The sequence below is a fragment of the Hippocampus bargibanti genome, linkage group LG01, assembly GCF_051943395.1.
Source record: "Hippocampus bargibanti isolate YZ-2025 linkage group LG01, ASM5194339v1, whole genome shotgun sequence".
Taxonomy (NCBI): domain Eukaryota; kingdom Metazoa; phylum Chordata; class Actinopteri; order Syngnathiformes; family Syngnathidae; genus Hippocampus; species Hippocampus bargibanti.
Window position 1 is genome coordinate 952,285 of NC_142734.1, and position 72,089 is coordinate 1,024,373.

The following is a 72,089-nucleotide window of genomic DNA, read 5'->3' on the forward strand; positions in this document are numbered from 1 at the left end:
TGAGTCATTGCATTCAAATTGCAAAATGTGTAAAAACGGACAGAAAAACAAAACAAGATGACTCAATACTGTACTCCTGCGACTCGAAAATGTGCTCAAAGGAACACGAAAAGAAATTGATGCAGTGTTTTAATGACATCTTGTGGTCAAATGTTGTAATTTTCTAGTATTTTGATTAAAATCTTTTTTTCCACGAAAGAAGGCAACGTGAGCGTAAACTGTCATGGAATGTGGGGTGACCTGAATTGCTGTCTTCCTGCTTCGTTTGGGGAAATGTCTCTCAGGCGTGTCCACAGTGTCCAAAGCAAAAGGTAAAATGTCTGACCTATATAACATTATAAACATACGTTACCAGCTATGACTTGTAGTGAACTATTTTCCAATTATTGAACTGAAGACAAATAAACAACACAATCACAACTGAACACAGCCCAAATATCTATTTATTCATCTATTAAAATACTGTACAGTGATATGTCAGCTTACAACCTTAGTTGGTTCCAAGACTGTGTAAGGCGAAAAATGTGTATCCCAAAAATTAATTTCCCATAGGAAACCATTAAAATCAGAATAATCCGTTCCCAGGTGCCCATAAAACATAATTTTATACTAAATAAGCCTTAAAACGACACAACATATACCTTATTTTATGTATAATAAATGTGCTATGGTATTATAATGAAAGAAATAAACTGTACTGTATCATAAAATCGTTTTATTGACCTTTGTGATGGTCGTTGATGCCTTGATGGAATGGAGTGGCCGGTTTCATCAGCATGAAACACTTGATGAGGAACGCTACGTTCTTCTTCTTTCACCATCTTGAGGAATGAGCCCTCGTAGGTGCTTTTGCTGCGTTAATTTTACCTTGTTCCTCATCAATTGTGTTGTGTTTAGCTGGGTTGATAGCTGCCTGTCTCTTTCATGTTTAAACCACATCCCCTCACTGCTGCGTTCTTGACCAATCATGTGGCTTTAACCGAAGACTGGAGGACAGAAATAAAGTGGGCGTAATGGGCACCTGTGTGCATGCCCCCTTTCCCCTTTGCGAGGATAAGGTGATTGGAAAATGGATGGATGAAAGTCATTTCGAGGTAAATAGGAAACTACCCTGAGTACAAGGCGCACATAATAACTGACAATTGTCTGTACAAATGTGGATCTATTTTTTAGATGAAAAGATTGAAATTTGAGGCCTACTACACGATTGACTCAAGCTTCGATTTCAGAATACAAATCAAGACATTCAATCAATTTAAATAATGCCATTGCGTCATGTTTCAAATGCAACATTACAAAGAAAATGCAAATTATTTGTGAAAATTTGATTTTAGATTCCATATTTGCTTTTCAACTTCTCCACCAATTCAACGTAGGCAGCCATTGCCTCTTCTTTGGACAGACCTGTAAAGTCACAAGCGTCAATTTGCAATCTGTTTCCAACGACTTAAAGATTGAAGATTTACCTTTCTTTCCCATCCACGAATCCCATTTTCGTCTTCCCAAGATATCTAAAATCCCTGGACGATCTGTGGAGGCAAAGATGGCAGATGATTTTTCTTTTGTGAACAAATACAATACAATACATATTGTTTTATAAAGTGCTTTAAAAACAGCTGAAGCTGTAACAAAGTGGTTAACACGGACAGCTATCATATACAGCAAATAAAGCAGTCACAAAGATAGTAGAAGGCACCGGGGAGTCAAACCAAGATCAAGTCGGAATTATGCTGAGTCAAATGTCAAAGAGTACAAGTGAGTTTTAAAGATGCGGTTTTTACAAATGTGCGGCGAGGGGGCTTGCCCAATGTTCAGTTTCAAGTCATTCCAGAGGCAGGGAACAGACACGGAAAAGGGGCCGTCCCCTCTGAGCCTCCGATTAGTTTTTGGCACCTCTAATCATGTCTGGTCAGCAGACCGGAGGTGTGTAGGGGTGGATGAGTGAGGCCATTTAAAGATTTCAAAACAAAGAAGATCTTGCTATCTGGCTGGCTATCGATTTGCTATCTATTGCTATCTATCTGGCTGGTGAGCTATCTATTTAGCTATCAAGCTGCAGAGCTAGCTATATATCAGCTATCTATTTGCTATATAGCTGGCTATACAGCTGGCTGGCTGTCTATTAGCTATTTAGCTAGCTACCTTACAGCTATTAGCTATCTAGCTGGCTATCTATTGACTACCTAGCTGGCGAGCTATGTATCTAGCTATCTATTAGCTATCCAGCTGCCTAGCTAGCTATCCATCAGCTATCTATTGGCTGTGTAGCTGTCTGGCTAGCTATCCAGCTGTCTGTCTGTCTATAAGCTATCTAGCTGTCTGGCTGCATATTAGCTATCTAGCTGGCTATCTATTAGCTATCTAGCTCACTATTTTATAGCTATTAGCTATTTAGCTGGCTATCTATTAGCTAAATAGCTAGCTTTCTGTCTATTTGAGTTACTTCCGGGTTGAGTGAACGCTGGTGCGTGTGGCTGCCGCTGCTCACCCACAATGAAAAGCTTGTCTTGTGACTGTAAAGTGACCTTGAGAGTTTTGAAAGGCGCTTAGAAATGAAATGTATTATTATTATTATTATTATTATTGTTATTATTATTATTATAAGACGAAAGAAGCTAGATTTAGAAACAGCACGTTTAAAATCAATGTTCAGTTTGAGACAAATTGTACAAATGCAGTAAACGTCAGTTGAAACTCAGCGTCAAACGGAATCCTTGATCAAGTCTCGGGTGGACGACTTTCACATATTGGAAGAATGCCTTACGGGTTCAAAATAAACCATCTTGATACAAACCTATCAGTCTTTTCATCATTTTCACAGTGACGCACAACCTGTCTGGCTTCATTCTGTCCTCGGAGCACACCCTCTTTAGGCGTTTATGTGCAGAAACGGCAAATATCCCGAGATACTATTTCATTTTTGGCTATTTTTTTTTTAACAGAAAAGTACTCACCAGATTCCAAGTCCCCATTCGTAGCCTGTTTGTATAACCCATACAGCTCATTGACTTCTTCGCGGTTAGGTTGCGTTTTCAGTTTCTTGGCCTCGTTCGCTGCTTTCTCAAAGGTTTCCTGTAGCGTTAAAAAAAAAAAAAAAAAAAAGAGAGGGAGTGGATAAACAGGCTGAAGAACAAGCACAATCTCGCACAATGGCGGAGTGACGGAAGCAGATTTGGAAATGGTGTGAGCTGATACTTACAGTCATGGCCACGGGAGATGCTTTCAAAGTGTTCAACTTGTATTCCAGGTGGCAGCCTTGTCAACGGCTAGCTGCTGGCGAGTAAATGTGGGAGGCACACACGCGACACTATCGACACCTGATCAGCAAGCAGGAACACGATTCACCTTATCAACTCTTGTTCATTTTAACCCTTACATATACTGCTCATTTGCATACCTTGGCTTCCCAACTTAATTGGAAAAAATATCCTGGGAATATAAAGTGACCTTGAGAGTTTTGGAAGGCGCTTAGAAATTAAATGTATTAATTATTATTATGGCCGTGGCCTCTGAAATGTTTATTTATTCCACAAGGGGGCAGCATTTCCATTTTTTGCTATGTTCCAGCTTCAGCTGTTGTTAAAGCGAAAGCTATCAGCTATCTAGCTAGCTATTAGCAATATAGCTATATAGCTAGCTATTTGAGTCAGGAAACATGTTAGCGATCTAGTTAGCTATCTAGCATTCTATTAGCTAGCTATCTTTCTATCTTTTTGAGTTACTTCCGGGTTCAGTAAACGCTGGTGCGTGTGGCAGCCGCTGCTCACCCACAGAAAACCTTATGCTGTGACTGTAAATTTACCTTGAGAGTTTTGAAAGGCGCTTAAGAAATGAAAAGTATTCTTATTGTTATATAAATCAATGTGTATGTATTGCTTTGTATTTAGGACACCCGCCCTCATTTCAAGCTCAGCTAACTCCAGACCCATATCATTTAGGAATTAACTCTTTTTTAACACATGTATTTATTATTAAATTAGTAGTAGTATAGAAAATGGTTGAAATGTTGAACCGAGACAGTAAACTGTCCTTGAGAGGTTTGAAAGGCACTTAAAATGTAATGTATTATTTTTAATTTGTATTATTTTTTTATAATTGTTATTTTTATACTTTTTATTATTATTCTTTTATTTGTATTTATTTATTACTATTAAAATTATTATTATTATAATATTCGTATATTATATTATAATAGTATATTATTATATTATTATCATCATCACATCATTATTATATTATAATAGTATATTATATTATCATCATAATCCTTATTATTTCTGTATAAGCTCTCAGTCATACAGGAGTGGTTTTAATTATTATTATTATTATTATTATTATTATCTGAGTCCAGTGACAACTCAATCACAGGCCGAACAAAAATTCACTGGCACTGAAAACTCCACTAGATGGCAGCATCGCCACAGTGGACAAAAACAGGCTTTTTTTCCGTGACCCAATATCTACCATATGAAAATATGTACCTCTCAAATTGTTTTTCAACAAAAAAAGAAGTGGTTTTCATGCTAAATCGTGTTCAAACACGTGGACTTCACACATACACAATGATGAGAAAATATATTAACTAATGATCACAAAAAGAAGAGAAAAAAACGTGCCAGTGCATATGACAAACAGGTTTGGGTACAGATGAATCAAAAGGGAGACTCCCAAAAAAAAGTCAGTGAATCAACAGAAAAAAAACGAAATTTAAAAAATAAAATGGAAAAATTAAAGAAGAAAATGAAAAGAACGTGAAATTTGACATTATGAATCATAATGGAAAATGAGGGCAATATCATTTTAACAGATTATTGAAATAAAACGCCGTTTTATATACAGGTAACATCCGACTTACGACCGGTTCGACTGACAACTACCCGTTCTTACGACCACGACCTCCAGACCCAATTTTTAAAAAATAAATTTGACGCCTGGCACCGCAACGCGCTAGCAGGCCGGCAACGCGTACGACAATTTTGTCCGGCCAGCCAGCCAGCATGTCACTCTCGAACAGCAATCGATGATGGCACCAGAGGGGAGGACTTTGCGAGTCATTTAGCATCAGAGTCTCTATTCAACATTTTGAATGTAGTGGTACCTTGGCTTACGAACTTAATTGGTTCCCAGACAGTGTAAGGTGAAAAGTGTGTATCCCAAAAATTAATGTCCCATAGGAAACCATTAAAATTAGAATAATCAGTTCCCATGTCCACATAAAACATCATTTTGTAATTTTCTAAGCCTTAAAACTAAACAAAATATACCTTATTTTATGTATAATATATGTGCTATGGTATTATAATTAAATAAATAAACAGTACTGCATAATAAAGTCGTTTTATGGACCTTTGTGATGGTGTTGATGGCTTGATGGAATGGAGTGGCCGGTTTCAAGTGGGCTGCCATTTTGTTTTTTAGAAAAGGCTCGTTCGCGAACGACACATCACTCATTATGGAGCTCCGAGTGTATCCCGAAAAATAGTTTGTATGCCAAGGTTAAATTTTCATAAATGTAACGTTCGTAAACCGAAAAGTTGGTAAGCCAAGGGGTTCGTAAACTATATTTCGACTTACGACCGTTTGGTTGAAACGGAACTCAGTCGTAAGTCGGATGTTCCCTGTATATCCCAGCATGGTCCGCAATGTACTTCTTCCACAGGGGGAAATGTGGCTTCACATATAAGGCGCACCGGCGTGTAAGGTGCAGCAGGGTCATCTTTGGAAGAAAACAAACGCTTTTAGGTGCGCCTTGTACACCGGAAAATACAATATTATCCAGTTTACCCAAACCAAAGTGTTTTTTCTTCTTCTTCAAACAAGGCTGACGTTATCGAAGCCGGCGACACGGTCGTCGTTGGGCAGGATGAAGCGAACGTGCCGGCTTCTCTCCCACCCGCGGCGGATCTGCCGCAGTTGTTGCGCGATGCAAGGCAGCAGGAGTAGAAGGCGGACCAACAGAACCGAGACGGGGAGGATGAGGACCACCAGGAAAGTGGGCGGCAAGAGGAAGCGGTACTGGCTCGGGTCGAAGGCGCGGTCCCAGCCAAACAGGAGTGTATGGACAGTGGCCATGGACAGGCCGCAGTAGCCCAAAGTGGACTGCGGGGTGTCAAAGACATTTTGGTTATTCTTGTTGCATAAATATTCAATGCAGTGTTAGAAACCGTAGTTACTTACTAAATGATATGGGTCTGGAGTTATATGATCTCGAAATCAGGCCGGCTGTCCAAAATACTATGCAATACATACGTATTGGTTTATATAGCGCTTTAACAACAGCTAAAGCTGGAACAAAGTGCTAACATGGAAAACAGAGGTATGCTGCCCTCCCGGGGAAGGAAAAAACATTGCCAGAGGTCATGGCCAGCGCTTTATCTGCACCCAAACAAATTCGGGAATGGCGCTCTATGTCATATTTTCAATTCCTGAATAAAATTGTGAATGGCTGTGACTGATTTAACCATGTTTTAAATAAACAGTCCGAATTATGACTGCAGAGTTACATGTTTGAGCGAGTCATTGACACAACTCACTCAAGATCAAGTGTGTGTCCGGAAGCGCTGCACTGCACAGGAACATTCATCGCCAGCTAATGCTAAAAGAATGGCGATAAGTCATTGGCGGCCTCCAGGCTGGACATGACTAATCTGACGGCCACAGGATTAGTTTGGCGCTGACATGAAAGGGAGGAGGAGAGAGGAATGTGTGAGCCCAGACAATTCTGGCGGCTTTGAGTGTTAGCACCCAAACGGAGTCACCTGCAAAAGTGTAAACACGCCAATTGTTTGTATGCATTTATTTTCCTTTTCTATTGTCAAAATGGATTGGATTGGATGAGCCTTCTTTATTAGTCTTGAAATGTACATTTAACAGCAGCAAAGGGATGAAAGTACAGCGATACCTTGGCTTACGAATTTAATTGGTTCCAAGACAGAGTGTGTAAGGCGAAAAGTGTGTATCCCAAAAAATTATTTCCCATAGCAAACCATTAAAATGAGAATAATCCGTTCCCAGGTCCCCATAAAACATCATTCTCTACTTTCTAATTTTCTAACTACAAAAATATAACTTATTTTATGTATAATAAATGTGCTATGGTATTATAAGCAAAGAAATAAATTGTACAGTGTAATAAAGTCATTTTATTTACCTTTGTGATGGTCGTTAATGGCTTGATGGAATGGAGTGGCCGCTTTCATCAGCATGAAACAATTGATGAGGAGCGTGAGGACCGGCCAAAAGGTCCCCACATGTCAAAAATGTCCTCACTACATACGGTATAAAAAGTTAGTGGTCCTCACAAGACAGGTCATACAAACACACACACACACACACACATTCACAGACAAAACAAATCTGTCAACAGTCCATATTTTTGTCACCGATGCCACACTCATTCTGCCTACACACCTGATTGTGATAAAGCAAGCCGAATACCAATCAATCATTCAACAGAGGGTTGTCAAAAACTGACCTTTGACCTTTGCGGCTCACCTGTATAAAGCTGAACTCTCTCCAGTTGATGTTATCGGCGACGGTCGGCAGTGAAGTGACGGCTAGCAAGGAAAGTAGCCCGAGCGCTATGATGCCCGCTGAGACGTACAGCTCCATTCTCCACACACCCTCCTCACTCCACGCGTTGTCCACACCCTCTTTCACCTGCACGCCACATGGTTATCGCATGTTATCACACTGTCTGAAAGCCCCGACAAAAAAAGTTACCGTACACCAGGGCAGACAACTCTGAAAAGTTGCCTGGCCCATTTTTCACAACTTGAAACACAATAAGTTTCATCTTGGCAGATTTTTACTCATGGTTTTCTTTGATACTTTGTACTTTTCTGTTCGGATGACTCTGATGTTTTAGATTTTGTTTCCGCTGACTATATTTTAATACAATTTGTCAAATACAATCTGCTGCTCCTTCCTGCCTGCTTATTTTGGATCCACAACCATCACCACCTCGCAAACCGTGACACCTATAACGCTCGGGAAAGTCCGGCAGCAGAAAGCAGGCTTCTGATTGGCTGCTGTGCTGAGTATGCAAATTGACAAACAAACCAAAATTTCCAAAACGAACGAAGATTTCAAAATCGGAATACAGTGGCACCTTGGCTTACAAACTTAATTGGTTCCCAATTTTGGTTCCCACTTAATTGGTATTATCATCATCACATCATTATTATATTATAATAGTATATTATATTATCATCATAATCCTTATTATTTCTGTATAAGCTCTCAGTCATACAGGAGTGGTTTTAATTATTATTATTATTATTATCTGAGTCCAGTGACAACTCAATCACAGGCCGAACAAAAATTCACTGGCACTGAAAACTCCACTAGATGGCAGCATCGCCACAGTGGACAAAAACAGGCTTTTTTTCCGTGACCCAATATCTACCATATGAAAATATGTACCTCTCAAATTGTTTTTCAACAAAAAAAAGAAGTGGTTTTCATGCTAAATTGTGTTCAAACACATGGACTTCACACATACACAATGATGAGAAAATATATTAACTAATGATCACAAAAAGAAGAGAAAAAAACGTGCCAGTGCATATGACAAACAGGTTTGGGTACAGATGAATCAAAAGGGAGACTCCCAAAAAAAAGTCAGTGAATCAACAGAAAAAAAACGAAATTTAAAAAATAAAATGGAAAAATTAAAGAAGAAAATGAAAAGAACGTGAAATTTGACATTATGAATCATAATGGAAAATGAGGGCAATATCATTTTAACAGATTATTGAAATAAAACGCCGTTTTATATACAGGTAACATCCGACTTACGACCGGTTCGACTGACAACTACCCGTTCTTACGACCACGACCTCCAGACCCTATTTTTAAAAAATAAATTTGACGCCTGGCACCGCAACGCGCTAGCAGGCCGGCAACGCGTACGACAATTTTGGCCAGCCAGCCAGCATGTCACTCTCGAACAGCAATCGATGATGGCACCAGAGGGGAGGAGTTTGCGAGTCATTTAGCATCAGAGTCTCTATTCAACATTTTGAATGTAGTGATACCTTGGCTTACGAACTTAATTGGTTCCCAGACAGAGTGTGTAAGGTGAAAAGTGTGTATGCCAAAAATTAATTTCCCATAAGAAACCATTAAAATGAGAATAATCCGTTCCCAGGTGCCCATAAAACAGAATTTTGTTCTAATTTTCTAAAAACTACAAAAAATATACCTTATTTTATGTATAATAAATGTGCTATAATATTATAATTAAAGAAATAAACAGTACTATACAATAAAGTGGTTTTGTTGACCTTTGAGATGATCGTTGATGGCTTGATGGAATGGAGTGGCCGGTTTCCTCAGCATTAAAAACTTGATGACGTACATAGCCTTCTTTCACCATCTTGAGGAATGAACCCTTGTAGGTGCTTTCTCTGCGATAATTTTATCTAGTTCCTCATCAATTGTGTTATGTTTGTGTTATGTTGATAGCTTTCTGCACACACTTTTTAGACAGATGCGGGTTATTTGTGGAGACTGTTTTCTATCGTATTCCAAGGTAAATTTTTCATAAATGTAACGTTCGTAAACCGAAAAGTTCGTAAGCCAAGGGGTTCGTAAACCGAGGTTTCACTGTAATTCATTCCGATTTCGAAATCTTGGTTCAAACGTTTGTTTTATTGAATACAGCAAACGTTTGATTTGCCCGATCAATTCACCTGTTTGAAAGCGGCGTTGAGCAACTTGTAGCGAGCCGACTGCCTCATGGGCAGACAGAGACTGTAGATGGCGTGCAGGACGGCGCACAGGAAGCTGCACAAGCCAAACTGCTTCCTCTTGGTGAGCCATTTGTCCAGCCAGTTTGGAAAGCGTTCGTATTTGGTGCCGCGCCTTAACTGAACCATCACGGCAAGCAAGCCCGGCACGTAGACGAGGGCGAGCATCACCAAGGCGACGGAAGGTAAAGTCACGTTGACGGTTTCGATTGGCATTTTGTAGAAGACGTTCTTCCTCGTTGTGACGAAGGGATGGACGACGTCTCGCACAAAGTTGTAGAGGTAGAAGAAGATGAAGAGGATCATTGTGATGAGGACGGGCGTACCCCAGGAAGGAAACAGATATAAAGGGAGATTCTCGATCTCTCTCGAAGAGGAGAGCAGGCCCATATCCACAGGATAGAAGCCCATCCTGCGACATATTGCCAGGACTGTGCTTCTGGCCTTACTGCTGTTACTGCACAGGAACACCTAAACAAGAAAAATGAGCTAAACATCTCACTGGATTCTCTCATTTCTCAGGCATCGAAGCTCATAATAATAATAATAAATTATATTTTAAAGGACAAGCGACGCCTGCGGACAAGTTGTGCCCATAATTTGTCAAAATCACTTCAAATGACTTCTACTGAGCGTATTTTACATGGATTACACGGCATATAGCTAGATTTGACGTTTTAAGACTTGCGCTGAATATTCCGGAAGTCTTGTTTTTGAGTTGGTGACGCGTCCGTACGTGACGTCACTGAAGGAACGCCCCTGACCAAAAAAAAGGAGACATTGTAGCAGTCCCTCCATCACGTCAATGCATTTTGCTGCGCTTGTTTGGTCTGAAAACGATGTGTTGCACCAAAAAGAGCCAGAAGAGGGTGACCAAGCTCCATATAAGGAATGTATCAGCCTGTGGAAACGGGCTGATTAATGTTAAACGTCATCTTCATCTAGGACATCTGGCCTTGGACAGAATTTAGGACTTGGAAAACTCCTTCGCCACAGAAGTAATTTAGGACTTGAAACTCCCTCACGGGAAGAGCTCATTAGCCAGGTTACAAGGGATGATAATCTTACCTGCCTGCTACCATCTCGAGATCCAGTCTGAAGCGCCCACGCTGAGATGGTGTTAAAAGCTTTCACAATAAAGCTGTCGGGAAACATGTCAGCCAGTCGTTCGGCGTTGGATGGTCCAGCTAGCTTGATTTGAGAGCCGTTGCTGACATCCACCAGGATCTTTCCGGCCAGCGCCGTCTTCAGGTTCAACAGGGTGCTGTGGTGCTCGGGGAAGATGGCCACAAAGATCACGTCGGCTTGATTGGCCGCCTCCAGCTGGGAGGTTACCTGGGCGACAGGGAAACAAATGGTGTGGGTCTGTATCGCTTTAATAATAATAATAATAACAAAAACTAAAACAATAACAACAACAAACAATAATAATAACAATAATAATAACAATGACAATAATAGTAACAATAATAATAATAATACAATATATTTAAAATAATAAATAAGAATAAGAATAAAGATAATAAAAACAATAATAATAAAAATAAAAACAATAAAAATACTCAGAAAAATACTCGTAAAAATAATAATAAAAACTATAATAAAAATAATAATAATAATATAAACAATAAAATAATAATAAATATATTTAAATAATAAAGATATTAAAGACAATAAAGACAATAAAGATAATAATAATAATAATAATAATAATAATAATAATAATAATACATTTCATTTTAAGCGCCTTTCAAAGTTCTCAAGGACACTTTACAGTTAGACAAGCATAGCTACTATCATGAATAAAGCACAATCACAAATAGAACAATACAGCGTATGCCTGATGTCCAGTCCTGTGGGTAAAAACACCTCTAAATACCATGAAAATTAGCTGACTAGAAACAAGGCAAACATGTCAACACAGTGAATACAAAATATTCATGACGAACTACAATTTCACTGCGAGGCCTCACACAGGATTTAAGCAAGACTAATGATGAAGCAAATTTGGGTGTCACCTCCGCCTCATGAGGGAAGAGCGCAAGAGCGTGCTTGGGGGTTCGACTCCCGACCACCACCCGGTAGCCGGAGGTGAGCAATTTTCTGGCAAGTGAGCGGGAGAAGTCGCCAGTGCCCAGGATGCCGACAACTTGGGGGTCAAAGGCATAAATGCAATCCTCCAGCGACCTGCACCCGTCCTTGCCGTCTCCTGTCTCAATTAAAGCTTGTTCCATCTCCTCGGGCATGATGAACTGACAAAACAAGTAACACAAATGGACCCATAGTGTGACAATCGATTCGACACGTTGTTTAGGTACGCTACAGTGAGCTAGATTCCACCGAGATTTTTTCTGTCCAGTGAACCAAGCGCACTCTGTACTCGCAGTCGTATATCGTATATATATATATATATTAGATTTTCCAAGATAAGCAGTTTATGATGACGTAGTACACGTTGCCCTCCATGCTGGTTCCTGAAATTTCCCAATACGACAATGAGAAACGGGCGGAAAAAAATTGGATTGAAGGTTACGCTCTTTTTGCTAACACTACAGTTTATAAAGGTGAGTAAGTTGTATTTTTATAACTCATAGAAGTGGTAGAAGATATATTTTTCTCCATGACTGCCAGGTTTCAAGCAAAAAGAAGCATTAGCATATATGTTTCTAGAGCTGGCAATTTTCTTTCCTAGTATTCAGTGACTGCCATTTTTGATTTGTGACGAAAATCTGCCTGCATTCCATCGTTGATATTTGCTATATTTAGCTTTTATATATATATATATATATATATATATATATATATATATATATATATATATATATATATATATATATATATATATATATATATAAATATGCATTTCTTGATACTATGTAGTTTTTCTATGAAACGGTTTTGCACATTTACATTTGCACAGTATACAGTTGACATTTTTATTTAGTTATGCTGAGAATATCTTGTTTTCTATCCTTTCACCCCCCCCCCCACCCCATCCGCTTTCAATTGCTGCTGTGGACTGCAAATTTCCCCATTGTGGGACGAATAAAGGTTTTCCGATTCTGATTCTTTAGACATCAAATACTGAAGAATACTGATGATTTAATATAAATTCAACTAAATGATCGCTAAATCATTCCAATTAATAACTTAACTAAAATAGTGACCGTGTTCAGATGTTCGGTCACAGATGTTCATTGTTTTAACTGTAAATTACAGGCAGAAAATCCCCTCATATTTCGAAAATTAAAAAAAAAGCATTATTTCCTTATTATTTGTCATGGAACAATAATCTATACATCATTTGAAAGCTATTTAAATGCACTTTCATATGGTATTAGAACATGTGTGATGAATTATTAGTGAAAAATCTTGTCACATCGGTTAAACTGCAGTCCAGGACTACTATATCAAACAGTTATATTATCTCTGCATCACAAACTACACGAGGTTCCTCTCTGGGATCGTATAATAAATTATGTCAGACCACCAATACACTTGAGATAAACAAACAGTTCAAACACAGTTAAAAAGTGATCATTGTCGATGTTTTATCATGTTTTCTGTTTATTTTAAGTGACATTTTCTGGTTCCGTGCGTCTTTGGCGAATGCGCTATTTAAGTAAAGATGTACGGTTTTATATCATAAAATTAGTCTTATTTACTCATCCGTTTGTTCAAAATTAAGTGGCCGATTTTAAACGACTCGGGAAAAATGCAGAAAACTATTTGAAAGAATTTCCTGCGGAATATTTCTGTACAAGCAAAATTTGAATACGAAGTGGTAACGGTGGGAGCGAGGTGACCATTTAAAAGGACGACGTAGAATGTTTTAAGTGTGATCGCTAAACAATGTTTAATTCCCCCATCGTAGCAGTTTATTGCATAAGATTAAATAGCAACTCTATAAAGCAAAACACGAGTTAAAATTAGTTCATGTCATGGCGACTCGTCGGGTGTCCTTGGTCGAAGTCGAGAAAGTTAACTTGCAAAAAATACCTTTGTGAAGTATCACAAAGCGTTGGGTCGATGACAAAAGATTTCCGTACGATAATAATCTGCTAGTCGTCGTGAATCGCCGTCGGAAAGTTTCGCGGACAACTCACATTGTCGGTGTTTCTCTTCCTGGTGAGATGACGACAAAAGCGAAACCACGCCATGGCCGCGCCCCCACGTGTGGCATCAAGATAAAAATGCAACGGGGGGCGTGTGGGTTGTACGGAAGCGCATTAGGGCCAAGTTGAAATGTAGATTTATTTATTTTTTTACAAATGGGGTATTATTTGGAGAAAAATCGCAAATAAGTATGCGAGTTTCAAAGTCGCAATTTTGCTAGATTTAAAGGACAACCGACGCCTTCAGATAAATTGTGTCTATAATTCGTAAAAATCACTTCAAGTCAATTCTACTGAGCGTATTTTACAAAGATTCCACCGCATATAGCTTTATTTTACCTTTTAAGACTCACGCAGAATATTCAGGAAGTCTTGTTTTTGAGTTGGTGATGATTCGTGACGTCACGTAGGGAACGGCCCTGACCGAGAAAGCGCCACACAATGCATTTTGGGTACTTTATTTCGTCTGAAAACACAGTGTTGATCGCGAAATTAGATGGAAAACAAATAAATAACGCGATGGTGAATCGTTGCGTGTTGCACTAAGACTACCATTTGATACTAGATGACACAAATTCCCAGCAGACAAATCAGCCCATTTCCAACAGAGTTTGGGCGCCATCTTGTTCATTTTCCGGGACGCTACATCTTCTGCATGTTATGGGTGCTACACATCATTCCTGACGGCTCAAAATGATCCGGAATGACTCCTTTAATCGATTCCAAACATTTATGCTTTCCTCTTCAGAACTATTTGAATCATATTCATAACTGGATGAGTAACAAGAAAGCATCTTCTCCGAATCTGAAGCCATTGTTTTGATTCTTGTGCAAGGTAAAAAAAAAGGGGGCGGGACCTTCTGAAACTGGCCACTTCCGGGTTCAATTTGAAGTACTTTTTAGACACTTGCAGTCATTTTTATTGTTGTTTTGCATTTGACTAAAAATATCATCCTGCGTGTTTTTGGGTATTTTAGATGCAAGAAAATGTTTATCTGATGTCAGTTAGGAAACAAAAACAAAAATGGTGTCGGTTGTGCTTTAACCGCCAGGGCCCCCTATTTGCATATGTTGGTCCGAGGGCTGAGCAACACAATGTGCCTTAAGCTTCATGATCAAGTTTCTTTCACGATTGTACAGAACACTATTAGACAAAATATATATTTTTTTGCATCTTAATGTTGTGTCGACAATTTGATAAAGTAGCCTTGGGATTGGAATCATGAACAAAGGCAAAATTATATCAAAGGTTTTTGTGACCGAAGGTTACAGACTGTCAACATGACTTTATCATGTCTGCCTTTGCCACTTGCAAAAGGTTGAATCCCTCTGGCTCACAGCAGTGCATTACTGTCACGTGACATCCCGCCCCCCTCCACACACACAACACACACACACACACACATTGTTGCATGAAAACACACAAATTGTGGCCGTGTGCTGTTTTGCCTCTTGTCACTCCCGATCTGCTTGAGCCACTTTTATCTCACAAGCTTGAGTTCTTTGAAATACATTTGCTATTTCCTCAGGCACTTCTCGCCACTGTCTTTGACGAAACCACACAAAATGAATACATTCCGTCACTTCCTGGACTGTACCGCTTGACCTCAACTGGGTTGTAAAGGTGCTGAGATTTATCATACATAAAATAAGGTGTATTTTGTGTAGTTTTAAGGCTTATTTAGTAGAAAATTATGTTTTATGGTGACCTGGAAACGGATTATTCTAATTTTTAATGGTTTCCTATGGGAAATTAATGTTTGGAAGACACACTTTTCGCCTTACACACACTTTCTGGGAACGAATTAGGTTCGTAAACTGAGGTATCACTGTATAAAACAAATTAGTTTCAAACATATGTCCGATGACATAATTGTGGTTATAGGATCAACATTCAACATGTACAGAAGTGAAAACATTCATGTTCTCTTGCCATGTTAGTGCTGCGTCAGTGTCACAAGGTGTCATGCATAAGTCTATTTCTTTAGACGCTGTCCGGGGCGACATATTTCTCAGCGTCTTCATCTTGGATTAGGGTCACACGTTGAGACAGAAGCTGATGGTGCAAGTTCTCCGAGTTGTTCTGCTGTGGCTCAGCAACACTTTCGCACATACTCTGTGGCACTTCACGTTACTTCCAACATCATTTTATCATCTTACGTCATATTCCTCAGGGTAACTGTGATAAATTATCAAGTTTATTTGCATTTGATGGCAGACAGTTAACTAACGCGTTTGTATGACTAGTCTTGTGAGGACCACAAGCATTTTATACCAGACGCAGTGAGGACATTTTTGACAAGTGAGGACCTATTGGCCGGTCCCGTCAAGTTCTTCATTCTAAAGGCTTCTAGAGAGTCAATATATGCATCTGTTAACGTTTCAGAGAGGTCCTCAGAAATTCACCCAAAATGATTTTTGGTGTATATTTTCATTTTACTTGGATACGCACACTTTTTACTCACTGTGTGTGTGTGTGTGTGTGTGTGTGTGTGTGTGTGTGTGTGTGTGTGTGTGTGGTTAATGAGAGGAAAAAGTTCATATCACAAAAAGTAAAAACCAAATTTTAACCAAATTCACACAGGGCTGAGGACTTTGAATGTACCCATTCAGAGTCCTCACTCCTGCCTATTATTTCAGTTGTAAGTCCACTTTTTCTTTTTCTTTGTTTTTAAAGAAGTTGAACACTTAGTGGTCTATTGTAACATTAGTTATTTTCTAAACGTATCAGCAATGGTGGTCCTCACTCCTTATCTGGAGTAATCCGGACCTCACAAAACCGTTGAAACAGGAGTGTGTGTGTGGCTCTCATTGGAAAATATTTCTAAATATTTTACTTTTATGGCTCTCTTCATCAAAAAGGTTCCCAAAACCTGTTTTATTGGACATCATTTGTGCATTTCTCCATGGAGTGGTCAAACGCCATATGACAAAAAAAAGCATAGCAGTGCCACAAGGCAGCTGCAGTGCAAAATGTGAATAGTGTGACGTGCGTGGCTCATCATAGCCGGAAGATACAGTTCACTGTACTAATCCTGAGCAAAGGTCATTTGTTCTTTCATTTTTCATAGTCGAGAAGAAAATGCCAACAGTCTGAAATTTTCTAGGCTTTGTTCTGGAAAAGAAAAAAAACACTGTCGGTGAGTGAGCAAAACCTTTATTATATAGTACATCTTATTTCTTTAATTATAATACCATAGCACATTCATTATACATAAAATATGGTATATTTTGTGTAGTTTTAAGGCTTATTTAGTAGAAAATTATGTTTTATGGTGACCTGGAAACGGATTATTCTCGTTTTAATGGTTTCCTATGGGAAACTAATTTTTGGGATACACACTTTTTGCCTTACGCACTCTGTCTGGGAACCAATTAGGTTCGTAAGCCAAGCTATCACTGTACACGTGTGTGTTATACTCAAGTAAATACGGTACATCAACGACCATCATAAAGGTAAATAAAACGACTTTATTATACAGTACAGTTTATTTCTTTCATTATAATACCATAGCACATTTCTTATACATAAAATATGGTATATTTTGTGTAGTTTTAATGCTTAGAAAGTAGAAAATTATGTTTTATGGTGACCTGGGAACGGATTATTCTTATTCTAATGGTTTCCTATGGGAAATTAATTTTTGGGAGACACACTTTTCACCTTACACACTCTGTCCGGGAACCAATTAAGTTCGTAAGCCAAGATATCACTGCAATGCTCAACAGCCTTGATCTTGTTTTAATCTGAAGGACTGGTGTCTTTTTCCGGTCTGTTTTCGGCACCTCTGACAGCTGGACGCATCTGCATGTCAGCGTGCGCGCAACTCTGTATCGAGACCGCTCCAAAGGCGTTCTCTTTTCAGCCGCGACCCATTTAAAAGCTAACTACATTTCTTCTTTCTTTCTTTTTTGTTTATTTTAAGTATTTGCCAATCTTTCACCATTACCCCCCGTCGAGGCACCGCGGATTGTCTGTCCTCCCTCCGTCTCCGAAGCGCGCGGAGGAAGTGGTCACTGTTGGCTTCGGTCACCGCAATCGCGATGCTTTTGTTCGCTTTGGCCATCGTCGCGCCGCTTCTCCTCCCGCGTCCCTCGGAGACTTCCGCTCGCTACTTCGAGATGACGGGCGCCTGCCGGATGGTTTGCGAGCCTTACGGCGCCAAAGCCGTCGTCGAAGAAACCCGCGGCGTCGCGCCGCCGCCGCCGATGGCGCGAGGCGGCCGCGGGGAACCGGGGAGACCGGGAAAAGCGGGACTCAGAGGTCCCCCCGGAGAACCGGGACCCCCCGGCCCCAGGGGTCCGCCGGGGGAGCGCGGCGCTAGCGAACTCGCCTTCCCGGCTTTAACGGCGGAGCGCGGCCAAAGCGACGGCGGCAACTCGACAAATGGCGGAAGTAGTCGGGTGGCTTTCTACGTCGGGCTGAAGAACCCCCACGAGGGATACGAAGTGCTTCGGTTTGACGACGTCATTACAAATTTGGGGAACCTTTACGACCCTAACACCGGGAAATTCACTTGCCACGCATCCGGGATCTATTACTTCACTTATCACGTGTTAATGCGAGGGGGAGACGGAACCAGCATGTGGGCCGACCTTTGTAAAAACGGACAGGTAAGTTAGAAGTGATCAAGTCGATTTGGATTACATTGCAGGATCAATTGAATTGAATTGGCATGTTGCGTAATGAGGACGACCCCGCACTCACCCAAAAATGCGCACTTTTACGCACGGGATGATCGCGCCGAGCGTCCACGTCAGATCCGTGAAAACAACGCCAAATAATTACACGGATCGAAAATGGGGTTCGAGATTGGAAATTGGTGTGCATTTTCTTGTTTATCAATGACGACAATAAATGATGATCAAGTGTTGCGTAATCATCATGGGGAAGGACAATGCAAATAATAACAACAATAATCATAATATAATCATAATAGCAATCACAATAACAACAACAATAATAATCATCATCATAAAATAATAATAACACGTTACTTTACAGTCACAGGATACGTTCTTCTGTGGGTGAGCAGCGGCAGCCACATGCGCCAGCGTTCACTCAACCCGGAATAACTCAAACAGATAGAAGGTTAGCTAGCTAGCTAGCTATTAGATAGCTAATAGATAGCCAGCCAGTTAATAGATCGCTAACTTTCTATCTATTTGAGTTACTTCCGGGTTGAGTGAACGCTGGCGCGTGTGGCTGCCGCTGCTCACCTGAAGAAAAACTTATCCTGTGACTGTAAAGTGACTTTGAGGGTTTAGAAAGGCACTTATAAATGAAACATATTATTATTATTATTATTATTATTATTATTATCTATTAGCTAGCGAGCTTTCTATCTATTTGAGTTACTTCCGGGTTGAGTGAATTCTGGCGCGTGTGGCTGCCGCAGCTCACCCGAAGAAATACTTATCCTGTGACCGTAAAGTGACATTGAGAGCTTTGAAATGCGCTTAGAAATTAAATGTATTTTATATCTACCTACACATCTACCTACCTACACACACATACACACCTACCTACACATACACATCTAAATATCCCTAAATATAAACAACATCAACGAACTATTGTTTTTACCCTTTCACTATTGTCAGCACAATGTCCTTGTAAAATATTGACGATCTTAAATATTCTGTCCCATGTTTCAGGTCCGAGCGAGTGCCATCGCTCAGGACGCAGACCAGAATTATGACTACGCCAGCAACAGTGCCGTCCTGCACTTGGACTCTGGCGACGAAGTCTACGTGAAATTGGACGGCGGCAAAGCTCACGGAGGCAATAACAACAAGTACAGCACCTTCTCCGGCTTCATCTTATACCCGGACTAAATCAACTTGTCAGCAGGAGGTCTTTTTTTTCATAGAAATGTCTGCTTCTATTTTGTTTTTTGTGACCTTTAAAGGACAACCGATACCATTTTTTTTGTTTCCTAACTGACATCAGAAAAACGTTTGATAGCATCGAAAATACCCAAAACACGCAGGCTGATATTTTGAGTCAAATGAAAAACACCAATAAAAAATGACTTAAAGAGTCCCAAAACTGCCACAAAATCAGCTCGGAACTGGGCAGATTCCGAAAGTCCCGCCCCCGACTTCGTGACGACACTATTGGTCACACACTGCCTTGCTCCAGAATCAAAACAATGGCTTCCGATTCGGAGAAGATGCTTTCTTGTTACTCATCCAGTTATGAATATGATTCAAATAGTTCTGAAGAGGAAAGCATCAATGTTTGCAATCGATTCAAGAAGTCATTCCGCATCAATTTGAGCCGTCTAGACTCCAATGTAGCGCCCAGAACATGCACAAGATTATTTATGTTTTTTTCCTTCTAATTTCGCTATCATCACGGACCAACACAAAGTTTTCCGACCAAACAAAGTACCCAAAATGCATTGTGTGTCGCTTTCTCGGTCAGGGGCGTTCCAGACGTGACGTCACGTCAGGCATCGTCATCAACTGGAAAACGAGACTTCCTGAATAGTCAGCGCGAGTCTTAAAAGGTAAACTGTAGCTATATGCGGTGGAATCTTATTAAAATACGCTCATTGGAAGTCATTTGAAGTGATTTTACAAATTATGGACGCAACTTGTCCAGAGGTGTCGGTTGTCCTTTAAGACACAAGTTGTGTATGTTGGCGTTAGCTGATGGACGGACAGATTCCTCTCTACCAGGGTGAATACCATATAAGGCTCCGTTTTGGGTAAACTTGTACAACCGTGCTCTTGAAACCTGGTCATACGTTGCAACCTTTCAAATGTTGATTAAACAAAATGTCGCAAAATCAGCATCTATTAACTCATTCACTGTCAGACGACGTGCAAAAATGTGTCCACTCCTGTGCCAGGGTTATTGTCATTCGAATATTCAACGATAACCAAATTCACTAGAGGGGTGAGGACTTTGAATGTACCCAATTCAGGGTCCTCACTCCTTCTGCTATTTCAGTTTCAAGTCCACTTTTTATTTCTTTGTTTTGAAAGAAGTTGAAGTGGGAAATGGGCTGACATTTTGTGTTCAAATGGAACACTAGTTCTTTTCTAAACTTATCAGCAACGGTGGTCCTCACTCCTTATCTGGAGTTAGCCGGACCTCACAAAAACATTGAAACAGGAATGTGTGTGTGTGTTTGTTTGTTTGTTTGTTCTTCCAAATGCAAGCATGGCATCGATATCCAAAGCGGAATTAAGAGTTACCTAAGGCGCACACACACACACACACACACACACACACACACACACACACACACACACACACACACACACACACACACACACACACACACACACACACGCACATGTCCATTCTTATCTTGTCATCCAAATGGGAGGCGGAGCCATCTGATCAGACCCAACAGTGTCTGTCAACAAAGGACAAGAGTGACGTATCAGAAACTGCCACATTTAACCATCTAGAGCAGGGTTGCTTAATACAACGATCGCCAAGGTACTATTTTGTTCTTATCCCGTGACTGTAAAGTGTCCTTGAGAGTTTTGAAAGGTGCTTGGAAATAAAATCTATTATTGTTATTATTATTATTATTATTATTATTACATCGCGTGACAGGTGATGTGACATTGTGACTGACGCTATACAAATAAAGTTGAGTTGTTTTGAAAAACTTAAAGGACAACCGACACCATGTTTTTGTTTACTAACTGACATCAGAAAAACGTTTTATAGCATCTCAAAGACCCAAAACACGCAGGCTGATATTTTTAGTCAAATGCAAAACACCAATAAAAATGACTTCAAGTGTCCCAAAACTGCAACAAAATGAGCTCGGAACTCGAGCTCGTTTCACCTTTGATAGTTCTAAAGCAGAGTGTAGACTGCAAGGATAAAATATCCCATCAATTACGCTCCACAAATAACTCGCACACGCCATCTGTACACTTGATGCAAAAAGCTATCAACCCAGCTAAACACAACACAATTGATGAGGAACGAGGTAAAATTATCGCAGAAAAAGCACCTACAAGGAATCATTCCTAAAGATGGTGAAAGAAGAAATCTACGTTCCTCATCAACAACCGTCAACAAGGTAAATAAAACGACTATGATACAGTACAGTTTATTTCTTTAATTATAGTACCTTAGCATATTTATTATACATAAAATAAGGCATATTTTGTGTAGTTTCAAGGCTTATTTAGTATAATTTTTTTTTGTGGATTCGATCATTTTTTCGGGGTTGTTGTCTTCATCTTCTTCTTCAAACGATTCAATTGAGGATCACACACACACACACACACACACACAGCAAACACCTGTTTACACACCGCACTTGTCGTCAATCTAAATGGAAATCATAGTCAACAAATATTAGCATGTGGGCTTTTCGAAGTCAGCCAACATGGCTGCACTCAACCACATGAAAATCCATCCTTGAAGGATGTGAACATCATTTATCGGGAATAGTCAAGATGGTGTACGATCAAAAGCAACCAACTGTCCATCACTTCCTTCGCATGTTGCTGTTTGTCTCTCTCTTTGTCTCTGTCTCTCACAATGTCTCTCTCTTTCTGTCTCTCTCTCTCTCACACACAATGTCTCTCGTTCTGTCTCTCTCTCTCAATCTCTCACAATGTCTCTGTTTATGTCTCTCTCTCAATTTCTCTCTCTCACTCTCTCTGTGACTTATTTCAGAAAGCTCAAAGCACTTCAACAAATTGCATTATCTTAAAAATTCCTCTCAATAAAAATACACACATCTAAATAATACGCAAGTCAGAATAAATCCCTTTCACATGACATCTACTGTCTCTGCATTTATATTTTCATCAAACGATCCTTTGCTCAAGAATGATTCCATTTCCCCGCCTCTGTCGGTCGCCAATGACTTTTTTTCATGACACGCAGTCTGTCACACCTGAATATGAGGGAGAAAAGGTTAGCCATATACGTCTTCATTGAATGTTTTATTGTAAGAAAGCCAATAAGAACTCTGTCTTGAATATCTCCTGTGATGACAGGCCAGGGATGCCGGATGAGAGAGTCACGGTCCTGAGAGGGTTGACTGAAAGGTTAGGGTCGCCTTGGGCAGCAGCGCTGATGAGGACAGGGAAGTTCATGCGCCTGCACATTCGTGCACGCACACATAAATAGTCAGTTTCCCCTTAAAGGACAACCGACACCATTTTTTTTGTGTGTTTCCTAACTGACATCAGAAAAACGTTTGAGAGCGTCTCAAATAGCCAAAAGACGCAGGCTGATATTTTTAGTCAAATGCAAAACACCAATAAAAATGACTTCGAGTCTCCCAAAACTTCCACAAAATGAGCTTGAAACTGGGAAGATTCAGAATGTCCCGCCCCCTTATTCGTGATGTCACTATTGGTCACACACTGCCTTGCTCCAGAATCAAAACAATGGCTTCAGATTCGGATAATGTGCTTTCTTGTTACTCATCCAGTTATGAACAAGATTCAAATAGTTCTGAAGAGGAAAGCATAAATGTTTGCAATAGATTAAAGAAGTCCTTCCGTATCAATTTGAGCCGTCTAGACTCCAATGTAGCGCCCAGAAAATGCACAAGATGGCGCACAAGCTCCGTTGGAAATGGGCTGATTGGTCCGCTGGGAATTTGGTCAATTGGCTGCGACACACAATGATTCACCATCGCGTTATTTATGTAGTTTTCCTTCTAATTTCGCGATCAACACGGACGGTGTTTTCAGTCGAAAAAAGTACCCAAAATGCATTGTGTGTCGCTTTCTTGGTCAGAGGCGTTAGATGGATTTGAATAACTCAAATAGCTAGAAAGCTAGCTAGCTAATAGACAATCACACACTCTCACAGTAGATAGCGAGCTTGATAGCTAGTCAGCCAACAAGACGGCTAATAGATATCTAGCTAGATAGCTATTAGATAGCTAACAGAGTAGATAGCGAGCTTATAGTTTGCCAGCCAGCTAGGCTGCTAATAGCTACATAACTAGCTAATAGATAGCTAACACAGTCAATAGTGAGATAGATAGTTAGATAGCCAGACCTTGCCACTTGTGTGATGAGCCCGTTTATCTTCCGCTTAAGCTTCGACAAACTTTTCAGCAAGACGCAATAAGACGTGCAAGTAAACTGTCACCGATGTCTCATTAGGACTCCAAAAAAGGTTGCCCCAAAATCTTCATTATTTATCTGCATTAATATCACTTTAATTATTGATGCTAGGTTAAGGTGTGCGCGAGCGTGCAAAGGCTAAAGATCAGCGCTAAGCTTCCCTCCTGATTAATGAATGAGCATGAAGAGCCCTTCATGTATTATTACTGGAGAGAGAGCCTGGACTTTGAAGTGGGCCTGGCAGACAGACAGAGAGAGAGAGACAGAGAGACTGGAAACACTGTGAATATTAATTAATATTTGCTATGCAAACTTGTCCTCTAAGGCGACAGACACAGAGGGTGATGACGAGTTAGCACACTTCCGGGCCTCCTGTGAGGAGTTTCTTTTCAAATGTGGGGATTTTCTCCTCCCATATTTCAAAATCATTCATTCATCCATCAATCCATCCAGTTGGCACTATTATACACTATTATTTCAATTAGTTTAACTTCCGGTTGGAATTTATGATTAATATTTAAAAAGTCGTTTACAAAAGTGACGTCATTCGTCATGGTGGGTTGTATAAAAAAACATGTAATGTTAAACACCCTCGAACAAACGTTGTTGCAGCAGCTCGACGCTGAAATCTAGTGGACAAATGCAGTACTGCATCCGTCATCAAATCGCATTTGGGAGCAGTAACATAATTCCTGTAATAACAATAACAATAATAATAACAATAATAATAATGTCGTTAGCGATTAGCTATATAATTAATAGCTAGTTAGCTAACTATATAATTAATAGCTAGCTAGTGATGTAATAAATAGCCATCTAGCTAGATAGCTATATAATTAATCGCTAGCGATGTAACAAATAGCCAGCTAGCTAGATAGCTATATAATTAATAGCGAGCTAGCTAGTTAGCCGGCGAGATAGCAAATAGGTAGCAAATATGTGTTGACAGCTCAGATTATGAACACACACTGAGTTCAGTGGCAACGTCATCCAAGCAGATGTCATTGTTAGCTATTAGCTATATAAATAATAGCTAGCCAGCTAGCTATATAATTAATAGCTGGCTAGCTAGTTAGCCGGCGAGATAGCTAGTAGCTAGCAAACAGGTATCAGATAGAAAATATGTGTTGAATGGTCAGATTATGAACACACACATACTGCGTTCAGTGGCAACATCATGCAAGCAGATGTCATTGTTAGCTATATATTTAATAGCTAGCTAGCTAGCGTGGAGTAGCTTACTCACGCCACTTCCACTTAGTGATGGAAGCAGGGGTTTGGGAAGCCCAACGTGACGTCCTCAAAGACACAGAAGATATGATCCGCCATGTCCAAATCCGAGTTCCGTTCCGTCTTTCACCATTCGCTTCTACAAGTCAATCGGTTACAAATCCAGTCATAAACCGCCACTTTGCCTTCGTTCTGTCGCAAAGCTATGACGTCAATGCGCAACCTATACGACTTCCTCTTTCTGCCACTAGGTGTCAGCGCAAGCCTTCAAAGATATCCAGATTCACCCGGTTGCGATCACGGAGACATAAAATGCATTCGCTCGGGTGGTTTTCGTGTATTTATTTCCGCAGACAGGCGGGGATTAAATGTGATATATTTACGAGAAATGTCCAAGTGGAAATGAAACAAATATTGGGGGTTGAGACTGAAAAAGATGTCGTTGCGCGTGGACGGCGGCAATTTAAATCCATCTGCAGCAGTGTGCATGTTTTGAAAGTCTTGTACGATTATTCGTTGAACATATTTTAAATTAAAGTTGCTATTCTGATTTTAACCACACGCTAAATATACGTTATATGATTTCGTTCCTGCCGTACAAATACATATTATATTAACACTGAATTATTGAATATTTTTAAGTAAAATTTTGTCTCTCGAAAGTGCGAGACACGAATGAAAGACTATTTTGAATCCGTTTTTTTTTTTTGCGTCGTCAACTTTCACCAAAACATTTTCAAATCTGTTTCAAACTATTTGATACTCTGTTTTCAGTTTAATTTGATTTTAAAAAAAATAATTTATCTGTGCTCACATGAACACGCTCGCTGTAAATGGGCTAGCCCATTTACGCTAAATGGATTAGCCCATTTACGGCCAGCGTTGAATGTTCAATAGCCTTTGAAAGTATTTTTTAAACAGTTGACAATTTCTTGTAGTACTGTGTGTAAGCATCATCAGAATCAGAAATACTTTAATAGTCTTACAATGGGGAGATTTGCAATCATAAACAAAAGTACAGCATTATTGTTAATTTGAGACACGGCCATTTTGCAAAGATCGCTGGATTTCTTCCACCTCCCATTCGTGTGTGTGTGTGTGTGTGTGTCTGTGTGTGTGTGTGTGTGTGTGTGTGTGTGTGTGTGTGTGTGTGTGTGTGTGTGTGTGTGTGTGTGTGTGTGTGTGTGTGTGTGTGTGTGTGTGTGTGTGTGTGTGTGTGTGTGTGTGTGATTGTACGTGTAGTATATAGGTTGCCGAATAAAAGCCAGTCTGCAGTGAGTCTGTGCATTTATCATCGTATTACGGCAACAAATCTGACTCCCTAAAATGAACGAGCAACGCGAAGCCGTCAATAAAGTCATTTCTGTAAATGGTGTCTGCGAGGGGCTCGGCTATTATTCAAGCAGCTTTATCAGCACCTTGGAAACGACGCGCCTTGTAACGCAGGCAGGGGCCCCTGCTTGGGTTTGATGAAGGGCCCTGCCAGGGAGCGGTGACAGCGCTTTTCATTGGGCTTTTATTCAACCCAACGGCGGTGATGAACACCGGGCCGATCGGGCGGAATGAAGACTAATTAAAAGCAATAAATTATCTTTTGCAGGCCCTCTCAAGCAGCCCCTCTTTGCGGCATAAGATAAGAGCAGACTGAGCGCTCGTTTGCGGACAATAGGCGCTGCGGCTAAACAGCATAGTGATAGTGTCCTAATTGGAATTTAATTAAGTAGCCAAGGCTTCCGACTACACAGCCTGCGTGTGGGATAAAGATTTCATGGCGTTAAACATCAACACGTCCGAGCTTTCATGCTATTCTAACTATTAATAATGTTATGATTACTAATCGCCAATTATAGGGCTGAAAGCAACTTTCGCTCGGATATTTTGTGACCGCCATCGAAAGCGACGAGATTGCTATTTAGGGGTTTCTTCGTCTGTAGCAATGACGTTGGAGGTCAACGTCTGTGTAATGCATTACATACCATGGTATGTTAGCTCTAATTTGTCACCGTTATTTGGAAAGAAAAAAAAAATAAATATATATATATAATTTCAGAATCAGAAAGCCTTTAATAGTCCCACAATGGGGAAATTTGCACTTTCATATCAAAACTGATTTTATGCTATTTTTTGTGCAGTTATACATGTCAGTATTCTGACATTTTCTATTGTGGATAGAATACTTTGTTTTATATTTTGACCCCCCCCCCACACCTCCCTCTTTCAATTTTGCTTTCTGTAGATTGCAAATGTCGCCATTTTTGGGACTATTAAAGGTTTTCTGATTCTGATTGTAAACTACCTTGTGAATGTTTCAACGTGTTATTTCTTTTAACTCCTAAATGGAATATGCGCTGGGCTTCATATTGTGATCAAATGTGTCGTTTTCGTTGTTTTAATAATTTTACAAAAGATAATTTTATAAAATATATCATGTAGGGCTGCATATTTGATTATGTATTTTTTTTGTCTTGTTTTTGACTCCCTCTGCACTTTTTGCAGATGGTCTATTTGACTGGCATTTGAATCAGAATCATCTTTATTGGCCAAGTATGTAGAACACTCTGCACTAGTATCATCAGAATAAACACAAAAAACATGACAAATAAGTATAAAGGACACTAATAAATGCTAATCTAATCTAATTCCTAAATGTAAGTGGTACAATGTGCAAAGTATCAAAGAGACAGCCGTTGAAGTGAGTACAAAAATGGAGCTATAATGCAAAGAGCCACTATAAAAGCTACATTTGGGTGACTGTTTAGAGTCAATGGCGACAGGGGAAGAAGCTGTTTAAATGTCTGGTCGCACCTGCCTGTGGGGAGTCGCTGGAAAATGTGGTGGGCAGGATGCAGAGGGTCCATTAGGATTTTCCGGCTTTTTTTTTATTAATAAAACACTAATACGGGGTAATCTAAATTGGATGAATCTAATGGCTAATCTAGTAGAGGACTTTTACTCAGAACCTCTTCCTCCCTTCACCTCTATATGCCCCCTCTGCCCGTCTCAGCACGGTGGGGGACCGAGTTTTCAGCTGCTATGCCCCCAAAATCTGGAACTCACTTCCTCCCACCTTCAAATCCCATCTGAAAACCCACCTTAAAAAAATCGCCTTTTCTGTGTACTTCTTTCTCTTGTTTCTATTTATATCTGTATTTTATTTAATGTATTTTATTTGTGATTGTATTTTATTTATTACAGTACCATGGGTTAAGGTATTTATATTATATGCTTGTCTGTGACTGTAAACTGTTCTCGAGAGCTTTGAAAGGCGCTTAAAATGAAATGTATTATTATTATAATTATTATTATTATTAGTAGTAGTAGTAGTAGTAGTAGTAGTAGTAGTAGTAGTAGTATTACTGCTCTGCATGAGTGTAAATGCAAATGTTTTGAGTTGGCTTGCAGACCATGTGCTAAGTCTGTTGTTTTCTTTTTGTTTTTGTTGCATATGTGCTGTGGAAATGCCGCCGTGAGCCGCCCGCTTCTACTTGCTCGGGGCTCGCAGGCGCGTGTCCGCGTTCGCTCGATTGCAGCGCTCCGATTGGACGAGGCGCTTTGAGACGAGGACGCTCTCGAAACGCCATTGGTGGGCCCAACGAGCGTCTTTGCCCTTCGCGCCGCGGCCGGGTTGTAAGAGGCAGACCGGAACCGGAGAAGGACGACAACGCTTTTTTGGGGGGCCGGAGGGGGGAGAGAGAGTCGACACATATTAACCTGCAGTGGGCCGAGGCAGACAGTGTTTCGAACGCTCGCTATGTCAGCTCGTGGGAAATGATTCAGTCAAGGCATGCGGTCGTTGCGCCTCATGCTTTGAACTTATTCTACTGACTTCCCAAAGGTCGATTTCATTTTTCTTTTCTTTTCTTTTTTTTGCATGCGGCGCGACTAAATTGGATAACAAAAGGTTCGGCATTGCAACAAGTGGAGCGCGTGCGCGTGCGTCGCGGAGAAGCCGACCGACATTCGTCAGCGTCGCGAGTCATGGAAGAGCAAAAGGAGCCCACGAGCGGCCGGGACTCGACCGAGGACGAAAGCGCGTCGCTGTCACCGAACCTTCCGTCCCCTCCCCTTATCCTCCCGCACCAGGCCGCCCAGCAGGCTCACAGAACCACCAACTTTTTTATCGATAACATCCTGCGGCCAGATTTCGGCTGTAAAAAGGAGTCCGGCTACCGGACGGCCGGCAGAGAAAACATCAACCCGTTAGCGGCGAGGCCGCGCGCCGGCAATCTCTGCTTGGACTCCAATTGCAGCAGCGACAGCGCCTCGTCGTCGCCGTCTTCGTCTTCGTCTTCCTCTTCGTCGTCGTCGTCGTCGTCGTCGTCGCCTTCGTCCAAGCAGACTTCGGCGAAACAAAGCGACGCGGCGGGCAACGGCGGCAGACTGGCCGACAGCCCTTCGGCCATCGTGGTGATGAACGGCGGCAACGGAGCGTCCGTACCCGCCGCCAAGGACCAGCAACCCATGCTGTGGCCGGCCTGGGTGTACTGTACGCGCTACTCGGATCGGCCCTCATCTGGTAAGGCGCTTAAAAACACCCTAGCGGCATCGTATCATTGGCCGTTTGTTCGCCACTAGACTTTTTATTAGACCGCGTCGCTCTATTTTGGGAAAACTAAGTCGTTAGTGGTCGCGACGCCCCAAATTTGCTGTAAATCTGCGACCTTAACTCGGCCGATCACAACACACCAATCACGCTTCAGTCAGAATCAGAATCTGAATCACAATCATCTTTATAAGCCAAGAGTAGGTAGAACCCACGAGGAATTTGTTTCCGGTAGAACGCGCTGCTGCTGCTGCTGCTGCACTAATAATAATACATTTCATATTTAAGCGTCTTTCAAAACTCTCAAAGTCACTTTACAGTCACGGGATCAGTTTTTCTGTGGTAGTATCATCATATCAAATATGAAAAAAATGCATATTCACTCAAACTGTACATTTTCAATCATATTTGTCGCCATAATGCAGCGCTCGTGTCAAATATTATATCTTACGTTAATGTATCATTTTTATAAAAATGGGACGAGTGTGCAATGTCATTTTATTTTCTGTCATTAGTGATTGTGCACAATAATGCACTTGTTCTATCCAATTATCATAACGTTAATTTAAAAAAATATAAGGGCCATTCATAATTAGGTTTTTGCATCCGATTAGCATGATCTCAAAATGTAATAATAATATGTTACGTTTTAAGCGCTTTTCAAAGTTCTCAATGACACTTTACAGTCACAGACAAGTAATAGGTACTATAATATATAAAATACAATCACAAATAGAAAGCACTAAATAAAATATACTTATAAATAGAAACAAGAGAGAGAGAGAGCCACACAGAAAATACAGGTTTGGGTGAACTATTTTAGACGAAATAAGACAAACAAATAAAAATGTTATAGACATTATACTTTTTTTCCTTTGGGCTTTTCCCTTCAAGGGTCGCCACAGCGAATCAGTGTCCTCTATGTATTCTTATTGTTTACATTATGCCGGATGCATAAAAAAGGTCTGCAGTGTTTTTTCCTCATGAAATATTCCAAACTAAAAAAAACAGTAGTTAAAAAATGTTTCTGTAATTTGCATTCCAATACACCCCCTCCGAAAAAACAGTAGTTCAAAAAAAATCTTTTAAGTGCGTATCCCAACAATTAATTTCTCATAGGAAACTATTAAAATGAGAATAATCCGTTCCCAGGTCCCCATAAAATATAATTTTTCTACTTTCTAATTTTCTTATTTTATGGATAATAAACGTGCTATGGTATTATAATTAATAAAGTTCAAAGGCAGAGTGTAGACTGCAAGGTTAAAATCCCCATCAATCAGGCTCCGCAAATAACCTGCACAAGCCACATTCCGATCACTAAATCCCACCCAAAAATATGAATGAAAAAAAATCGTGTTCATTAATTTACATTCCAAGTGCAGTTTTCACATTATTTTTTACACCTTACGGAAGAAGTGAAGGTTTTTTTTCTATTCAACTCCACTCGCGTTTGTCAAGTTGTGGCTTGACAATCTATACGGCTCCGTTTTGCTAATGATTAGTATTTCTCCCAGATTTGTTCAGATGTATTAAAAAAAAACTGGAATATGACCGTCGTCATATTCCAGTTTTTTTTTTATTTTTAGCGTCGTCAGGCAGTGCAGTCGGATTCTTAATTGCAGTACGAAAACAGCTTCAAAAAAACAGATCGGTTGCCGATCGGTCGTTTTCTTTTCCACTTGACTTAAAGACCCCCCACGGTGGTGCTTTCACGCCAAAAAAAGGGGGCCATTCCGAGTGGACGTGAAGAGTCGTTGCGTTCTGACACTCGGCAATGCTCGCTTCGTCTCTACCAGACGTTCGTCGTCTTCACCGTACGGATGAGCAGACGATATCTGTGGATATTTACGTGTTCGTGCCATTGTTGTTTCCACACCAGGACCGAGGACACGCAAACTGAAGAAGAAGAAGAGCAGCAAGGAGGACAAACGGCCCAGGACGGCGTTCACGGCCGAGCAACTTCAGAGACTGAAAGCCGAATTCCAGGCCAACCGCTACATCACCGAGCAACGAAGACAGTCTCTGGCTCAAGAACTCAACCTGAACGAGTCGCAGATCAAAATCTGGTTCCAGAACAAGCGGGCCAAGATCAAAAAGGCCACCGGCTACAAGAACGGCCTGGCCTTGCAGCTCATGGCCCAAGGACTGTACAACCACTCGACCACCACCGTGCAGGACGAGAAGGAGGACAGCGAGTAGAGTCGAGCATTTTTACGGACGTCGGTGCGATTCAGACTTTCTATAGCCGCTGCAGTTATCATGATGTGCGAAACGAGTATATTTAAGTAAGGCCCTTCCCTCAGATCTCTCACTCCCCTGTGGTTGTTTTGAGCAGACATTTTGTGACCCCTTCATGTTTCCTTCACACATCGCAGACTGACAAAAAGCCAAAGATTTTTCAATATATGTTCACGTGTATGGATTCCAAAAAAAAAAATGTCAAATTAAAAAGAAAAGAAAGAGACAGAGAGAAACGTGAGGTCGCTGGACTTATTCTCCACCCCCCCCCAATTGTTTTGAGTTCAGGGCGTTCATGTGGTGCGCCTTCAAAGACGAAATCATGCTAACGACTGGCAGTCATTGTGCACGTCGGATTCATTTTCAATAGCGATGCAAAGTTACAAGGCATGCCAGGGTGACGGAACACACACACACACACACACACACACACACACACACACACACACACACACACACACACACACACACACACACACACACACACACACACACACACACACACACACACGTTCGCCTTCTAAGACAATATGTCTCGAATGGTTTACACTATCGATCCGATTTTGATATGATTACATTCCTCTGCATGACTTTTACACATTTCTCTAAATAAGTCACAAACTACTAAGGCACTACCGCATGTGCATGTGGGAAAAAAGTACGATACTGTACTTATTATACACAGTACTTTTTTCCTCATGATTGTAGTACTACTATACGATTATAAGACTTCGCTTACCAGTTTGATACAGTGAGAACTTCATTGGCAATATATGTGTGTGTGTGTTCTATAAGATTCTATGGGGCAACGTATTTTTTCAGAAAACGCTAGATTTGCTATTTTATAATAATAATGCGAATACTACTACTACTACTACTACTACTACTACTACTACTACTAATACTACTACTAATAATAATAATAATAACAATAAAATAATAATAAAATAATAGTAAAATGATAGTAAAATAATAATAATAATAATAATACATTTCATTTGCCTTTCAAAACCCTCAAGGACACTTTACAGTCATGTAATAATAATAATAATAATAATAATAATAATAATAATAATAATAATATTATTATTATTATTATTATTATTATTTTGGTTTGGTATGGTATATGGTATGGTTTGGTTACGATAATAATAATAATAATAATAATAATAATAATAATAATAATAATAATAATAATAAATATTATTATGGGGGGGGGGATGCTGGAGCCTGTCTTTGGGCGTCCTGAATTGGTCACCAGCCAATCGCAAGAAACATATTATTATGAATATTATTACGATTACTATTATTATTATTAGTAGTAGTAGTAATATTATATATATAGAAATATTACTACTAGTAACCAGTAGTAGTATTACTTTTATTATTTTTATAATAATAATAATAATTAGTAGTAGTAGTAGTAGTAGTAGTAGTAGTAGAAATATTACTACTAGTAACTAATAGTAGTATTACTTTTATTATTATTATATTATTATTATTATTAAAAGTAGTAGTAGTAGTAGTAGAAACATTACTACTAGTAACTAGTAGTAGTATTACTTATTATTATGATCATTATTATTACGACTAAAAGGAAGAGAATTAGATATATGCTCTTATTTGTCGTGTGATATTGCACTGTGGGAATGTTGTCCATGTAGGCATGTGTTTGGTGGCTCTGTTGCGATGTAATTAAGTGCTAACAAGCCCGCAAAAATGCGCCACAAAAAAAGAAAGACAAAAAAACCAAAAAGCGCCATCGACTTGACGGCCCCGCGCTTTTTCGGCGTCTTGAACGATTTCAAGTAGGCGCATGCCGGTGGTGGGCTGCGGCCTATAAAGCAACATTTTAATAAGCCCGCTCCGTGTTTCTAATTGATTTCATTGAATGACAAACAGGGACTTTGCTACATGCGGCTTAGTCGATTGCCTTTGAAATATAATTGATCTAATTTCTTCATCTTTGGCTGCTCAGTCTTTAAGTGGCTTTACTTGCTCCAGTGGGCTTTGCGCCTGGAAATCTGCAGGCTATTATATAGGATAACAAGCACACAAAAAAGGCCGTTTATTTTTTTTTGCATTCCCAAATGAAAAAGAATACCCTCACTGCGTGACGTCACGAAACACACTTGCATACACTCCAATACGATATCGTGTCTTAAAAATATCGATACTTACAAAAATCCTCCAGAACTGCTATTTTTGTTTAACAGTCTTACTTTAATGACGTTGCCACTTCAAATTGATCCCCCGAATTATTAGAAATAAACCACACTGACAAATTTACAAATCCAACAATAAACATAATATTCTGTTTATTAATTTATTTGCATTTAGCTCAGAATAGTGCCTATCATGTATAGTGCAGAATAGTGCCTATCAAGTTACTTTACTGTACAGATGGACTACAATATGGTGGTCGGTGGAGTATATTTCTTTGTAGCTATACATAGCATATATTTATTCTACATGTAAATAATGTATGTTGTGTGTAGTTTTAAGGCTTATTTAGTTGAAATTTATATTTATTATACATATAATAATGTATGTTGTGTGTAGTTTTAAGGCTTATTTAGTTGAAAATTATATTTTATGGGGACCTGGGAACGGATTATTCTCATTTTAATGGTTTCCTATGGGAAATAATTTTTTGGGATACACAGTTTTCGCCTTACACACTCTGACTGGGAACCAATTAAGTTCGTAAGCCAAGGCCCCACTAGCATTAGTATATAGCATTCTATTAGCTAGCTAGCTAGCTTTCTATCTTTTTGAGTTATTCCGGGTTGAGTGAATGCTGGCGCGTGTGGCTGTCGCTGCTCACCCACAGAAAAAAAGTAATCATTTGATTGTAAAGTGACCTTGAGAGCTTTTTAAGGCCCTTATAAATGAAATGTTAATACGTATTTTTATAAAATGAAAAGAGGGGGCGGCGAAGGGGGGGGGGCTTGAGCAAAATTAAAGTGTTTTTTTTTTTAATGTGTGGCTCTTTAAAAGCCATTCAAGGGACAAAAGCGAATATGTGTCCATTCCCTAAAATGTCCAAATTAATATTCATAGTCATCTTTCTTTCTTTCTTTTACCTCCAAGACAATATAAGCCCCCCCCCCCCCCAAATGTTTCTTGGTACGTCCTGCACTGAAGCTGTCGTCAAGTGTTGACGTCAATTAACAGCAAATGAATTGGAAGCTTTCTGATTCGAAAAGACACGCGCGCACGATTCCACGCGCGCGTTTTCTCACCCACTCGCCTACGCGACACGCACGCACGCACGCGCGTCGCGTCGGCCGTCTCAATTGAGTTCGGCCATCTGGCCTGCATGTGTGTGTGAACGGAGGTGAAAAGGCTCTTCACGGTCAGCCAAGCCCGCAGCTCCAACACGATAATGATGCTCCAATTCCCTGCTGTGAATGCGGAAGACGATCTGATGACAGTGTATTTAAAATTCATACATTTATGAAACACCGAAAAGGACCCCTCCCACATCCATCCCACCTTGTCATTTAAGGAAGCCAAGGGTTTATCTGTAAAACAAAGAAAAAGCAAGGATCGTTTGCATAGTTAGCGTAGTCTGCCTTGCAGGCACAAGATGGATTTAATTTATATGCAAATGAAAGTCATAAAAAGGGAGGAATACACACTGGAAATGTGACGTTGAAAGGGAGGGGAAAGAGGTTGGAGAAGGCATCAATAACACGATGAGGCTCAGCCAATCAGGTCAATGGCGATGTTATATCACGTGCTTAAAGCAAGATATCATCTAGGCTAGGAGGTGAATCTCAAAAGAAGAATCTCACCATGACGTCACGCGGAAAACTAGTTGGGATCAATGAGTCTCAACCTGCATACTTGGATCCGGAAGGCAGACATGCGCACCTTAAAGGACAACCGACACCATTTTTTGGTTCCTAACTGACATCACAAAAACGTTTTAGAGCATTTAAAATACCCAAAACACGCAGGCTGATATTTTTAGTCAAATGCAAAACAACAATAAAAATGACTGCAAGTGTGTAAAAAGTACTTCAAATTGAAACCGGAAGTGGCCAGTTTCAGAAGGTCCCGCCCCCTTGTTCGTGGCGTCACCCCAAGACGTCTTGTCTTGCTGGAGAATCAAAACAATGGCTTCAGATTGGGAGAAGATCCTTTCTTGTTACTCATCCAGTTATGAATATGATTCAAATAGTTGTGAAGAGGAAAGCATACATTTTTGCAATCGATTAAAGAAGTCCTTCCGTATCAATTCGAGCCCTCGGCACTCGAATGTAGCGCCCAGAAAATGCACAAGATGGCGCCCAAGCTCCGTTGGAAATGGGCTGATTTGTCTGCGGGGAATTTGTGTCAACTAGTATCAAATAGCAGTCTTGGTGCAACACACAACGATTCACCATCGCGCTAGCTAGCTGGCTATCTAGCTAAGTATCTGTTGGCTATCTATTGGCTAGCTAGTTAGCTTTCTATCTATTTCAGTTACTTCCGGGTTGAGTGAACATGTGGCTGCCGCTGCTCACCTGCAGAAAAAAAATATCCTGTGACTGTAAAGTGACCTTGAGAGTTTTGAAAGGTGCTTATAAATGAAATGTATTATTATTATTATTATTATTATTATTACAGTAAAGTCTTGTTATATCGATATTCAAGGGAGTCCGAAAAAATATCGATATAACCGGGACTATCGATATATCCGATATCGATATAACGAGACTTTACTGTATTATTATTATTATTATTATATATACACACACACACACATCTTTGATAGAAGTATATATACATCTTCTCTGTCAGACACACACACACACACGCACACACACACGCACACGCACGCGCACGCACACACACACACACACACACACACACACACACACACACACACACACACACACACACACACACACACACACACACACACACACACACACACACACACAGTCTTAGAATGTTGCCTTCACAGCACGTTTACTTTTGTCTGCCTAAATTAGCATTTCCATATTTGCGACTGTAAAGTGACCTTGAGAGTTTTGAAATGTGCTTATAAATGAAATGTATTATTATTATTATTATTATTATTATTATTATTATTTTTATTATAATTATAAAACAGTGTGACTCACTTGCTGCATATTTATCCGAGAATCACGTGCAGTTTTGCAGACTCTGAAGTGACTCACATCAGCTTCCATCGCAGCATGTTACAACATGTGAGCTGCTCATATGGAGGATAACATCCAAGAGGTATTGATTTTTTTCTCTTAAAGGACAACCGACACCATTGTTTTGGTTTCCTAACTGACATCAGAAAAACGTTTGATAGCATCTAAAATACCCAAAACACGCAGGCTGATATTTTTAGTCAAATGCAAAACACCAATAAAAATGAGTTAAAATATCCCAAAACTACTTCAAAATGACCTCAGAAAGTTTCAGTTTCAGAAGGCCCCGCCCCCTTGTTCGGGACATCACGCCAGGACGTCTTGCCCTGCTCTAAAATCAAAACAATGGCTTCAGATTCAGAGACGATGCTTTCTTGTTACTCATCCATTTATGAATATGATTCAAATAGTTCTGAAGAGGAAAGCATCAATGTTTGACATCGATTAAAGGAGTCCTTCCGTCTCATTTTGAGGCATCTGGACTCCAATGTAGCGTCCCAGAAAATGTGCAAGATGGCGCCCAAGCTCCGTTGGAAATGGGCTCGTTTGTCTGCTGGGAATTTGTGTCAACTAGTATCAAATATTAGTCTTGGTGCAACACACAACCATTCACAATCACGTTATTTATGTGTTTTCCTTCTAATTTCGCCATCAACACGAAGTTTTCAGATGGAACAAAGTACCCAAAATGCATTGTGTGTCGCTTTCTCGATCAGGGGGCGTTCCTGACGTGACATCACCAATGGCAAAATGGCCTCCACCTCCGCCGACATCGATCAAACGCAGCACTTAGTTCCCGCTCAACACATTCTTGTTTTGGTTTGGAAGCGAAGCGGCAGATTTGACTCCAACACGAATCATCGCGTGTGACAGAAGGAGGCGGCGCACTTAAAGCCGAAGTTATTCTGGTCTGATTAAAAAGGAAGCGCGAGGAAATGAGAGTGCATCTCTTCGCCCGCAGCTTTGTTGGCAGACGCGCAGACTTTGCGTTGGCACGTCGAAAAGCGGCGTGAAGATACAGACGGACGGACGGACGGTGAGCGGGAACTCGTGTGGATTTTAGGCTTTTGTGCAAATTGGGGACGGGGTTGATTAGCGCACACGCGCACATGCAGGATATAAACGAGAACAAAGGCAAAAAAAGGACACCTGGGACTCGCTCTTCTATGGGTGGTCAATATGCACCTCAGACTCTTCTTTCATGGCTTCCACATGTGGAAGCACTTCATCATCCATTTCCTTCTTTGTGAGTGTGAAGGCGTGTGTGTGCGTGTGTGTGTGTGTGTGTGTGTGTGTGTGTGAGTGAGAACCACTTCAAGCGATCGAGGCGTAAGAAGATGATACACACTGATAAGAACGACATTTCAGTTCATGCTGTACAACAACATCACGTCGGTCCTCTTTGGCATGAAGTAGAGGGAAGATCGGGCCCGAAAAAATACAGCCAATTACAGTAATACCTTGGCTTATGAATTTAGTTGGTTCCCAGAAAGTATGTGTAAGGCGAAAAAGTGTGTATTCCAAATATTAATTTCCCATAGGAAACCATCAAAATGAGAATAATCCGTTCCCAGGTCCCCATAAAACATCATTTTCAACTAAATAAGCCTTAAAGGACAACCAACACAATTTTTTTTGGTTCCATATCGGACATCAGAAAAACGTTTTATAGCATCTAAAATAGCTAAAACACGCAGGCTGATATTTTTCGTCAAATGCAAAATACCAATAAAAATGACTTCAAGTGTCCCAAAACTGCCACAAAATGAGCTCGAAAACTGGGCAGATTTAGAAAGTCCCGCCCCCTTGTCTGTGACATCACACAAAGATACTCCTTCACACACTGCCTTGCTCCAGAATCAAAACAATGGCTTCAGATTGGGAGAAGATGCTTTCTTGTGACTCATCCAGTTCTGAATATGATTCAAATAGTTCTGAAGAGGAAAGCATACATGTTTGCAATCGATTAAAGAAGTCCTTCCGTATCAATTCGAGTTGTCTGGACTCCAATGTAGCGCCCAGAATCATCAAAAGAGCCATATACGGGTCGCGAGCCATAGGTTCCCAAAAACACCCTACTATACATGGTCGTTTTTGGGCTATAAACACCTTACTATACATGGTTGTTTTTTTGCGCTAAAAACGCCTTACTATACATGGTTGTTTTTCGACCTCTGCTCTAGCATGAAAAACTCGTCCACTGACTCGCCTGTTTTCTACGTGTGTGTGTGTGTGTGTGTGTGTGTGTGTGTGTTTGTGCAGTTTGTTTGTGCAGTTCCTGGGTGGCATTGATATAAATACATAGAAAAAGGCAGATTTATTATCGGTGCTTGGCCACGCTCTGACTTAGCCCGTTCTCATCCGTAAAAAAAGAAGACAACAATTTTGTGTCGCTCTCCAATCTCGTCCTTCCCCTTCTTCTTCCACTCCGAATCGTCTCTCATCACGGCGGGGCCAACGTTGGCGGGAGGCGATGCGGGGAAAAAGCGATTAGTCATATTCAATTTACATACGGCTGTCACGAGCTCCTCCAGGCTGAGCGCTGATGTCATGTGTGCGTGTGGGGGCCCTCCGAGGCCACCCGCCATATGGCAAGAAAACCTTTGCCTTCCTTCATGCACTCAAGTGGGGTGACGCTTGGGGTTTGGGGTGCGTCTCACTGCAGCGGTGATGTGATGATGAATGTGCCACTTCATTCTTGAAGTGAGCGTGCGTGACTTGTGAAGTTTGGACGGCGGGTCAACAGTCTGAGACTTAAAGGACAACCGACATCACTTTTTTTGGTTCCGAACTGACATCAGAAAAATGTTTTATCGCATCTAAAATAGCCAAAAACACGCAGGCTGATATTTTTAGTCAAATGCAAAACACCAATCAAAATGACTTCAAGTGTCCAAAATCTGCAAAAAAAAAAAATGAACCCGGAAGTGAACAGTTTCAGAAGGTCCCGCCCCCTTGTTCGTGACATCACGCCAAGACGTCTTGACTTGCTCGAGAATCAAAACAATGGCTTCAGATTCGGAGAATATGCTTTCTTGTTACTCATCCAGTTATGAATATGATTCAAATCGTTCTGAAGAGGAAAGCATACATGTTTGCAATCGATTAAATAATTTATTCCGTGCCATTTTGAGGCAATGAGGGGGGGGGAAATGTAGCACCATAAGAGGCAGAAAATGGCGAAAAAGCTCTGTGTAAGGAATTAATCAGTCCGTTCCCACAGGCTGATTAATTCCTTACACGGAGCTTTGTCGCACTCTTCTGCCTCTTTTTGGTGCAACATGAAGTTTTCAGACCAAACAAGTACAGCAAAATGCATTGATGTGATGGAAGGACTGCTACAATGTGTCCTTTTTTCAGTCAGGGACGTTCCTTCAGTGACGTAACGTGAGTACTCGTCACCAACTGGAAAACGAGACTTCCGGAATATTCAGCGCGAGTCTTAAAAGGTAAAATATCGCTATATGCGGTGGAATCTTTGTCAAATACGCTCAGTAGAAGTCATTTGAAGCCATTTTACAAATTATGGACACAACTTGTCCGCAGACGTCAGTTGTGCATTAAATGCATTTGCAAAGGAACTATTGGTTTTAAATACCATTGACGGTCATTTTACACACGGATATTTCTGCAAACCAGAACAAAACAATAACAGTCTGTTTTTCTTTTCAACTGTTAACTCTAGCAAAGTTAGCTAGCAATAAAAAACACAAGCTCGCACTTGACTTTGCGACTGTAGCCACATAATGAATAACAGCGAACTGAAATCAAGATGAAACGGCTGCATGGTTGAGTTTCATCTCTCGCTCGTGTGTGCGTGTCCACAAACAGACACACATGCTACACGTAGCATGCACACACTCGTGGATGTGTGCATGTGTCTGTACAATGATACCTTGGCTTACGAACTTAATTGGTTCCCAAACAGAGTGTGTAAAGCGAAAAGTGTGTCTCCCAAAACTTAACTTCCCATAGGAAAACACTAAAATGAGAATAATCTGTTCCCAGGTTCCCATAAAACATCATTTTCTCTTTTCTAATTTTCTAAGCCTTAAAACTACACAAAATATACCTTATTTTATGTGTAATAAATGTGTTATGGATGATGGATAGATAGATAGATAGATAGATAGATAGATAGATAGATAGATAGATAGATAGATAGATAGATAGATAGATAGAAATATAGTTAATCAATGTGGTTTATTTGTGACACAACTGTTTTTAGTCTTTGTTCATGCTAACATGTTTTCATTCGAGCATTCGTGAAAAGTATGAACAGAACGAAGAAAATAAAATCAGGCGCAGGTGCTTGCTGTTTGCCAACAGCAGTGAAGCTCAAACACCTGCAGGCTGCCTGTGACCAATCCCAGGGTTCAAAGTTCAAACATGTCATGTGAAAAGTGCGCCGGTCAGTTCCAGCTGTTGAACAGAAAAATCAGCGGCTTGACAAGTGTCAGCAATGAAATTTTGATATGGACTTAAAGGACAACCGACGCCTGCGGACAAGTTGTGTCCATAATTTGTAAAATGACTTCAAATGGCTTCTACTGAGCGTATTTTACAAAGATTCCACAGCTTATCGCTATATTTTACCTTTTAGCACTCGCGTTGAATATTCAGGAAGTCTTATTTTTTAGTTGATGTCGATGCCAGACGTGACGTCACGGATGGAACGCCCCTGACCGAGAAAGCGACACACAATGCATTTTGGGTACGTTGTTCCGTCTGAAACACCATTTTGATGGCGAAATTAGAAGGAAAAAACATAAATAACGTGATGGTGAATCGTTGTGCCTTGCACCAAGACTACTATTTGTTACTAGTTGACTCAAATTCCCAGCAGACAAATCAGCCCATTTCCAACGGACTTTGGCCGCCATCTTGTGCATTTTCTGGGAGTTACAGTCTCCAGACGCCTCAAAATAATATGGAAGGACTTCTTTAAGCGATTGCAAACATTTATGCTTTCCTCTCCAGAACTATGTGAATCATATTCATCACTGGATGAGTAACAAGAAAGCATATTCTCTGAATCTGAAGCCATTGTTTTGATTCTCGAGCAAGTCAAGATGTCTTGGCGTGATGTCACGAACAAGGGGGCGGGACCTTCTGAAACTGGTCACTTCCGGGTTTATGTTTTTAAAGATTTTGGACACTAAGTCATTTTTATTAGTGTTTTGCATTTGGCTGCGTGTTTTGGGTATCTTAGATGCTATAAAACGTTTATCTGATGTCAGTTAGGAAAGAAACAAAAAATGGTGTCGGTTGTTCTTTAAGCAGACTACAAGCAACAACTGAGTGCGTTCAACAGCGCTTACGCTGTCGATTCTGAAATCATCGGGAGCAGATGGTCGCAACACCAACACCAAAAAAAAAAAACCCCAAACATCAGAGAGAGCAAAGCAGAGCGGGAGCAAAGCTGATGTCCTGTTCTTCCTGTCAAAACTGTGGAAACGAAGTGCAGATGTTTCCAAACAGACGATGGCCCATGTAAACAGCTGTTTTGGGAGCCCCTTTGTGTTGCTGCGTGAATGACTTGCTGTAATATGCCGCAAAATGCTCAAGCTAAAAACACACTGGTGAGGGGGAGGGAAAAATAACAAAGGAGAGTCTTCGAAAAAAATATCCTGATCCTATTTGGGATTTTGGAAAACGGCATCATGACACTTGTCCCAAAAAGGAATGGCAGTGATATTCCAAGTATTTAGTAATTCAATTCTTCTTCTTATTATTATTATTATTGTTTTTATTGTCATTTTATTATCAATTCGAGCCGTCAGGACTCCAATGTCGCATCTCAGAAAATGCAAAAGATGTCCAGAGGCGTCGGTTGTCCTTTAAAAGTGAGAATGCCTCTCACCATTTGTTCCTTGTCCTTAACCAATTTTGGAATAGTCTCCACTGAGGACGGACAGTGAACATGCGCCGTTTTTGTCAAATCACACCATGCCGATTGCACAACATATGTAAGAACACAGCCTGAGAAAGAATTACAAAAAGAAAAATGCCCTGCACCCTATCAAGAATCATTTTAGCTACCTTTGAATTTTGCTTCTTACATACCAGATCTTGCACCGCCGTGCTATTTAAGGCCTCAATTCATTCCAATAGCCAAAAATGCAAAATGGAAAAGGTGGCTTGATTGTATTTTCATTAAGCCTATGCAATACAAATAGCCACAGGTCAATGCGGTCCTCATTATGACCGTGGGCTGATGGTAATTCGGCACTAATGTGCGTAGAACAAAGGTCTTGGTGCACTAATGAGAAAGCAAGATAATCCCACAGGAAACTCATCGCGTGGCTTGATTCGAAACTTTGCTTCTCTTGCTCGACAACTGCTCCAAAATAGATCCCACAACCAAAGAGGCAATCAGCAGGTTGATTGTGATAAACTTTTCCTTGCAGGTATTGACGCTTTGATTATTGGATTATGCGTGGACGCAGTGGACACCCACTGACTCATCTGCTTGATGATATAAGACGATGGAGACACTGAACAGTACCTTCAAAGGCTTGATTTGCCGAATATTCCGGGCACACGCGGTACCGTAGCACATGTATTATACATAAAATAAGGTATATTTTGTTTTGTGTAGTTTTAAGGCTTAGAAAATAAGAAAGTAGAAAATTATGTTTTATCGGGACCTGGTAACGGATTATTCTCATTTTAATTGTTTCCTATGGGAAAGTAATTTTTGGGATACACACTTGTTGCCTTACACACTCTGTCTGGGAACCAATTAAATTCGTAAGCCAAGGTATCACTGTACTACAGTTGTTACCGCTCTTCATTCAGAAATGTATTGTCTGAGTGTGGCGTTCTAGTTACAGTAAGGTGATTAAGGAAAGCTGCTTGGTAATTTATTAATAAGCAATTAATTCTGTGGTGTATTTGATTAGTTAATTAATTATTTAATTCATATTGAAGACTCCCAAACGAAGCCCAAAGGACAATAACAATCCACAGCCCATTTTTGTCCTCAACACTAACAATCCATTGAGCTGAAACCTCCTTTACATCAGTGTGTGTGTTGTACTCTTATGTCCTCACTTGGATTGGTCTCTCCCTTCACGTACGCACTTGCTAGTGTGTGTCCCCCCCCCATGCGTGTTCAACAATGGCGTGGGGATCCATCTGTGTCAGGTTAACCCTCTGGGAGCCTTTCCCAGCAGGTAGCCCTGGAGAGCCTAAATCATCTGGCTGGCCAGAAGCGTGAAATCCTTCCAGACCCAGACAGATGTCTTTCTGTTCAGCCCGACTCTGCCTTCAACGACCTCACAAACCTCTGAAGACCCTCCATGCAGACACCGCTCCCAAAATGCAGACCAGACCGTGGCGGGGACGGGGCCCGACACAATTCGCAGGCCGGGAAAACCACCCAGAATTCATGCCATCAAGAAAAATTTACAGAGAAGGCTACAAATCTCCCTGATGAAGCGGTCCCGTCTGTAATTTGACACAGCAAACAACGCCGACGACATACGGTGGGGCGTCGGTCTACGAACACCTTGCCTTACGAAATTTTCGGTTTACGAACGTTAAATTAATGAAAATTAAACCTTGGATAAAGCACTACTTTTCGGGATACACACGGAGCGCCGCCCCACCAGGGCTGGCGGAGTAATCTTCGGCGGAAGAACACCAAAGCACACGACCGAACATCGCCCCAGCCGGCCTACCTTTCCACACCCCCTTTCTCTTGAGTGCACATGTCGATCGTCTCCAAGGATTTTTTTACAGATACTTTTGCTGTTATGGGACCGAAAATGACCCCACCACAGGCTCGCATTCAGCCGGAGAAGACACAAAACAAAATTACAGTCGAGGAGAAGGAGATCATTGAAATACATGAACGAGGTGTGTGTTTGTCTGATTTAGCGGCCCAGTCCCAGTATGCTAAGTCCACCATTGCTAACATCCTTCGCAACAGAGAAGCTATTAAAGGTGTGTGTGTTACATGGCAAATTAACTCTGATATCGTCATGCGGCAACCTGAAAGTTCGCCGTTTATTCATGATTTTAAAGCGAGCAACGAATCATTACTGGTCATGGTGAGACAGCCAGTTCTGACAGTAAAGCTACCGAAGCCTACAAGGGATCATTCCTCGAAATGGTGAAAGAAGAATGCTCCGTACCTCAGCAAGTATTTAATGCAACTTTAATGCGGCCTTTTTTTGGAAAAAGATGCCTAACCAGACTTTCATGACACAGGAAGAGAAGTCTGAACCCCATTCCATCAAGCCATCAACGACCATCACAAAGGTAAATAAAACGACTTATACAGTGCAGTGTATTTCTTTCATTACAATACAATAGCACATTTATTATACATAGAATATGGTATATTGTTTGTAGTTTTAATGCTTATTTAGTTGAAAATGATATTTTATGGAGACATGGGAACGGATTATTCTCATTTTAATGGTTTCCTATGGGAAATTATGTTTTGGGATACACACTTTTCGCCTTACACACTCTGTTTTGGAACCAATTAAGTTCGTAAGCCAAGGCCCCACTGTACACGCATCTGTCGAGTTACGCCGAACTCTGAGTGCGGCAGCAACCCCCGCAAGTCTCCCCTGCACTTGCATTCCCGACGTGAGAACGCCAGAGGACAGACGACCTACTTGTATGACGTGACAGTCTTTCCAGAAGCGAACATAAACTACTTTGGATGGCTTCCTGTTCGCTTCCTCCCCACTGGAGGTCTCCAACACCAGCTGATTGAGCTGGTGTTATGTTCTTGGCCTGAACGACTGAGCCGTGGGCCTAATGGCTTCCAGCTGGGACTGTGTGTCTGCATTAAGTCCTCAAGTGGAAAAGTGGCTGCAAAGTCAAACCACCTGGTGAGGGTTGAGCTGCCGAGGAGGTGTGAGGTGGCGGCGGACGGAGGCCGACACTGCCCGTCAGCCTAGCGACTGCCTTTCGCCTAGCCCACGAAGCCACGAAGCGCTTATTTTACGTGCCGATGCGCGGCGAACCTTCATTCTTATGACCTGGCTGGACTCGTGGTTTGGTTTTATGTTCGGTCGCCGCGTTTCAACACAAAGAGCCTGACAACAAGCAAACTGGTTTTGGCACCTGTGACCAGTGCGCCTGACAGCCGTAATTTCATTGGGCCGATTCTGCAGCCTTGTCACGAGCGCGACTCACAGACAAGAGCCAATAATTCCCTTACAAGCAGCGCAAGCGTACAAATGGCAACCAACTCCCAGATTTCACGTTTGTCCGAGGAGAGATCGCAGCAACTAATAGATTTTGGCACAAGCATGTAGAGGTTGTCACATTAACAGGCTGCCATTAAAGGACAACCGACACCATTTTTTTCTTTCCTAACTCAGAAAAACGTTTTATAGCATCTATAATCGCCAAAACACGCAGGCTGATAGTTTTTGTCAAATGCAAAACAACAATAAAAATGACTTCGGGTCCAAAATCTGCCACAAATCAGCTCGAAACGGGATTTTCAAGAAAGTCCCGCCCCCAGTTTGTGACATCACGCCAAGTCGTCACAAACGACTATTTATGCGTTTTCCTTCTAATTTCGCCATCAACACGGATCACCACGAAGTTTTCAGACCAAACAAAGTACCGCCAAACGCATTGTGTCGCAGAGAGAGTGACAAAATGGATAGAAAACAGTGAAATGTTGAGTCATCTCAACTTTGATAGTTCAAAGGCAGCGTGTAGACTGCAAGGTCAAAATTCCCATCAATCAGACTGCACACAGAACCCGCACAAGCCATCTGTACACTTGATGCAAAAAGCTATCAACCCAGTTAAACACAACACAACACAATTCACAATCACAATCACAATCGGAAAACCTTTATTCGTCCCACAATGGGGAAATTGGCAGTCCACAGCTGCAATTGATGAGGAACAAGGTAAAATTATCGCAGAGTGAAGATATCACTGTACTTTGATATGTGGCCCGAATGGGCAAATGGCAAAGGACGTCTAGTGAATTTCGGTTCATGTTGAGATCTCAATAACTACTGTTTGGAAACCGACCTCTCATTTGATTGACATACAGAACCATCCTGTATTTTTGAAGATCAAAGCTCTCTTTGTATTTTATAGCGTCAGGTATGCATACCAAATGTACTCTCATCGCAGCCCATGACCAATTACCTCAGTGGTTTCATAAAGTGACTTGTTACTTTGCATTTCATTCTCTTGGAAAAAAAAAAAAAACCCAAAACATCACACTGCATCCATCACAGCCCGTCGTTGCCAGCCCACAGCTCACAGTCACGCTGGAAAATGGCGCAGATGAGCTGGCGAGAGATATTTATGAGGATGCTCATAAGGGACCAGGCAGAATCCGGACAGATGACGCCTATCCTGGAATAAGGCCGCTTGATCCCCCTCCCCGTCGTAGCACTTCACATGTTAGCCCCAGCTGTCATTCACGTAGTGTGTTATGCCGCATCCTGCATCAAGCAACGCAGCTAATCAGTACCGAGCTCCATTTGAAAGAACCCTCCTGATGTGGAGTCGACAGATGATGACCTCGTTGGAAGTTATCGGTTATCGGTGCAGAACGTGCTGACAAAAACAGGGGGCATGAGGAGGTTTTTCACATGAGATAGAGAACCTACATACAGTCATACCTTGGCTTACGAACTTAATTGGTTCCCAGACAGAGTGTGTAAGTCGAAAAGTGTGTCTTCCAAACATTAATTTCCCACAGGAAACCATTAAAATGAGAATAATCCGTTCCCAAGTCCCCATTAAACATCATTTTCTAATTTTCTAAGCCTTAAAACACCAAAAAATATACTGTATTTTATGTATAATATTTGTGCTATGGTATTACAACTAAAGAAATAAACTGTACGGTATAATAGTCATTTTATTTACCTTTGTGAGGGTCGTTGATGGCTTGATGGAATGGAGTGCCCGCTTTCATCAGCATGAAACACTTGATGAGGAACGTAGCCTTCTTCTTTCACCATCTTGAGGAATGATCCTTGGAGGTGCTTTCTCTGCTATCATTTTATCTAGTTCCTCATCAATTGTGTTCTATTTAGCTTTTGTTTATTTGTCAAAGAAAGAAAATGTTAGATATTATGATTGGGAATATCTGTACAGTGATAGATTAATTGGTTCCCAGACAGAGTGTGTAAGGCGAAAAGTGTGTATCCCAAAAATTAATTTCCCATAGGAAACCATTAAAATGACAATAATCCGTTCCCAGGTCCCCATAAAACATAATTTTCTACTTTCTAATTTTCTAAGCCTTAAAACTACACAAAATATACCTTATCTTATGTATAATACATGTGCTATGGTATTATAATTACTTTCGAAATCTGCCCAGTTCCGAGCTCATTTTGTTGCAGTTTTGGGACACTTTAAGTCATTTTTATTGTTTTGCATTTGATTAAAAATATAAGCCTGCATGTTTTGGGTGTTTTAGATGCTATCAAACGTTTTTCTGATGTCAGTTAGGAAACAAAAAAGTGACGTCAGTTGTCCTTTAAGTTGAACACGTTCAGCCTGAGCTTTTGACATTTTTGAACGGAATAAATCATCAAAGTCGCAGGGGGGGTGCTTTTGGTTTTCTCGCTGAAAACACAAAGTGGATTTATTGACAATTGTACGCCAACTGGAATGTGACAAAGAAGGATGAAACATTTTCTTGTTGGCGAGCAGCGTGGAGTCATCACAAACAACAACAAATCAAAGCCCACTTAGAGTTATCAAGTTCCAGAAGGAAAAACCACATTATGACGCGTTGCGCTAATTGATGTGAGAAACAAGGAGTGACATTTGGAAAGCCACTTGGATTTGGATTCTGGTTCTTATTCTGCTGCAGTTTAGTTTTCATGTTTGTGAAATGATACGGAAAGAGTTGAAGACAGAAGGAGACAAAATCCCTTGTTTGGGCCAAATGTGTGTATTTTCCTGCAAGAATAAGGTCGAACAAAAGTACAGTGATACCTCAGCTTATAAACTTAATTGGTTTCCAGAAATTGTGTGTAAGGCGAAAAGTGTGTCTTCCAAACATGAATTTCCCATAGGATCCAGTAAAAATGAGAATAATCCGTTTCCAGGTCCCCATAAAACATAATTTTCTACTAAATAGGACTTAAAAAATACACAAAATATACCTTGTTATGTATATCTGTCTGTGTAAGCTCTCAGTCATACAGGAATGGTGCATCGATGAAAAGGTTTCTTCAACTGTCATCTGTACTTCTTTGAAGGTGTCGGACGTTTCGCTCCTTATCCGAAAAGCTTCATCAGCGAACTAAGTTTCGGCCCGGTAAATACCCCAAACTTGCTATGTATAATAAATGTGCTATTGGATTGTAATTAAACAAATAAACTGTACTGTATAAAGAAGAAAGCAGCGTCAGCGTAGAGCGCCGATACGTATGTGAACTGTCGCGGCTTGGAATTGAAGCGGATTGATGTGGGACAAGAGATGTGAGACAATCTCTTTTCATCAATGGATGCTACAGGTGCGTGTTTGCTGTCAACATTTAGCTTGTAGTAGACGTGCCCACCATGACGTCCCTGATCCACTGCAGAAAAGGACACTTTTTCATCTAGAACTACGTCATGTCACAAAGAGGGCACACCGAGTGCTGAAGAATGAATGACTCTCGGTGTCTTTGTGTTGTCATATGATTTGTTGTTTTTTATTTTTTTACTTTATGTTACTTCCGGGTTGAGTGAACGCTGGCACGTGTGGCTGCCGCTGCTCGCCCACAGAAAAAATATCCTGTGACTGTAAAGTGTTCTTGAGAGTTTTGAAAGGCGCTTCTAAATGAAATGTATTATAATTATTCTAAGTCGTTTTATTTATCTTTGTGATGGTCATTGACGTAGTTGCCTCTTGACGATATCCGAGTGAAGTTGCCCTGCTTTCTCGCCGATAATACCCTCACTCACACTGTCCTCTGCTAGCTGCTTTTCGTTAATCCAAATCGACAGAAGTTTTTCAACCTCTTCTATTGCCTGAAACTGTTGCTTAGACAACACAGAAACACCCTTAGCCACATATAGCAATGGTCGACTTAGCATAATGGTACTGGGACGCTAAGTCACACAATCGCACACCTTGTTCGTGTTTCTCGATGATCCCCTTCTTCTACTCAACCGTAATTTTCTTTTGTGTCCTCTTCGGCTTAACACTAGCCTTTGGTGGGGACTTTTTCGGTCCCATAACAGCAATAGTATCCACTTGATAGCAAACCACGTATGGCACGTATTCACTCGTAGAAAGGGGGTGTGGGAAAGTAGTCCGGCAGCCATTGTGGCGCTCCGTGTGTTTCCCAAAAACTAGTCTGTATGCCAAGATTATATTCTCACGAATTTAATGTTCGTAAGGCAAAACGTTTGTTAGCTAAAGCGAGGTATCACTGTCAAAGAGTGGAAGCTGGGGTGTCATTGCTGTAAAATACAAATATTACCGGTAGTGTAATAATAAAACACAATGCAGCAAAAACAGGTTCTCTGAACGTTCCTTAGCTGATTGATTGGTTTGAGTGTGTTTAATAAACTAATGGTGAAGAATGTCAAAACGCCCCCCCCCCCACTCCCCGCATCTTTAGATTTTTCTTGACGCAGCCCTCGTTTGGACACCTCTCGCTTGAAGCCATCTGGCATCCTTATGCTCTCGTTTTTGGGGTCTTGTGGTGACTTCAGAGATTGAAGACGAGCATGGAAGAGAAATAAAGAAGAGCTCGTTCAAGTGATAAAAAAAAAATCTGGCTTGAATAGCTTTGACAACAAATTCATCAATAGCTGTCGCATGCTTCTCTCCAAGTTTGGAAATTCCTTAGGAAATGAGACCCAAAAAAAGCTAAATAAGAAGTGTCTCCATTTGAGGCGGATTTCGACTCAGCTGAGGAGTACAGTGGGGCCTCGGGGTACGAACACCTTGCCTTACGAATGTTTCGGTTTACGAATGTTAAATTTATGAAAATTAAACCTTGGCACTACTTCTCGGGATACACATGAAGCGCCGCCCCACCATGGCTGGCGGAGTAATCTTCGGCGGAAGAACACCAAAGCACACGACCGAACAGCGTCACAGCCGGCCTACCTTTCCACACCCCCTTTCTCTGAGTGCACACGTCGATCGTCTTCAAGGATTTTTTTTAAAAGATACTTTTGCTGTTATGGGACCGGAAAAGACCCCACCATAGGCTCATGTTCAGCCGAAAAAGACACAAAACAAAATTACAGTCGAGGAGAAGGACATCATTGAGAAACACGAAGGAGGTGTGCGTTTGTCTGGCTTCACGGCGCAGTAGCAATATGCTAAGTCCACCATTGCTACCATCCTTCGCAACAAAGAAGCTATGAAAGGTGCGTGTGTTGCTAAAGGTGTTTCTGTGCTGTCAAAGCAACGGCAATAGAAGAGGTTGAAAAACTTTGGATTTAATTTGGATTAACGAAAAGCAGCTTGCCAGCGACAGCGTAAATATAGCAATTATATCCGAGAAAGCACGGCAAATTCACTCTGATATCGTCATGCAGCAACCTGGAAGTTCGCAGTTTATTGATGATTTTAAAGCAAGCAACGGATGTTTTGAGAATTCACTGCGACAGACATTTCAGACAGTAAAGCTGCCGAAGCCTACAAGGAATCATTCCTCGAAATGGTGAAAGAAGAATGCTACATTCCTCAGCAAGTATTTAATGCAGATAAGACCGGCCTTTTTTGGAAAAAGATGCCTAACCACACTTTCATGACACAGGAAGAGAAGACTGAACGCCTTTCCATCAAGCCATCAACGACCATCACGAAGGTCAATAAAACGACTTTATTATACAGTGCAGTGTATTTCTTTCATTGCAATACAATAGCACATTTATTATACATAAAATAAGGTATATTTTGTGTAGGTTTAAGGCTTATTGAGTTGAAAATGATATTTTATGGAGACCTGGGAACGGATTATTCTTATTTTAATGGTTTCCTATGGGACATTAATTTTTGGGATACACACTTTTCACCTTACACACCAATTAAGTGCATAAGCCAAGGCCCCACTGTAAATTGAATTGCGTCGTCATGCTTTTGTTGTTCCGTGCTCATGTTGGAATGCCGGGAAAGATGTTGCTCATCTGAGTTAGCTCGTCTGAAACGCGACTTGGAACGCAACGTTTAAAAGCACACAAACAAACCCGGCTTCTTCAATAGACGGTGCGTGTAAACGTACTGACAGGAACTTCACCAAAGTGTAAAATGGAACCATCAAATTATACTCAGCAGATGTGTTCTTTTTTTAGAATTTAATTTGACTGGAAAAAAAATGTAAATAAATCATCCGTCGCTTACAGTACTCAGAATGCATTCTTGTCTTCTGCTGTGATTCGCAATTTACTTGATTTTTTTTTTCCATCCGACTGCCCAATTTTTCACTCCGCCAACTGTTTACCAACGATTGAACTGGCAAAGCCCCATAAACAAGCCACATATGAGCTCGCTAGCTTTCTATCTGTTTTGAGTTATTCGGGGTTGAGTGAACGCTGGCGCGTGTGGCTGCCGCTGCTCACCCACAGAAAAACTTATCCTATGACTATAAAGTGACCTTGAGAGTTTTGAAAGGCGCTTAGAAATTAAATGTATTGTTATTATTATTATTTTTATTAGCTCGCTTGCTAGCTTTCTATCTGTTTTGAGTTATTCCGGGTTGAGTGAACGTTGGCGCGTGTGGCCGCCGCTGCTCACCCACAGAAAAACTAATCCTGTGACTGTAAAGTGACCGTGAGAGTTTTGAAAGGCGCTTATAAATGAAATGTATTATTATTATTATTATTAGATCATGTTCATAAGAAGCGACACTTCCACTTCTTTCACTCAAAGGCGTCCAACGCCTGAAGGCGAGAACTCGTCAAACACTTGACACAAACGTGGCCTCTCTTTCTATCCAAATAACCTTGCGCACTGATTGATGCGCCCGAAGCGAGGCACTTTCACCTCCACGCATGATTATGAGAGCCATTTATTTGTTCAGCTCTAATTGTCGAAGCCTCTTGTCAGCGAGGGCGCGAGAGCGCAGCTGCTGCAAGGTGACACGTTGGCCGATCCGGATCAGGTACGATTCGATACCGTCTTTCAAAATGAACGCCGCTCGGAGAAGAATGAAAAATGGCGGAGTGGCGGCGTCAGATGCCGTGTGATAAAAGTAATTGGCATGTGACAGTCGCTGTCGCGTGCGGCAAACTACAGTGATACCTTGGCTTACAGACTTAATTGATTCCTAGACAGAGTGTGTAAGGTGAAAAGTGTGTATCCCCAAAAATGAATTTCCCATAGGAAAGCATTAAAATGAGAATAATCCGTTCCCAGGTCCCCATAAAACATTATTTTCTACTTTATAATTTTCGAAGCCTTAAAACTACACAAAATATACCTTATTTTATGTATAATAAATGTGCTATGGTATTATAATTACATAGACTGTACTATATAATAAAGTCATTTTATTGACCTTTGTGAAGGTCGTTGATGGCTTGATGGAATGGAGTCACCAGCATTAAACACTTGATGAGGAACGTAGCCTTCTTTTTTCACCATCTTGAGGAATGATCCCTTGGAGGTGCTTTCTCTGCCATCATTTTACCTTGTTCCAAGTGTACAGATGGCTTGTGCAGGTTATTTGTGGAACCTGATTGATGGGATATTTTAACCTTCCAGTCTACACTGTGCTTTTGAACTATCAAAGTTGAAACAAGTCCAAATTTCACTGTTTTCTATCCATTTCACTTTAGTTTTTTTTTCACTTTTGTTTTTTGTTTCAAGCTCGTGTGTGTGTTTTCTCACTCTCTCTCTGTCTGTAACGGGGAATAGAGAACCAAAATAGACGGCCACCATTTTCTTGTTAGGAGAACGGGCTCGTTCGCGAACGACACATCATTGTGGCAGCTCCGTGCGTATCCCGAAAAAATAGTTTGTATGCCAAGGTAAAATGTTCATAAATGTAACGTTCGTAAACCGAAAAGTTGGCAAGCCAAGGGGTTCGTAAACCGAGGTATCACTGTAATTGGAATGCATAGTTTGATCATGACTTGACGCGCAAGCCCCATTTCTCCCCCCAAAAGCCCCACACAGTGAAAGCGTGTCCACATATCTTCTAGTCAGGCTGAGATTGACACACACAATTGCACACACATGCAATCGTGCTCCGTCGGCTCAATTTGAAGGCACAAGAGGGTCAAGGATTTCTTCTAAGCACAAAGTTCTGACATTCAGCGACGTCTTTATCCCACGTCATGAAAACAATCTGTGAATTACATTACCAACTTAATTGGTTCCCAGAAAGTTTGTGTAAGGCGGAAAAGTGTGTATTCCGAACATTTATTTCCCATAAGAAACCGTTAAAAATGAGAATAATGCATTCCCCGATCCCCATAAAACATAATTTTCAACTAAATAAGCCTTAAAACTACACAAAATATATTGATGAAAAGGTTTCTTCAGCCGTCATCTGTACTTCTTTGAAAATGTCGGACGTTTCGCTTCTTATCCAAGTTTCGGCCCTATATATATATATATATATATATATATATATATATACAGTAAAGTCTCGTTATATCGATATCGGATATATTGATAGTCCCGGTTATATCGATACTATTTCTATGCACGCACGGAGAAAATTACATGCAAACAGGGTCGGATATATCGATAGTCCCGGTTATATCGATATTTTTTCGGACTCCCTTGAATATCGATATAACGAGACTTTACTGTATATATATATATATATATATATATATATATCCCTCGAAGCCTCTTGGATAAGAAGCAAAATGTCCGACACAGACATACACAAAATATACCTTATTTTTTGTATAATAAATGTGCTATGGTATTGTAATTAAAGAAATAAACTGTAAGGTATAATATAGTCGTTTTATTTACCTTTGTGATGGACATTGATGGCTTGATGGAAGGGATAGCTTTTTGCATAAAGTGTCTCAAGGAACTCTGGGTTGTACATCTTGGAAGTTGTGATATTGCAACAGCAACAGATACAGGCAGACACACTAGAAACTTCATTAATAGCAGGTTCCCTTGCTTGTATGTACTCTTCAAATTGTTCAGATGGCTTGTGCGGGTTATTTGTGGAGCCTGATTGATGAGATATTTTAACTTTGCAGTCGACAATCTGCCTTTGAACTATCAATAAAGTAGAAACGAGTCCAAATTTCAACATGTTTTCTATCCATTTTCTCACCTTTCACTTTTGATAAATTTGTTAGCTAAAGCGTTCGGAAGCCGAGGTATCAACTGTATTTGGATTAAAAGGGAAAGAACATTGCCATCAGGGAGCTGCTGAGTTGCCTTCTTGCGTGCACGCAACTTCTTTTCTCTCTCCGCAGGCATGAGAAAATAATAAGTCTGACGCTGAATTGGTGTCAGTGCCGAGCAGGGAAATAAGATATCATGTCGTGCTGTCGGTTTGATGTCAGGCTCTCAGAGTCGTACCCAAAATGCCTCAACACATCGCGGCCGCCAGAGTCGGGGTGGGGCGGGGGCCGGTTCAGCCAGAGTTCACGTCTACAGCCACTAACCGAGTCGCTCTTCATCGACTTGCCGCTGGCTTTTGTCTCCGAGTGCGGAGCTCGATCGGGTTGCGAAAAGACGAAAGGCGCTTTGATATGGTCGGGGGGGGGGGCTGTCAGCAAAGTGGCATCAGCGATCTTGACAATTCTACCAAATCCGACGTGGTCGCCTTCCAGAAATAAAGTGCCTCACGGATGCGTGGAGGCCACGGAAATCAACTGGATGCGTGTTTTGTGGTTGACTTTGGGCTGTTGGTATTTTCAGCACGGGAATGTCTTGGATGGCGGAAATGGAGGGCGACTTGCCCCTCAGAAGCAAAGGTGGGAGGATCTCAGAGTATCCACGTGGTGGTCTTGTTCAGGTTTTGTGGAGAGAGTGCTATTTTTTACACTTGTGATCATGTAGGGTGCCCTAAAAAATGGGCCCCAACTGTAATTAGGCCCCATTTCTTAGTGTTTTGTCCAAATGAATTGAAACTTTGGGCATAACTAGTTTATAATATTCAAAACATCACATGAAAACATTAGGGTCTTTGGCTTTTTTTCTCCGTTCTCTACAGCACATGTTCTTGATGGCCGCCATTTAGCTGCGAAGTTGTCCATGACGTTCTTACAGACTGAATTGATCCAACTACCCGTCACTCATGAGCAAGTTCTGGTTCCAGCAAGATGGAGCAAGTTCTCATACCTCAAACCTGTCCCGAGAATGGCTGAAAGAGAACTTCGCAGGCCGAGTGATTAGTCTCAAGACTGATTTTGAGAGGGCACTCCATAGCCCGGACCTAAGCCCCCCAGATTTTTTACTTTGGCGCTATTTTCTGGACAGAGTCTACGCAGGGAAATCCAGAACCATCACGGAACTCAAGAAAGCCATCTGGGAGGAGATGAGAGCCATTACCAATTGAGTTTGTAAGAACGTCATGGACAACTAACTTCGTCCTCAAGTAATGCACTGAGCTACATGGAGGCCATCTAGATCATATGATGTAGAACAGAGACAAAAAAGGCTAGTGTTTTCATGTGATGTTTTGAATATTATAAACTAGTTATGACCAAAGTTCTTTCCGAAATGAGAACTTCGATTGCACTGAACCTGTCACGATCTGGTTGGCGACCAACGGGTGGCGCTGTCGGCCCCGCCTGCTCCTGCACAGGTGTTGGTCATTCCAATCAATGGCAGTTAAAAGGACTCCCGGCATGACCATTCTTTGTCGGGTCATTGTATGTGTTTGCTTCACCCTGTCAGATTTTGTTCCTGCTGACTTTATTTAATACAATTTGTCAATTACACCCTACTGCTCCCTCCGGCCTGATTTTTTGGGGGGATCCACTACCATCACCACCACGCAAAACGTGACAGAACCATTCTGAAAATTCAGTCGACGGCAGCCCCTCAAAGTAAAATCTTCTTTTCCTTTCGGTTTTTCCCTTCCGGGGTCGCCGCAGCGAATCATTGTCCTCCATCTTCAGAGGTTTGATCTGCATGTTTGTCGGATATTCTTTCCAACAAAGCAAAACTGGACTGCTCACCATTCCAACCTCCCCGCCCCCACTTCCTTCCCATACAACCACAGTCCATACATCATTGGGGGAGCCGTCGGCAAACGAGCAGTCATTTTCATCCCTCGTCTCATCTTGCGCTCAGATCGATGTGCCATGTTACATGTCAGATTAGACAAGCCGAGAGCCTGCGCTGACATCTGCATTTGGGATAAACCCGATGTGCAACATCTCACGTGTAACGCCAAAACTGTTGCTGCTGTGATCAGGCATATACAAATGGTGATCAAGTCGCAATGTAGCTTAAAAAAATCCAATCAAATTGATCCCGGAAATGGACTATTGAAAATTCACTGCCAGACGTGCAAAAATGTGTCCACTCCAGTGCCAGGGTTTTTGTCATTGTCACTTGAATTCCAGGACCCACGGAATGTTGAGTTTTAGGACGACATAAACATTCTATGCAGCGAAAGAAACCATGGTGGGCCACATATGACCTCGGTCGATGTCAAGTGGGCCGGACCTTTAAAATGATAGCATACGTGCTATAAATAAGCAAAACATCATGTCTTTCATGGGCTTTGGTGTATTCTGCGATGGTATTCCTCATCAGGCTAATATTGGCAAAAGCGTGTCGCTTGTCGGGACATACAATTTCATCTGCCTTCAACATGCATTGTCTAACAACATCACCGCCGGAATACGGCTTTGATGCTAATGCTATTTCGCTAGCAAATAGAGAGCTGGCTTTTACTGGTGTTTCACTGACTTCTTGTCTCTGGGTGAAAGTTGACTGCTGTTTCCCCAGATACTTCCCTAATACATCCATATTGGTTGAGGGACCGCTTTAACAACAGCTGAAGCTGGAACAAAGCGCTAACATGGACAAAAGGGAAATGCTGCCCTTTGTCGAAGGGGAACAAAGAGGCCATGGCTAGCGCCTTATCGGTAGACAAGCATGAAAAAACAAAACCCAAACAAATTCGGGAATGGCGCTCTACGTGATATTTTCAATTGCCGAATAAAATCGTAAATGGCAGTGAATGAGTTAAGAAGGATTTATGCTCAACATTGTGCGACATGGCAGCAGCGGAAAAAACATATCATGAAAAATCCACTTATCTGAGGAGGAGAGCGCCATTTAATGCAGGTTCCTTAATTGAAACTCCCTCCCTGGGCTCCCTGATTAATTTCTACCCTGGCTGCGCTCTAAATTGACCCATCCAGCCGCAAGGTATACTCATAGTCTTGTACTAATATGTCATTAGAACCCTGTTGCCATCAGGCCTTAATTTTTTACACGGCTCAGTGTGGGTGGCGATTAGTTGTCGACATGGCGCAGCTTCAGTTTGAATGAATATGAAATGAGCATGCCGCCCCCCCCCCCTCGCACGCACAAAGAGTAGTTCTCGCAAAACTTTAACGAATCACCGCTAAAATTAGGGGCAATTATTTTGCCCTTTTTCAGTGAAAAGGCGCTTATAAATTAAATGTATTACAGTGATACCTTGGCGTACTAACTTAATTGGTTCCCAGATAGAGTGTGTGAGGCGAAAAGTGTGTATCCCCAAAAATAATTTCCCATAGGAAACCATTAAAATGAGAATAATCCGTTCCCAGGTCCCCATAAAACATAATTTTCTACTTTCTAATTTTTAAAACTTCACAGAATATACCTTATTTTATGTATAATAAATGTGCTATGTCATTATAATTAAAGAAATAAACTGTACTATATAATAAAGTCGTTTTATTTACCTTTGTGATGGTCGTGGATGGCTTGATGGAATGGAGTGGCCGCTTTCCTCAGCATTAAACACTCGATGAGGAACGTAACCTTCTTCTTTCACCATCTTGAGGAATGATCCCTTGTAGGTGCTTTCTCTGCGATAATTTTACCTTGTTCCTCATTAATTGTGTTCTGTTTATCTCGGTTGATAGCTTTTTTCATCAAGTGTACAGATGGCTTGTGCAGGTTATTTGTGGAGCCTGATTGATGGCATATTTTAACCTTTTGGAGAACACAATATAACAAAATTCAGGGCAGGCCCGTTTGTGTCCCAGAATACTCCAGACCATTAGCCATACCTGGATGAGCTTGAAGTGAAAGAACTTGATTAAGTCCCAACCTGTACCCCATAAAACTCGTTTTCAGATGGGCTCAAACAAAAACCGAAAGAAACAGATTGTGAGTTTGATCCGTTCATCCAACATCAGGCAACGCTAAGTCACAAACATTCTTCGGAATAATGGAAAATCATTCGTGCAGACATACTCAAACAGCAAAACACAAAAACACCAAATCTAGCGAGGAGTCTTCCCACCAGAGCGGTGGTACACAAAGTTGTAACTTCAACTACTCAATGAATAGCGATGGCTCGCTGTCACAATATTTTGTTTGTGTTGAATAATTATCACCCCGAGGTTAAGACCCATGATGAAGAGATATTTCAGAGCCGAATGTAGACTCGTCCGTGGGAGAAGAAGTCAGCAAAGAGTTTGAAGTGGCGAGTCGGTCAAACATGGGAGGTGACTCTGTCATTTCCACGGCTCATATTATAACCTCCGCGTCCGACTGCGCCACTCTCAACGCACCAGATCTGGCTTTTATAAAGACATAGGATAAGATTACAGCTAAATCAGTCTTGTGGCTTCTCCCTGAGAAAACTTATGAAGTTCTAAAACTCCCCTGGTTATGAGTGGGCCCAGCAGGGCTGCATGGGAAGGCTCCCGAAAGCGACTGAAACGTGATCCGAGCGTCACTGATATTCCCAAAAACAAGGCACTGACAGTCTGGAATGATGGGGTGATAGCTCACGGGTGCTTCTTAAATCCTGCGCAGGTACACGACCCTCGTTCTGTGAATAAGTCATTGACCAGGAGATAGACTCCTCTAATTCCTCTGGCACAAGCTTTGTTGTTTTTTCCCCCACTCTTCTCCACCCTACAGACTCATTCCCATTCCTTTGGCTGAAACGTGGAGTTATTTGCACGGTTGCACACATGGTTTTCGATAGCGGTCCTCTATAGTGGCCCTGGATGGCTGTCTTTCATTCAATGGAATTCTTGATGCATTTCAATGAGGAGAAAAACCAGTAGAACCGCTCTTGGTTTACATGAAATCAATTTGAAAGGGAGGGAAGCACGGTTCCGATTGGACAGTCGGGCAATCAATCAAAAGACTGACAGATGATTTTTATTAGCAGGAGAGGAACCGTTCAGGACAAGGTCCAACGTGTCTGTGTAGGTTCTCAGTCATGCAGGAGTGATCCATCGAGGAAAAGATTTCTTCAGCCGTCATCTGTACTTCTTTCAAAGCCTCCGAAGAGCTTTGTCAGCGAACTCCTGTCTGACTGAGAACCTACACAGACACATAGGACCATGTACTGATAGGCTCAATACATGCATGGTTCCTTCTCCTGCTAATAAAAATAATCTATCAGTCTTTTGATTGATTCGGAACCGTGCTTCCCTCCCCTTCAAATTGATTTCATGGAAACCAACAGCGGTTCTACTGGTTTTTCCCCGTCTGTGCTGGTACCCTGGCCCTATATCCCTAATGGACAGAAGTCCATTAGGGACCATTTTTCAGACGACACTTTCCAAGCGCCATCATTGTGACTGCGATTGCTTGAGGTCCACCTCTGTCCATGAGGCATATAAGGGTCCCCGAATGAACACCTTCAAAGAAGTACAGATGACGGCTGAAGAAACCTTTTCCTCGAAGGTCCTACGTGATTACATATCAAAGCATAGAGCAGAGAGCCAAAAGTAACAATCTTATTTCTCCTTCATCAGCGTCTGATAGCTGTTTATTGGCTTTGGACATCAGGGGAGGGTCAGAAACAATCCATGGCGATAGAGAAGGGAGTCCCACTGAGGTCGATGTGCGATTTTATTAAATCAACACAGTGTTGAGTTCTGTGAAGGGCCAGTCAACGCCGATCAACTCACAGTCAGTGCAACCTTTTATTTCTACCAGCCGTCCTTGACAGCCGACACTCCCCCCCGATTTCCTCAGCGCACCAAACACTTTTCAAACGACACTTTCCAAAGCGTCGTCATTACGACTAAATGCGATTTCTTGACATATGTACGCTTACATGTCAGTGGTGGCACAAAGTGCTAGCAAACGATGTCACGTATGATTTTGGATTGTCATCACCGTTTATTTCAATGCTATTTATGACCAAAGATGATTTTGTCAATGAAATCTGTAAATCCTCCGCTCGGGTTATCCAAACACTCGCGACTCTCTATTGTTTTCTTTGACTCGTCAGCAAGGAAAAAAACAACTTGAGACAACTTGGCATCGCATTACGATGGTATGCGGGACATATCATGAGTATCTCGTCCTTCTCTCCAGGAGTCAACATATAATTCACAGGCCCCGACCGTTCACCGACCGACCTCGGCAAGACTCGTCCGAGGCGGACCCCGGCTCGGAGTGCAGCTGGTAACAATTTAGCAGTGAGCGGCAACTTAATGAAGCTTTGACTTTAGAGGCTCACATGCTGCCGTCCCGCTGCCAGACGGGTCGTCCGCTACCTGGTCCAGACGGCACTGGGGATGAATCTATAGTAGGATTTATGAGCAAAACATGGCATGAGTTGTTGCCGCTGGACGGAAACGATGCATGTTGGAGAGGTCATACTTTTATGGTCTCTGCCTGTTCATACCAAATGTCACTATATCTTTGTCATATTAACATGAAAGTTTAGATTGGGTGATAAACCATTCCGATCATACTTGAAGGTAGAGATAATTAGAAGAAAGAAGGGCTGCATTCCTCCAAAATTTATCTTGTTATCTCGGCTATGTTTCAGCTGAGAAATGACTTGTTCGCTGCCAAGTAGAATGAAAAGAGCGTTTTAATATAGCCGTAAAAGCAGATTTGTTGATATCACCACAGTAGGAGACGCCACCGCATAAGCTGGCGGTCCCTTTTGAGGACGTTCGCTTTGTCGACTTGATCTTTTTTGCGCGGAGAATAACTCAAGATTTGGTTTCATGGGGCATTATTGAAAACGTTTGCATTACCATGGCGGTTTTAAGGACGTCCCGGAGCACGGCAGGTGGTCGTTTTAACACTTCAAGGGCAGTTTTTTATTTATTTTTTGTCAAAGTCTGGTACAATTTAGATTCACATTGGCAACACGTGTCATTTCATGCAATTTGTCACCAATAGTTTGATTAAAAATGTAATTTTAATGACTCATTCCAGGGTGTTTCTAAACCTACAGGAAGATCAAGGCATCATTGGATTACCGCGAGCCACGTTTTACGCGTCAACCAACATGCTAACCCCAACGAGATACAAAACAATTTCCTCGTGGGACTGTAATACAGTTAATTAAATTGTAAGGAATGGTTTGGAATTCCTTGTTTTGGAATTCGTGGAATAATATTTTGACACACAAGATCGTTGTCAAAACCTGACATGTTTGAGACCGCAGCCGGTCAGTAGAAAAGGAAGTGAAAGTGACAACTGTGACAACGCAACTGAGGAGCCTAGATGACAGCCAACACAATATCATGCAAAAAGGATTGGAAACACATACTGGGACATTTTTGCACCCATGTCTCTCTCTCCCCATCTATCGCTCCATCCATCCATCCAACCATTCAAATCAGCCTATATCCAACGGAATTTGGGCGCCATCTTGTGCATTTTCTGGGACGGTGCATTGAAATCCTGATGGCTCGAATTGATCCGGGAGGACTTCTTTAATCGATGTCAAACATTTATGCTTTCCTCTTCAGAACTATTTGAATCATATTCACAACTGGATGAGTAACAAGAAAGCATCTTCTCCCAATCTGAAGCTATTGGATTCTAGAGCAAGGCAAGACGTCCTGGCGTGACATCACGAACAAGGGGGCGGGACCTTCTGAAACTCGCCATCTCCGAGTTGAAGTAGTTGTTGAAGTAGTTTTGGGACACTTTGACTCATTTTTATTGTTGTTTTGCATTTGACTAAAAATATCAGCCTGCATGTTTTGGCTATTTTAGATGCTATAAAACGTTTTTCTGATGTCAGTTAGGAAAAAAAAATGGTGTCGGTTGTCCTTTAAACAAGTGTCTGTGCTGCCATCTGGGATGGAGAGGAAGGAGGAACCATCTGAAGATGCGATGCTGAGGCAAGGAAAGCTCCAGGCCCTTTTTTTTTTTGCCAAGCTTGTATTTCCACTGTCGCATTTGAGGGGGAGGAGAGGAAGGAATGCAGGCGACACAGACTCATCCTTCACTCTTATCAGGACAGCGAGGGTTGTCAGGTCATGTGTATAACCTTCCTGGTGCCCCACTAATGATGTCCCCCCCCTCCTCTTCCTCCTGGTCTACAAGGTCAAGTCTCCCATCCCACTACGCTTTATCATTTTTTTTTAGCAAAGGGCTTCAGCGATGACAGCGTGCGGGAAGACCATGATGTGTCAGCGCCGGTTTAAAAAGTCATTTCTATTGCGCTGGCTGTGATTCAACACTCAGTTTCAAGTTATCTCAGTGACATAGCACCAAATAAAATCAATAGCCTAGAGGCGAACTTCTTTTGAGCTCCATCCAAAATTGTTCTGCGAGAACCACAAGGGTAATTAAGTACATGTTAAAAAGCCTCGCTTAAGGGTGTCTAAGCAGTAATTGCAAAACACACCTTGAACAGAGGATGCGGCTAATAGCTGGGAACGCTGATAAGCGTAATTGCTACTGGTCAGGTCGATCTTGATCTTACGCAGACTCTGGCGATGACTCAAAGCCTTGAAGATAGCAGATAAAGGCTACCACAACAAGATGGGATGTACTGTTTGATGCGGACAAATATCTGAATGATAAGTGGAATGCTAAGGAATATTGCTTATGCTACTAATACGGTGATACCTTGGCTTACGAACTTAATTGGTTCCCAGACAGAGCGTGGAAGGCAAAGTGTGTATCCCAAAAAAATAATTATTTTATGTATAATAAATGTGCTGTGGTATTATAATTAAATAAATAAACTGTACTGTCTAATAAAGTTGTTTTATTTACCTTTGTGATGGTCGTTGATGGCTTGATGGAATGGAGTGGCCGCTTTCATCAGCATTAAACACTTGATGAGGAACGTAGCCTTCTTGAGGAATGATCCCTTGAAGGTGCTTTCTCTGCCATAATTTTAACTTGTTCCTCATCAATTGTGTTCTGTTTATCTTGGCTTGATAGCTTTTTGCGTCAAGTGTACAGATGGCTTGTGCGGGTTATTTGTGGAGCTTGATTGATGGGATATTTTAAATCCAAATTTCACTGTTTTCTATCCATTTTCTCATTCTCTCTCTGTCTTCTGCCTGTTTCTATAACGTTCAACGGCCTTACTGTATCTCTGTCTCTCTCTGTCTGTAACCCTAACCCCCCCTCACTGCTGCGTTCTTGACCAATCAGGTGGCTTGAACCGAAGACTGGGGGCGGGGAATAGAGGACAAAAACAGTTGGCTGCCATTTCCTTGTTAGGAGAACGGGCTCGTTCGCGAATGACACATCACTCATTGTGGTGCTCCGTGTGTATTCCGAAAAATAGTTTGTATGCCAAGCTTGCTAGCTATTAGTCATCTGTAATGTAAAGTGACCTTGAGAGTTTTGAAAGGCACTGATAAACAAAATGTATTATTATAATACAACGCACCCCCTTATGCTCAGACTAAGACCGATTTGCTCTTTTCTCTCCAGCTTGATGACTAATCGGCTATAAAATTATCTGAATTCTGAGAGCTCTGAGCTATTGCCTGCTCTTCAGGAGCTCGTAGCTCAACAGCGGTGGAATAATAAAGCTATTAGCCAACAGAGGGCTTCCCTGCCTGAGCATAACCGAGCGGCGTGCGTAGCTCGGCCTCTCAGGTGAATCTTAAAACAGATGCTGGGGCAAATGCAACCCAAATTGTTCCTGACATCAACGAAGGAGAAGGAATATGATTTCAATCACGAAAACAATTCAACTGTCGAGGTCAGCCAAGTTCAGGCAATCAGAGATGAATCAAATTGGCAGAAAGGTTTTCCTGGGTACCAAAAACGTCTTGAACTTGGAAAATCAGAAGCAGAGCAGAGACCTCCAGCAAGGTTCACCCTTTTCACAAATCTCGAAAAGAAAAGACATTTGGAAGTTTTTTGTCAAGGGTGCACCGTGACAGAAATGAGGCTGCAAATGACAATGAATGCTATCTCGGTCTGGCCAAAAACTGGAGGGTTAAACATTAATGAGACAGGCAGACGACAGAGAGAGAGAATGAGAAAATGATAGAAAACAGTGAAATTTGGACTCGTTTCAACTTTCAAAAGCAGAGTGCAGACTGGAAGGTTAAAATATACTCATCAATCAGGCTCCACAAATCACCCGCACAAGCCATCTGTACACTTGATGCAAAAAGCTATCAACCCAGCGAAACAGAACACAATTGATGATGAACAAGGTAAAATTATGGCCGAGAAAGCACCTACAAGGGATCATTCCTCAAGATGGTGACCGAAGAAGAACGTAGCGTTCCTCATCAAGTGTTTAATGTTGATGAAACCGGTCACTCCATTCCATCAACGACCATCACAAAGTTTGCTGATGAAGCTTCTTGGATAAGAAGCGAAACGTCCGACACCTTCAAAGAAGTACTGATGACGGCTGAAGAAACCTTTTCATCGATGGACCACTACTGTACGACTGAGAGCTTACACAGACGAACCAATGGCAGTCAAGACACCACCAATCTTGCCTTTGGACTGAATATGATTAATTAAAAATGATTTCAGTCACATTATTGGAAAGATGACTATGACCCTACTTTTCAGTGCGTGGAATTAGCATAGAACACATTCTCTTCACATGGAAAATTTCCCCTTCAAGAAATCGCACGAACCAAGCAAAATTACAACTGAGAAGGTACGCTCTTTAAACATCATTTTTAAAAATGTATTCATCTTCATCTCTTGCGGTCCAATTTAGTTTCCACCGTGGCAAAAAAAAAACATGAATTCTAAGTAAAAGCTAATGATGCTATTATCATGCTCTCTCTCTTTTGCTATGCTGCGCGCCCCGTTGCACCTTTCCATTTGAATAATGATTTATAATCATATTAGTTCTCTCTGGAGCCCTGCTCTGGAAAAGTAAAAAGCTATTATCCACTTGTCAGCTTCCAGGAGGAAAGCCGAGGGAGATGAAGCGCTGATGCTGACACATGCACATACCGGAGACACACGTGCACGCACGCGCTAGCTTTTGTTGAGCGCATTTACATTGACACGATTAGCCCTTCCTTGTTGCGACTGTACATGCTCGCCTTGAAACTGGGAAACACAATTGGTCGTTTCTTAAGGTCGAAACGACACACAATGCATTTTGGGTACTTTTGTTCGTCTGAAAACACAGTGTTGATGGTGAAATTAGAAGGAAAACTGCATAAATAACACCATGGTGAATCGTTGTGTGTCGCAGCCAATTGCGGAAGCAGCGCAACAGCGTCATGAAATGTAGCTAAAAGACTATTTGGAATTATTTCATAAAATATTTATAGACAAAATATTATGAACATCAGTCCGTGATTCAGATATTTTTAGGCCAGCAGAGAAGGCTTTGCAGGACTTGACGGTCACTGCCTATGTCTAATGCCTGGAGACAGCTGGGATAGGTTCCAGCACCCACCTGCAATCTAAAATGGTTTGGAAAATGAATGAATGAATGAATGTGTGTTGGAAATGCACGTACCGTGATACCTCGGTTTACGAACGCTTGTCTTACGAACTTTTCGGTTTATGAACGTTAAATTTATGAAAATTTTACCTTGGCATACGAACCTTTTTCGGGATACAAACGGAGTGCTCGTTCGCGAACGAGCCCGTTCTTCTAACAACAAAATGGCAGCTGACTGTTTTTGTTCTCTATTCCCCGCCCCCAGTCTTTGGTTAAAGCAGACGACAGCGAGTGCCAAAATGGAGAGAAAACAGTGAAATTTGGACTCGTTTCAACATTGATAGGAAAAGGCAGAGTGTAGACTGCCAGGTTAAAATATCACATTAATGTGGCTCCACAAATAACCCGCACAAGCCATCTGTACACTTGATCCAAAAAGCTATCAACCAAGATAAACAGAACACAATTGATGAGGAACAAGGTAAAATGATGGCAGAGAAAGCACCTACAAGGGATCATTCCTCAAGATGGTGAAAGAAGAAGGCTACGTTCCTCATCAAGTGTTTAATGCTGATGAAACCGGCCATTCTATTCCATCAAGTCATCAACGACCATCACAAACGTAAATAAAACGACTTTATTATATAGTACAGTTTATTTCTTTAATTATAATACCATGGCACATTTATTATACATAAAATAAAGTAGATTGTGTAGTTTTAATGCTTAGAAAATTCAAAAATTATGTTTTATGGGGACCTGGGAACGGATTATTGTCATTTTAATGGTTTCCTACGGGAAAGTAATTTTTGGGATACACACTTATCGCCTTACACACTGTGTCTGGGAACCAATTAAGTTCGTAAGCCAAGGTATCACTGTCAGCGTTTTTAGAGGAAAGGGTAGACACACACACACACACACAAAAAAAAAGCTGTTGAGTGGGTTGTAGCGGCCTTGGCCCTCAGCACGCACGCACGCACGCACTCACGCACCTTTTGCCGCCTCATTTCATCATTGCCCTTTCAGTGTTCATTTCTAAACAGGCCCCCGGTGGCCGCGGACACAAAGAAGGGGGCAACCAGCAGTAATTACGCCATGCAAATGCCATTCAGGTCCTTCTAAATAGGGCTGGTGTCTCATGTCTCCAATTGGCTTGTCGTTTATCACCCCGTGCACAGGCGATGACTTTGGGGATGGCTCGAGTGAGGTGGACCCCACATTGACTGGAGCCCACTTCAATTTCCTCCTCTTTCTTCCATTGCCGCGCTGTATTTCTTTTCTCTTCCCAATTTCTCTTTATTAAATTCAAAGCCATTATTATTCCAAAAAAAATCCTTATGAGAACACAACTGTTTAATAAATCATTTCATTGTGTGACAGAAGGAAAATCAGAGGGTGCAAATGATTTCGTGCCCCACAACAGTCGAGAATTGAACACATACTCATGATCGATTCTCAATACAGGGCAACATAAATACTTCCTGCATTGAACAATTCACAATTCAAGCAAATTTCTCAAGAAAAGAGATACAAACAAAACCGGATTAAATCAGAAGATTGAATACACAGGATCGAATTTGAGGAGTAAGCTCGCTTTGTCACACAGGGTGAGACTTATGCATTGTATTTTGTACAGTCGCCCTTATTTCAAGCTCATATAACTCCAGAGCCATATAACTTAGGAATTAACTCTTTTTTTCTGATGAAAGAAGACAGTCTAAAGATTCCTACGCTGCATTGAATGTTTATGTCGTCCTAAAAGTCAATATTCTGTGGGTCCTAGAATTTGAGTGACAATGACAAAAACCCTGGTACTGGTGTGGACACTTTTTTTGCACTTCTGGCAGTGAATGAGTTAACAAATATACATTCCGTTTTTTTTTCAACAACATTTTATTCATGTTGTCCTGTGCAGCTGATCGACCAACCAGGACACACACACCCACACACACACACACACACACCGTGTGTGTGTTTGTGTGGCTTACACGGAAAACAGGTAGCACGGGCCAGCTGCTTGGAACAGGTGTCCACAATGCGTGTTCTCTTCGGACTGATCAACGCGTTTGGCTGCCGCCCAGACACCGAGTGTGAGCCCCTCCATCTCCTTCGAGCTCTCGCTTTCAAACGCCGCCCCCCCCCCCCCCCACCTCTTTCTTCATCTCCCGCCATGTTTTCCCTCTCTACGGACCGCCTACTCTATCTCCGCATGACGTGTCCGTGTGTCTGTGTGCACAGATACTGCTATTCTATCATGACTCTTCTTGTCCTTTGTCTTGAGTGTGTTGTATGCAAGAAAAACACACACACACACACACACACATATTTCTGTTTAAAGGGCTTTGTGAGGTCCGGATAACTCCAGATAAGGAGTGAGAACCACCGTTGCTGATAGGTTGAAGAACTAGTGTTACATTTGAACACTAAATGTCACCCCAATTCCCACTTCAACTTCTTTAAAAACAAAGGAATAAAAAGTGGACTTGAAACTGAAATAACAGCAGGAGTGAGGTTTCTGAATGGGTACATTCAAAGTCCTCACCCCTGTTGTGAATTTCCTTAAAATATCGTTTTACTTTTTGTTGTATGGACATTTTCCTCTCATTAAACATGCACGCACAGACACACACACACATAAACACACACAGTGAGTCAAAAGTGTGTGTTTCCAAGTGAAATGAAAATACACACCAAAAATCATTTTGGGTGAATTTGTGAGGACCTTTCTGAAACTTTAACAGATGCATATATAGACCCTCGAGAAGCCTTTAGAATGAAAAGGTTGACGGGACCGGTCCTCACTTGTCAAAAATGTCCTCACTACGTATGGTATAAAATGTTAGTGGTCCTCACAAGACTAGTCACACACACACACACACACACACACACACACACACACACACACACACACGCACACGCATACGCACACACACACACACACACACACACACACACACACACACACACACACACACACACGCGCGCGCACACACACATACAGGCAGCATAGTGTACACAGACAGGCATGAGCAGACAAACAGTGTTAGGTGCCAGAGGCTGATGGGAGAATAACAATGCATGAAGCAAACCTCAAAGCAGACGGAAAGAGACAAGACAGGACATTTGAAGGGATTCACCCACCCACCAGACTGTCAAACAAATAGAAAGCCGCATTTCCTTGTGAATCGGCGTGTTGTAGTTACTGTAGGTGGGCTGGGAATGGTGATTTCCTGATTGTTGGAGAACAATAGAAACAATCAAAAGGTGTCTGTGTAGCTCTCTCTCTAGTTTCTATTTATAATTGTATTTTATTTATTGCATTCTATTTGTGATTGTATTTTATTGATTATAGTACCTATGCTTATCTGTGACTGTAAAGTGTCCTTGAGAGCTTTGAAAAATGTAATGTATTATTTTTATTACTGCAAGTAACATCTCTAATACCAGTTGATTTTATCGCTAGGCCTTCAGTAGTGCTATGTCTGAATCAATCCAGACTGAAAAAGGAGTGGTGTGACGTACTTCAAGACCACGAGAGGGTACCATTAGCAAGGAAATAACAGACCGACCTTTCTTAATTGTCACATTTTTTCTTGAAAAGTCCGTCTTGAAAATGGTTTTAACAGTAAATCTGCAAAGAAAATCCATTTCTTCTCCTCCTTCAGCCATTGGAGGTTGACAAAACTGCAAAACACCACATCCCCTCACTGCTGCGTTCTTGACCAATCACATGGCTTTAACCGAAGACTGGGGGCGGGGAATAAAGGACCAAAAAAATCGGCAGCCATTTTCTTTTTGGAGAACGGCTTCACTATCTCTATCTGTAAACCCCACCCACCCTCATCGCTGTGTTCTTGACCAATCACGTGGCTTTAACCGAAGACTGGGGGCGGGGAATCGAGAAAACGACACATCACTCATTGAGGCAGCTCCTTGTGTATCCCGAAAAATAGTTTGTATGCCAAGGTAAAATTTTCATAAATGTAACGTTCGTAAACCGTAAGCCAAGGAGTTCGTAAACCGAGGTATCACTGTACTTCAGCTTTTTCATGTTGTTTGTTTGTATTTAAATTTATATGTGATATTGTTTGTTATGTGTTAAGTAAACTACAACTGAGGTGCCATGAAACGATTTAATTCACGCTAGGAGAGGGCAGAATTACTTCAGATGGCAACTGGGCAAGAACCATGATACATTCACGATGCATTTTGCTTCACAGTGGGAGCACATTTGTTTATTTGTTTGCAGATAATGTTTGTCAAGCAAAAAATCTAAATCATTACATTCTGATTAATTGCCCGGTCCTAGTCTGTGGTCAAATTTACAATCCAAAGTGTGAAATATGAAAGAGATCGATGAAAAGGTTTCTTCAGTCGTTATCTGTACTTCTTTGAAGGTGTCGGACGTTTCGCCTCTTATCCAAGAAGCTTCGTCAGCAAACTAAAGTCTTACTGGTAGTTTTGGACCTATATATATATCCCTACTGTCCAGACGTGGCGGTGCCGGACTCTGCTATGATTGGTCCCTGCTCTCAGGTTGGGGGGAGCAGAGGCTTCACTGATTGCTTCTATTGTCCTGACTGACGATTGGCCTGATTGCCCAATTTGCCCTGGTAACCCCTCATCAGCATCCCTAAGGCTATGTTGCCTAAGCAGTCTGTTGTACGAACGATCCAAATTGAACCTCACCCCACCGTGGCTGTTAGTTTGCTGACGATGCTTCTTGGATAAGAAGCGAAACGTCCGACAACTTCAAAGAAGTACAGATGACGACTGAAGAAACCTTTTCATTGGTGGACCATTTCGGTACGACTGAGAGCTTACACAGACGTATGAAAGAGATGGGGGGGGAACAAAAATCCAGGTTGACACCTTCCACGGCTTGTAACAAGGACCAGTGCACTTCACTCTTGTCGCCATCACATAGTACACAAAGTGCTTCTGGTGAGATCCAAGATGTACAACTGCAAAGTACTCTCAGGAAACAAGCAGCTATAAATGACCCCTGCGAGATAACAGATGAACAGGAAGGCTTGTAGACACTTCCAATGTAATACCTGGCCACTGCTTTGTCAATAATAGTGCTGCAAGTGCTAATAGAGCATTATGGGAGCCAAGGGACCGGGGCTGACAGGTGATTTATGTCGCTCCAGACGACTTCGGCCCTTGAACAAAACCCTGATAAAGGAAGAACTAGATTGGAACAAGCAGAATGATGAATAGACTACACCATCCAGAAGCCCGTCTCATTAGAGAGGAAAGGAGAAAGACCGAGCGCTGGCCATTTAGCT

The 72,089-nt window shown here is 41.4% G+C and overlaps 4 protein-coding genes across 7 annotated transcripts; 2 read left to right on the forward strand and 2 right to left on the reverse strand.

The window, feature by feature from the left end:
• Positions 1–425: 425 nt before the first annotated feature.
• LOC148902632 (acyl-CoA-binding protein-like) lies at positions 426–3,358 on the reverse strand. The gene is made up of 4 exons (XM_089015090.1): positions 3,200–3,358; positions 2,955–3,072; positions 1,467–1,529; positions 426–1,404 (listed from the first exon to the last, which is right to left on the reverse strand). Exons 1-4 carry the CDS (start codon positions 3,203–3,205, stop codon positions 1,331–1,333), a joined length of 261 nt encoding a protein of 86 aa, XP_088871216.1. The 5' UTR covers positions 3,206–3,358; the 3' UTR covers positions 426–1,330.
• Positions 3,359–4,558: 1,200 nt separating this feature from the next.
• Positions 4,559–25,368, reverse strand: LOC148902633 (metalloreductase STEAP3-like). Of its 4 annotated transcripts, XM_089015365.1 has the most exons (7): positions 13,859–13,921; positions 11,771–12,004; positions 10,821–11,087; positions 9,696–10,223; positions 7,495–7,659; positions 5,785–6,099; positions 4,559–5,716 (listed from the first exon to the last, which is right to left on the reverse strand). In XM_089015365.1, the coding sequence occupies exons 1-6, from the start codon at positions 13,910–13,912 to the stop codon at positions 5,812–5,814; spliced, it is 1,536 nt and encodes a 511-aa protein (XP_088871491.1). In that variant the 5' UTR covers positions 13,913–13,921; the 3' UTR covers positions 4,559–5,716; positions 5,785–5,811. The 4 variants fall into 4 exon arrangements, with proteins under 4 accessions (XP_088871491.1, XP_088871629.1, XP_088871413.1 ...); XM_089015503.1 differs by lacking the exon at positions 13,859–13,921 and adding an exon at positions 25,188–25,368 and having other exon boundaries at positions 4,559–6,099; XM_089015287.1 differs by having other exon boundaries at positions 4,559–6,099.
• On the forward strand, positions 17,314–21,199 carry c1ql2 (complement C1q like 2). Its single transcript, XM_089015181.1, has 2 exons — positions 17,314–18,481; positions 19,526–21,199. The coding sequence occupies exons 1-2, from the start codon at positions 17,912–17,914 to the stop codon at positions 19,703–19,705; spliced, it is 750 nt and encodes a 249-aa protein (XP_088871307.1). The 5' UTR covers positions 17,314–17,911; the 3' UTR covers positions 19,706–21,199.
• A 3,289-nt stretch (positions 25,369–28,657) lies between the features above and the next one.
• en1b (engrailed homeobox 1b) lies at positions 28,658–32,356 on the forward strand. The gene is made up of 2 exons (XM_089004497.1): positions 28,658–29,687; positions 31,597–32,356. The coding sequence occupies exons 1-2, from the start codon at positions 29,150–29,152 to the stop codon at positions 31,914–31,916; spliced, it is 858 nt and encodes a 285-aa protein (XP_088860623.1). The 5' UTR covers positions 28,658–29,149; the 3' UTR covers positions 31,917–32,356.
• The last annotated feature ends 39,733 nt before the right edge of the window (positions 32,357–72,089 follow it).

What these genes read in the sequence shown, in the direction of transcription:
- c1ql2 (XM_089015181.1), top strand. Translation starts at nt 17,912, where the DNA reads ATGCTTTTGTTCGCTTTGGCCATCGTCGCGCCGCTTCTCCTCCCGCGT. An exon ending in ACCTTTGTAAAAACGGACAG is followed by an intron (nt 18,482 to 19,525) that starts GTAAGTTAGAAG and finishes CCCATGTTTCAG; the next exon opens with GTCCGAGCGAGTGCCATCGC.
- en1b (XM_089004497.1), top strand. Translation starts at nt 29,150, where the DNA reads ATGGAAGAGCAAAAGGAGCCCACGAGCGGCCGGGACTCGACCGAGGAC. An exon ending in CTCGGATCGGCCCTCATCTG is followed by an intron (nt 29,688 to 31,596) that starts GTAAGGCGCTTA and finishes TTTCCACACCAG; the next exon opens with GACCGAGGACACGCAAACTG.
- LOC148902632 (XM_089015090.1), bottom strand. An exon ending in GAATGGGGACTTGGAATCTG is followed by an intron (nt 1,530 to 2,954) that starts GTGAGTACTTTT and finishes TTGCCTCCACAG; the next exon opens with ATCGTCCAGGGATTTTAGAT. An exon ending in TTCGTGGATGGGAAAGAAAG is followed by an intron (nt 1,405 to 1,466) that starts GTAAATCTTCAA and finishes GTGACTTTACAG; the next exon opens with GTCTGTCCAAAGAAGAGGCA.
- LOC148902633 (XM_089015365.1), bottom strand. Translation starts at nt 13,912, where the DNA reads ATGGCGTGGTTTCGCTTTTGTCGTCATCTCACCAGGAAGAGAAACACC. An exon ending in TCTTCCCTCATGAGGCGGAG is followed by an intron (nt 11,088 to 11,770) that starts GTGACACCCAAA and finishes CCTGTCGCCCAG; the next exon opens with GTAACCTCCCAGCTGGAGGC. An exon ending in CTCGAGATGGTAGCAGGCAG is followed by an intron (nt 10,224 to 10,820) that starts GTAAGATTATCA and finishes TTTCTTGTTTAG; the next exon opens with GTGTTCCTGTGCAGTAACAG.